Below are 69,815 nucleotides of genomic sequence, written 5' to 3'. Positions count from 1 at the left end.
GGGATCTGTTCATTAACATCCAGACCAAATCAGAATATCAGGGTAAAACCATCAGGAAACAGCCCTCTTTAAATTTCAGGGCATATCTAGTCTTTGAAGTAACCTCAGGATAACAAGAGCCACAATAGACTTCTCAGTCATTTATTTAGAGAGAAGGCAAAATAAAAATGCTCTGAATAAAAAATTAAGTACACCTCAAGAGTTAACAGCTAGTAGACCTTCCTCTAAAGCTGTGGTATGTAACCTTTTTACACATTTGTTAAAACTGTCGCCATGCTGTGACCGTTCGTTACAGACAGATAATCTGTCTCAGCTACTGCCTGAACTTATGAGCATAAAACACTGTAGTGCACAAAAGATTCTACCTGTGGTTGCAAACAAGCTCAAGTCTACAGCCTTCTACTTACTACGGTGCTTAACACTTGGTGAGACGTGTTTGTCCTGGTTCTGTTTCTAAAAACATGGTGCCTTCCACCATGCCCAAATAGATCTACTTCTGTCTTATTTCTTCAAAGCACATTGTTCCAGAATAATGTCGTTCGTTCAGATGCAACTTAGCAAACTTGCATCTTACTGCCATGTTGTTTTAAAGGAAAGAGAATTTCTCTTGGTAATCCTTGTAAATACAGCTGCACAATGAGAACTGAATTTTATTTGTTGTAACCTGAGCATGAGAAAAGTGCAAATCATGTAGGATGTGTGATTGATAGAAGTGTTTACTGTGTGCTGTGCTTGTTACAGTCTGATAAGTGTCTGCTCTGCACCTTACTTTCTTTTGTTCCTTAATAGGAAAAGCTGTCATATGACTATAATAAGTAGATAAACACAGTTTTATATTGTACACTCTGACGTGGTGTTTGTTCTCTGTGCTCATGCCACAAAGCCTGGACCCAAAGATCAAGCAAATAATTTTGGCCTGTCCAGGCAGCCTGGTTCCAGTCTGGATAGAGAGTCCTACAGCTCGTTTGAATTTATTTGGATTTTAGCAACATAATTTTTAAACTGATAAAAAAAAAGAAGACTTCTACCTTCTGATTGAAAGGCCACTTAAGGAGTGCGTCGCTGTGTCCTCTCATCACCACAAAGAACAGAGACAGATGTGTGCCACGGCCCGTCCCGTCACCATTCAGGTAGATTCGTAAGCACATCTTGTAGCCGTATTTACTTGTATAAAACGCTGGAAGACAAGATCAAACAACTGAGTGAGATCTTGGTCATTCCAGGCCCGAAGCGCTTGGTGAGAGCATCTCTGCATGGAATGCTGACCGGGGGAGAACATAGCAGGAGCGCGGCCAGCCACGGCATCCTGCCTCTTCTTGGTGAAATCGGAGATCTTCCAGATAAAGACTCCATCGTAGGTGGCTGCAGACATCTCCCTCATCTTCCCCTCCATCTCCACGATGGACAGGTCCCTCAGGCTGACCGTCCTTTCCAGCTGTCGGACCTGCAGTAAAGCACCAAAGGCATAAGGCCGTTTTAGCTGGATACTCTCAATCCACTAAATCCAAGGAACACAGCAGATGGGAGAGGGAGGGAGCTGTGGAGAAACTTAAAGCTTGGTCAGGTTCTTGAAACATATTTCAACCCATCATCTGAAAATGGAAAGAGTATGGCGCAACTCCATACCAAAACATAACTGTCACCCTAGGGCATGATGTGGTGTATGTTCTGGTGTCATGGGCTACATTGTGGTGTTACTGGGTATGTAAAGAAGCATCCAGGTCCAAGGATCATTCATACCTTGTTGCTGAGAATTTCAATTTTGTCCTGGTCTAGTCTGTGCTGACGGTTGTAGGCTTCCATGGTGGTGCAGGAACGCTCCATCTCCCGGTTCAGGACGCAGACGATGTTTTCAAACGTGTTCACTTTCAGCTCCAGCTCCTGACAGCGCCGGCTCAGCTCGGCCACCTTGGTCTTCTCGCTCTGGAGCTGCAGCTCCAGAGCAGCACCCATGGCGCTGGGCAGTGGAGTGAAGGACGTGGCCAGGGTGAGAGCACATGCACCCTGCACGGGAGCAGGGCCGCCCCCACCCAGCTGGCTCATCTTCAGCTCCAGCTCTCTGAGGGACTGGTGCAGCACCTGGAGCTTCTGGCTGGCCACCTCTAAGGTCTGCGGTTGGAGGCTCTCCAGACTCACCTTGATGCCCATGATGAAATGCAGAAGCAGGTTGAGGTGCTCGTATGAACACTGCCGCTCATGGTCGTGGATCTTCTCCTTCTCCACCTTCGAAACAGAAATAGAAACTAGAAAATTACGAAAATAAACAGTTTGTCTCTAAAGATTTGTATAAACAACACAAGACAGTAAGATTATGAGGCAAATTTAGCTTTTATTTCTTTAAGCAACTCCTGCTGTTTCTGAAACTTCACCGTCAGAAAGTCATCACAACATGGTTCCTCCATTAACCCTTTAACAACATTTTACCAGAGCAGCTCTGAGACGTAGCTCCTTTAATAAGTTTAGAAAATTCTCAGTTCCACCAGGTGTTTGCTAATAGCTGCTGGCTAGTCTAAAGGAGCAGGGGAGGCCTGATCTGTGAAGAGGAAGCTTGGAAACTGCAGCTCTGAGGAAGATCTCTAGGTGTGTATTATGATGAGGGCTCAACATTTGAATATTTTTACTCAAAAAAGTTGATTTTACCTAAACTTTTTAAAGTTTAATCGTTCTCTTAGACACTTCATAGTCACAATTGTCTTGTAGAACATTCATCCAGCTGAATAAAGACTCACTAGTGACACATAACATATAGATCTTAGATCAGGCTGGCTTTATAGTTTGGGTTCCAACCAAAATACAATGAGCTAATGTGAAAGTAAGATTCCAGGAGAGATCATTTATGAGTTTTAATAGAAAAAGACTTTTGGTCTAACTAACTGATTTATCAGAGTGGCTTTCAGAATGTCAGGGACCAACATCATTCAGAGTGGTGGTGGGGGAGCAGAGGGTTGATGAGTCATAATTATCAACAGTTACAGATGAAAGGAAAAAATAACAGCTGTAACAATTAGTGAGGAAGCCACAAATCCATGAGGTTTTTCACAAATGATCTCATTCAGTCAATAGGCTAAGATAGTAGTTTATAAGGTTTTTTCAGTCATCAGAATCAAAGTTTTGATCATTTTATGTTATAATAACTTATTTTATGGCACCTTTGACAGAAATGCTACTTCTCATTTTTTAACATCTTTCAAAAACTTTAAGTTGTCCTTAGCTAAAATGGTGGTTTAAACCACATGACTGGGTGAACAGCACACAGCAGCTTAACATAAATACATTTAGACCCACATTGGTATAAAGAATGGTGGTGGACGCATCATGCTGGGGAGTTCATGAAACAGCATTCAGCAATGGCTTCAATCAAAGACAGGAAACGCCTTTGATTCATCATGATCACTCAGTGGAATAAAACCAAAACACTATTGATCATTGATTTGTAATCAATATCAAGTTAAAACAGTGACTATGACACCAAATACTTTTTGGCTGTAGAGCTTCTAAACAAAGCAGGTAGTATGAAATGTAGCTGGTGTGATTAGTAATCTGATCAGTCCAGTTTTCTCTAACATTCTAAATAAAAGGATGGGTTTGACAAGGTAAACCAGTTCAAAAATATTATTACATAAAATAATGAATAAAAAATTTATGAGTTTCACTGTGAATAAAATATTTGCAAGACAGAAAAAGTTTTAGGCCCCTACTGTTTATCTTACCCCTGTTGATTCATGCCAGATTAACCTAAACACATGTAATCCTCCTCGTTGCTGTGAATCAGTGATCATTTGATCAGTGGTCATTCTTACATGAATATCTGAGGAAAAGTCCTGGAATCTCAATAATATCCAAGCCATTCAATTAAAATAACAGTTTTCTATTCTTTGTTTTTGGCTACTCATGATGCCCCTTATGGAAATGCCACCCTGGGCAGTGAGGCATCATGCCTATGTCACTTTGCATAAAAAGCAGCAATACAAGCCAACAATACAAGATTTAGCAGACATGTAGCAACTATGGAAGACTAAAAGGGACAACATTAATAAATACATCATTCAATCATTACAATAACCAATCAAGTTAGAAACATGTCATCAAATTGTTAAAATACAAACTTACACTAGCTTACAGAGATATTTAAATGTGTATTCAGTTATTTCAGGTCTCCTATTCCTTCAGGGTTATGATGAAATAATTCTCTGTCAAACTCACCTATCAAAGTTGAGGGGTGGGGCTTCGGGCGTATCACTATGCCATGAAGCAGAAGTTAGCTTTTGTTTGCAGCTTCTGATTCAAGAAATGACTAAAGGGCAATTCCTTCTAATTTCACACCACACTAACCATCTTTAATACACCCTTGAATGTGATAGGCAAGTTTAACAAAAAACTATTATGACACTGCAGGATCAGGAACCATGATTTAATTAAATACACATTGAATTAATTATTGGCATCAACTATTGTAAGTTTACATTTGAATAATTTAATTATATTTCGTCAACATTTAAACATTTGTTTACATCATGATACAGATAATATCTTAAGGACGAGTTTATTTTTTTCTTGATTTTGTCCCTTTCCATCCTCCATGAGCAACATCCTCTCCAAGAAATGCTTTTCAATAACTTGGCAAACTTACTTAAATCGTCAAAAATGCTACATTTTTTAGCTTACTGGAGGAGTTATGTTTACCTGGCCTTTTTGTTTGAATATGTCTGAAGTATGAAATATTTCATTTTGCCAAGTTATTAATGATTAGCAGTAGGCAGTCATGCACATATAGCAATTTATGACAAAAGTATCTACTTACAGACGTATCGCAGCCAACAACATGAAATCTGCATGGTGTTTTAAATTTACTGCAGAACTTAATATGGTCCACATACTGCAAAACAAAACAAAAATGAAAGAAGCCAATGGCGTAAAGAATGTCAGAGAGTTTGATCCCAAGCTCAGAGCAGAGAGACGTCCATCAGACTGAAGAATGGAGGAGAGTGGAAACGGCCAAGATACCTTCTCACGGGGGATCTTTTTCTTCGCACAGCCTTCACAGATCATTGGGTACTTTGGGCAGATTTCATCATGAGCCTAAAACAACAACATCTGCTCACATTTGCAGTCAGGAAGATGCACAAAATTGGAATTCAACAAAAGGAGCATTTCCTTTTAAAACGTCACATTCAAAATTCAAGTTTTACTTATTACATTATTTACATAATGATAATATCTTTACTGCATTATTAGTGTGTGCAACATAAACAACTGTAAAAGCCCAAGTGTAAAATGAATTACGACAAATGATTACTGTCTGTGATTTTTCTGTGATAAATCATTTACAATTAAGACCTGTCATATACTCATATGATGATGCGACAAATATGATAGTTATGGCATATCCATGATTCTTCTAAACCATGATTAATCACGGTATTCATTATTCATAAATCCAAACCATTTCAATGAAATGGTTTCAGCTTCCTGGCAGCCCAGTGTTTCTGAGAACTACTGTATTTGGTAACTCCTAGCACAAGTACCCACAAGCAGCGGATCATGAACAGTGTTTAGTTGTTTAATCCTCACCTTGATGTTCTTTAAGAGGAACGGCTCTTTGCAGTATTTGCAGTTCAGTGTCCTCTCTGGACACTCTCGCTCGTTGTGGCGCTCCTGTTCGTTGGCTCTCATCAGCTCTTTGCACGACGGACACATGATGATCATGAAGTCACAGTTGCCCTCATGGCTCGCCTGCAGGGGCCCAAAAGCAGCAGTTCATTATTTCCTTCAAAAGTGCAACACAGTTCATGCCTTTGATGTGGTCATGGATCCAAAATGGTGGGAGATTTTGGCTTTGTTGCATTCAACAAACAGGAAATAAAATAATTAGATTTTATTTTCTATTTGGCCACCAATCAGATCAAAAGCCTTTGTTGAGCTCTTGATGACTGATTTGTGTATGTTAATGCAAAGCCTTTGGTAAACTGCTGCTTTACATTGAATTATCAAAATTCCTTATATTTATAAACATAAACATATTATTTTGTGAGCTGGGCCTGATAAAATGAATGGATGATCAGATAGCTCTATTTCTTTTTGAAAGGACTAATCTGTCAGAATCCGGAATAAGAAATGAAGGGTATGTTTGGCCCATAGGGTAATAATGCTCTGGGATTTACCTCAAACTCTCTGACAGTTCCAGTCCATGTGCATCCTTCATTAGGACAAACTGCTGCCAAGGCCTCCACCTCTCTCCGAGCTGCGTTGTCTGGGAACGCCTGGGCAGGAGAAAACGCCTGTCACCGCTGTGTAGAGTTACAAACTCTCTGCATTGGTTTACCGCTGGACACAACGCTGGGAGCTCACTTTTCTCCCCTGGCTCTAATTTTACCACATATGAAGATAGACAACAGAACCAGAGTTGCAGCTTCCGTTTTCTTTTTATTGTGGCAACAATTAGAAAGTAATCAAAAGGTTTTGTAGAACTGGATCCAAGCTGAGCAGCACTGGATCAGAAACCCAGAAAACACTGATATGTTACTCTGTTGACTCTCAGGGTTGTTTTTATTTTTAGGGTGGTACATCCACATATATTCTGCCTCTCATCAAGTAAATATAGAAAAAATTCAACACTAGTTCAACCTTATTACTGATCCTTTTTTTTATTTATTTCACCTTTATTTAATCAGAATAAATACCCCTTGAGATTTTTGAACCTATTTTTCAACAGTCCTGGCCAAGAGGCAGCAACAAATACAAAATAGAAAAATTACACAGTTAAAAGAAAATGACAAGCTATAAAAAAAGGGGGGGGAAAGAAAAAACAGCTGCCTATCTTTGAATTGGGCTCAAGAACTTTTAGTTTGGATGTAAAAGAACTAAACGAGACGAATTCAGTCAATCTCAACATTTCTTGTAGCAAGTTCCAACAAGAGGGAGCAGAGTGAACAAAACCATTCTTACCCAAATCAGTCCGAGCAGAAAGAAGTCACAAATCATGTGAACGAGAAGTATAACACTCAACATTTCTCAGTGTGGCTGCAGTACAAATATAGGCCAGCAGGAGTCTAGGTAATCCCTTGTAAATAAAAGTTAACCAATGGGATTCCCACGCAAAACTCAGTCAAAGTAACCATAGTGACAGAGCTAGTGTAAGAGCTGAGCTTTGTGATACTAAAACTTAAACTGAGCCTGAAGTTGACCTCCTGTGGTAGTAATCTCAGGTAAGGACCAAATATCTGAAGCATTAGAGGAAACAAAAGGAAGGTTCAATGTGCTTACACCGCCAGGCTTGAGAATGGAGGTGGGCTCCTCAAACAAGTCCTCCTTGATGCATGCACTGCATTTCTGTGGTCCAGAACTAGGAGAGGAAAAATAATTAACACACATTACTTCTGTTTCACCTGCTTTTAACAATCTGTCAATACATCACACTATTTCCACAGGAGAATTACCAAAAAATATAAGAAATAAATAATATAAAGTTGTTGTACTTTGACATGCAAAAGCATTCATACCTGAAACCTTTTTAGATCGAGGGTCAGGACTTTTGATGAATTAATTTTATATATATTAACTTGTTAAAATTTTAATCAAATGATTCACTTTTTTTCATATACAAAGTTTATGATAGGAACCTTTGCATTTGCACGTCTCTGGTCCACATGTAAAGCAGCATCTGCAAACAAGCAGTGATGGATGACAAAGCTGCTTCTGTTGCAGCTCCACTGGAGGTTCAGCTGTTGATAAACTTATATGTCTATTTATTCAATAATTTAGCTGCAAAAGTATTTTTTCTTATTGAAAATCTTTCTTACTTTGTATAGTTTTCAATTAAAATGTGATTAAAGATAATTAGTTACACACCCATCACTAATTTTTTTCAGGTTTCAGATACAGACTTGTGTTTTAGAAAGTAAGTGTAGTGGGTTTTCCAGTAACTTTGGATCATAATTATCAAAATATTTTAAACTTTACATTTTGCCATCTCTCTCCAGTTCTCTTTACAAGGTGCAGATTTTTTTTATTCTGCATGTAAATGTTTTTGTCATGCAGCCATTAATTTGAACATCTTTAGCAACTCATCTTGTCAAGAAATCTTATCAGATACGTCGATGAGAGTGTACTTCAGTAGTGAGTTTTTATTATGCACTGACTGACATTGACCCAGAATTAGGTACGTTTTCATTTTTTGACCTACAAGAGAGCATTCTTGTGTTTCGTCATACTCAGATAGTTGTCATTACAAAGCTGTGACAGCATCTCAACTGTATTTAATCACACAGGCTGACAATGATTTGTTGACTTTTTTTTTTCGACTAAAGGACAGCAAAGAAAAAGGAAAAGTGCCATTCCATCCCACACATGCGCACTTTCAGACTAGAAACCCGGTGATCTCATTCTCCTCAGCGCACCGTCACTCCAGAAAGAAAACCAATATGGGATTATTTTTCATTTATTATATTCAATAACGAACATATAACGGTATCATTTGAAATCATAATGCCGATTTCTTTTCAAGATAAAAATGGACACAATATATGTTACTTCTAGTTAGAGTAAATACGTTATTCCAAATTTAAATAGACAACCCAAACTCCATTCCAAAAATGCCCAATTTTACACAGTATAGTTGTATTTAAAGCTTTGGGGGATTATAATTACTGGAATAAAAGACACGAATCTTCTGGTATATTCGGCATGCAAAGCAACTTGATAGTGATTTTATTTCCTTCACGTTGGGCCAAACTTTTCACCTTTTCCACTTCCAAACCAGCCTCATCAATAAAAACACAATCAGCTCATCACTCAGGTCCTGATTTCCTCTTGGCTGAGACAGTGGTTGTGAATTAGCCGTTCGCTAGACCCCTTCTAATCCCCTTGATGTTATTCATTTTTAATCCGATAAAACGCTTCCCGTGATAACCGGTGGAGAAGAGTTAAAACGTGAATTTTGTGAATGGAGTCTGGCGGTGGGCTCCACATACTCCAGCTAGCTCCCTCCACTAGCAGCCCCCACACTCACCACTCACCTCACCAGCTTGTTGAAACAGAACGAACAGAAGCGGTGGCCGCACTGGGCCTGCAGGGGCCTCCGCAGGATTTTCTGACACGAGTTGCACAGATGCTTGTCCTCCAGGTTGTTGGCCAGAATTTTCTTTGGGAAGCCCGGCTTGTTGCCTTCCAGGGAAGATGGTGGAGACGGCTCTTGTGCAGCCATTATTCCCCTTGAACAATATCGGGGGGCTCAGCGGGGTGTGTTCAAGACAACAAACACCGACTGGTGTAGTTTTCGAAATAACCGCCAGCAGTCACTCATTGCTTTTTGGCAAATTTATTAAAACGTGTATACCTGCTTATGTTTACGAGCCCATAACGACGTCTGCCGCTCACGTGCCCGGAGCAGGCGTTTGAGTGAGATGGCAGTGACAGCTGAGGATGCAAGCCCGAGAGAGCCGGAGCATCAGGAAGCACGCTGCGGTGGAGTGGACTGGGCTCAATGGATTGGACCTGAGGAGAGGTGATCATCTCGGAAGCAGTGTCAGTTCTGAGTCTTCAAAGTAAGGGCCTGTTGGAGTGACCTGTTCGAGTCTGCGTGGAACATAACTTGTTTCCAACGTATCAGGACATAATGAAAATGATCTGCTGTTTGTTATTCAGATTCTAACCTGTACAAAAACATAACATACTCTAGATTTTTGTTATTGAACAGAAATGAATCTAAATGCAACTTCCATGAATGGAACACCAGAACACCACATCAGTAGCTTGTGGAACCACCTTCTGCCCCAATGATGTCCCATAGCTTGTCTATCTTATACAGTTAAGTTCACAAACATCCATGTCGGGTAGTTCCTTTGGGATCCTGCTGACACACTTCTATCAGCTCATGGTCCAGACTTTGACTAGGCCATTGTAATTGCTCCAATCTTCTTTTTCAACTATTCTGTTGTGGATTTGCTGCAGTGTTTGGGATGTTTGTCCAATGGGTGACAGATTTTGTCCAAGTTTCAGCTGTCAGACATTTGTCTCTAAAATGTTTTGATGTTGCCTATGACTTGAAGATGCTGTAAAGCTGTAGAACAAGCAGACATCATTATGCTTCCAGCATGGTATTTGTGCTGCCATAATGTTTCTTTATTTTAACCAAATTTCGTGCCCTGCATGAATACATTCCTGTTCATTGCCTCTTGGTCAAGGACACCCTTTTGTGGTAGAAAGATGTACTTATTCTTTTTCTAATTCTTTTTGTTTTGTGCTTGTCATTTTGTATCTGAATCATCTGCCTCTTCTGTCATCCACTAAGCATATCAGATTACTTGTTACTCTACCTGACCTGTTTACCACTGCCTTAATATTATTTTGTTCTCAAAAGATTCTCATTGATCTTGTGCCTTTCCCTCAGTTTTATAAATTCATTTAACAAATTACCATCCTCGTTGTTAGACTGAATTTAAATCCATCTCCACCACACCACACTGTTGACAACTTTGGGCCAGTCGAGTCAGTTTGTAGATCTTGTTTTATTGTTTTGTTCATTTCTCTGTGAAATACAAGGTTTGGCCCTGGACGTCATTAGCATACACATGCTCCACACCAGCAAACTTAGAGGTGGTCATATTGATAATCATATTAGTTTAATTGAAGGCACCTGTTGTCCTTTAAAATTCCTTGGGACAGAAAAGGTGTGCTTATTTTTCCATGCAGCTTTTTCTTTGTGGTTACTATCCCATTTAGGATCCGTACAACTGTTGAAGCTATGACAACTACACTGCAAATTTCAGCAGCAAGAAGTCAAGGCATTTTTTTGCCTATAGTCCGTATACCCTCTTATGAAAATTAAGTCAACAAAATAGCCACAAAAAACACTTACAAATTTTAAAGTACAAATGTTCATAGTCTCATCAGCCAAAATAATAAAAAATGTTCACTTTCTTTAACCTCCTAACTTTCTCGAAAATGTCCACTCTCGCCATTTTAGCTAATCATGCTAGAAGCTCATTTTGAACTTCTGAACTTCTGAAATTCTGCTTTTTATCCTCCCTTCAGTCTTAGAACTGATGTATTTTTCATAGCTATACATTTGCACATATTTTATGCTGTCACAACATTTACATGCAGAGGTGGTTTCTAGTTACATTTACGCATTTACTTGAGAAACCTTTTGAAAACATTGTATTCTTAGTAGTAGTTTTAATGCTGTACTTTTTACCTTTACTTGAGTAATATTACTATATAGTGTCACTACTCTTTCTTGAGTAAACTCTCTGTTTACGATATCCACCATGAATAACTTCACTGAATGAAGAACAAACATGTTTTAGCCAAGAATATTTTAGACACAGATGTACAGGTTTTGCTAAAGAGAGATCTTGATTTTACACACAAGCTTGTGTATTATGTTTTAATGCTTTAATAGCATTAACACAGGCTCTACTGTGATACTGATGCTTCAGAGCCGTTAGTGAAACTTCATCCCATGAGAGCCCCAAATATTTTTCTATTTTAACTATTCATAGCTGCTTTTGTTTTTGTTGCAAGCAACGAGGGGAATATGGTAATGCACCCAAAACCGCAGGTACAAAACACTGGAATGAAATGGCTTAATTACCTCCTTCTTGTGTAGATCAGTTCTCCTTCTTCTTCTCCTTCTTTAGATTTTAACGGCAGCTTGCATCCATTACTATCAGTTCTCCTTGCTAGTGACCTAATTATTTTATTCAGCAGAGGCACATCTAAAAGTTGCAGGGCAGTGTGCCTCCAGGACTAGAGTTTGACACCTGTGATTTAGACAATCATCTCTTATTAAATTTAAGCAAATGTGCTGAAGGAGTGTTAGTATCTCTGTATTCACCTGGAAAACACAACAGACTGGAGACACAAAGGTGGTCTACACAAAGGACAGACCAGACTGTCTTCAATCAGAGGTTTCTTCAGATTTAGTGCAAAACAGACCACCACAGAAGATTCTCCCCATTGCTTTATCCGTAATGACTCATAAGAAGTTTAGATAAAGACACTTTAGTTTTGCTCGATTAAAATTGTACCAGTGAGCGAAATTGAACAGTAAATAAAACAAAAATAATTGCTGTACATCAATTAAATAACTGAGTTAAATGAAAACAATTCATTATAATATTGCATTCTTATAAACTTAAGTGGTGCCTAATGTTTTGTAAGCAACAGCGTTATATTTCCACAACAATCTGTTATAATGCTCAAACTTAAAATCGCTGTAAAAACGCCTGCTTTTATTTTGAAGGTCCGATCGGACATTGCAGAGTTTTGCGATACGCTTGATGCCAGCTCTGCGTGCCCGCTGTCTTTGCGAAGGAATGTGGCTGCTTTACCTGTGTCGGGATGGATGTCTGACAGATGTTGTGATGAAGAGATGCAGGCCCTTCTCCTCATTACAAAGCAGTGAGTATTAATGGCGACGCAGCGGATCTGAGGTCGGCTGCTGTGTGCTGTTATGGAGCCGCGAGCTAGAAACGCTAAGCTAATAATACATCAGCTGGAAGAGCTAGCTAAAACTGAGCTGGGGGATAACGTTACCTCCTTTATCTAGGGTAACAGCAGGTAGTAACCTTGGCTATCTCACCTCTTTTTGAAGCCAGTAATGGACGTAGTATGCATATTTGGATTTTATAACCATAAATGTATAATTGCTAGAGTACTTAATTAACGGAGCGAAGTGAATATGCAGCTAATGCTAACTGAACGACGGTGAAAATAGGAAAGTGAATAATGGCGAGAAAGTGTTTTACTGTCATAGCATTAAGCACTGGTTAAAATTGAGTTGGTGTCTCTAAAATGAATGGACATGAATACTTTATTAATTTGGTTAATTGCTATGATCGAGATGGGATGTTTTCTGGACATTGTGTTCTCTACATTACTTCTATAAAATAGAGACAAAGAATCACAACCGTAAGCTTAATGTGTCTTAAATTGTAATATTTAATCATAGGTTAATGAGCCACCTACTAGTACACCGTCACTGGAGCCGCTGTGAAGAGGGTCAGCTGACCTCATCATCTTACCCGGCTGAGCCTCTCATGTGTTGTCCTTTGTGTGACAGAAGTAGGCAACTGGCTTCTGGCTAACATACAGCAAAAATATATATCAATTTGGTTTATTTGCTTTGGTTGATCTTCTAAAATGTTTGAAAAAAAAAATCAATGCAAACAATCTGGATGAATGAACGAAAGGCCATGATGTCATTTTTGTGAAGTGGCAGCTACACATCCAGGCATTTAAGCTCTTTTCTTCCTGACCACTGACACGGACAACGTTTTTCATCATGATTTTCCTCTGGTAATAGATAGGATGTGCAGTTGAAAAGAAAGTATATTTTAAGGCTGCATGATGCAAGGACATAAATGAAAGTGTTGTATTCCTATATTGTGGAACATCCCCACTAATATTAAGTTGTATTAGCACTTTGGTCGCTAAGTTTATTTCAGGTGTGTGAATCAAGGACAACAAAAGTAATCCACACATCAGGACAAATATTTGGTTGCAGAGTTTGAGTACAGAACAACTGAAGCTTTAAAGTATTGCATACAGACAGGCCATCGTGATTATATAATTACAAACAATGATACTGTAGAGATGATTGCTATTCAGTCTCACTCAGGAACATTCATTTGATGTACAAATGAATGTCTTCACTTGACTCCCAGATTATTTAAATCTGACCTCCAGTTTTCAAAGCCACACATTCTTTACCAATACTTTTATTGGTAAATTAAAATTAAGCCAAAATGGAAAAATACATGAAACTTTAGAATGCATATATTCTGTTTCATCTTCATGATTGGTTTTACTGGAGTTGCAGGTGAAATAATTATATATTATGCATCTTCTATGATTTTTAAAAATAGAAATTGGGGTCCCAGTTTGATTTTACTGTGAATTTTCAAAATTCTACATACAGGTTGAAATATATGCACATATTCACCTACAACTTTTAGTAAGTGATACTGAGGTGCTAGAATTTTATAAACTTGACAAGACCAATGTCTATTAACTTCTTTGTGATCATGATTGACCACAGCTTATGATTTCTCTTTGGAAACAAAGCGATTTGTTTGACACCACTCCTTGGGTTGCCCAATTGCCCTTAAATCTATTCAATGTTTGACAATTAAAATTATACTTTTACGTCAGCTGGAACAGTATTTTTGAGTCATTTCTGAACAACTCATGATTACCAGTTCAAACAGCTGTATATGAAGTGATTTTGATATTTCACCACAATGACAAAGATTAAAACTATTCAATTTGGATGAATGGAAATTATTCAGGATGTTCAGGAGGAACCCAAAGGATCCAGTCCAGAAAACTGCCCCATTTTATTTACCCCTGACATTTCTGAAAGAACTGGTGCACAAATGTCCATTCAGATATAAACATACAAGTGTGTCTATATATTTGAGCCTTTTATTTTGGCCTGATGTACACTAGAGAAACTTTCATGCCTAGATCTTTATTTTTCTAAAGCACTGCAGTAATCTGTAGCTCTAAGCAACCTACCAGTTCCTGAAAGATCAAAAACTCTGAAAAGACCTCTGATAGACAAATAGTTTGGTTTGTCTTTAAAGTGATAACCAGTGATTACCAACAATTTTTTTTTCTAATTATAGATGACGATGTTCTTGATCCCCACCACTGATGACCAAGAAGGAACATCCAGTCAGATTTAACAGAAGTCAAACTTGATCCATAATAATTAGTTTGACCTCTTTCTAAACATGGAGCCCTAACTTCTCAGCTATCAGGACACGGTTCTACATTGCTCCTTCTGTTCTTACAAAAGAAACCTCATTAAGTGGCGTCTCAGTGTTTTTACTTCCCCTCCACACCTCCTGAGACCTCAAAAATGTTCTCAGCTTTGAAAAAGCTGGTGGGATCTGAGCCAGGGCAGCTCCGGGAGAAAACCATTCCAGCAGGACTGCAGTCCATGAACCAAAGTTTGCAAAGGCGTTTCGCCAAAGGGGTCCAATATAACAGTAAGATGAATGTGTCAAATATGTGAGCAAAGTTTACATATTTGCCAAATCTGTGCTACAACAACCTTGATGATTGTTTTGTTTTTTTTTTCCCCCACTTAAGTGAAAATAGTTATCAGAGGAGACAGAAATACTGGAAAGAGTACTTTATGGCACCGACTGCAGGGGAAGAAGTTTGTGGAGGAGTACATTCCCACTCAGGAGATCCAGGTCACAAGTATTCACTGGAATTATAAAAGTAAGTCACGTCGTCTCTGACTATCATAGATCGTTTTTATTTCCAGAATGCTGCCTTTGCTATCTTTCTGTTGGGATCAATTTTTGACATCTGCTGTTTGTGCCTGGTGCTTTATTCCAGTGGCTCCATATCAAGGTAAAACATGTCAACAGGTCATCTGAGCTAACAACCATTTAGAGAGTGTTAGTTTCTTCCTTACCCAGGATAGATTTTCCCTCTCCACCGCTTATTGTTTCAAGTAGAGATCCTTCACAGAATCATGGGACACTATTCATAACAAGTTTGGGTTATTTAGTTTTCAGGTGAAATTTAGAAAAAGTTCACACTGATTGTATTGTAGGATGAAAGTGGGTCATTTCAGTAGAAGCAGCAGCGATCTCCTCATCTTGATGTATTGAAACAAAAACCATCATCTGCAGTTGTTTTTCCATTGCAAATGTGTGCTAAACTTTGATTATTTTTGCTATTCAAATTCAAAACAAACACAGTTTTGCAATTGGGGAGCTTCCATTAACTAAGTAACGCAATTAAAATCCCATGTGAATAAGTTTGTTCATATGATAAGACATTAAAAAACATGCAGTTCCATCATTCCTGTTATGCAAAATAAGTGTTTCGCAAAATCCGATCATTGTGATACAGCCAACGAACCACCACATCCTGGCACAATTTATTTTTATTTTTTTAAATGTTAGGGTTTTTTTAAGTAAATTTAGTTTTTGTATTGATCATTTGATGGATTGTGGCATTAAGCTCCTCATTAGAGAAGCTGTGCAAAAAGTACTGAAACTTTGAACAGCTGGCCAAGTGCACTGAAGGTTAAGAGAACCTGGAATTTTTAGGTTTATCCTGGAGTTCATCCCTGACTTTTTGTGAGTAGTACTTGTTTCTCAGAGTTTTTAATATAAAAGAAATGTATGGTCAACCCTGACCATCCTCTTCATAAGATTGTCATAGAAAAATAGTGTCTTCAGTCAGAGGCTTGTTCAAATTTGTTGTTATACAGACTGCTACAGGAGATCTTTGCTACCCACAGGCACCACCTTCTACAATAACTCTTTGGTTAAATGATTTAGACATACACATTTAATTTCTGTTTTGGATCAATAAAGTACTGTTGAATAGAACTTGAAAAGCTGTCACCTGTCCATTCCTTCAGAGCTCTAATTAGCAGCAGCAGCTAAATCGTGTTTTCTACCATGATCACTCTTGAATTATTTATATTAGGATCAGTAGCAATGACTTAACCCTACTCACTTACTCAGGCATACACTAATAAAAAAAAAAACTAAATAAGACATATCAAATTTTAAACTGTCTCGTGCCTTTTTTTTAGCACTTAGCATGGTTAGCATCACTAACTGAACAGCAGACTGTATTCCCTAGAGGCTGTTGGTCTGTATGTGTCTGTATTGGACATGTTCCTGCTCCAGTATAGTTAATTCATATTAAAGTCACCTAAAACCCATCTTTCTGTAATCCTTTGTTTCTTTAAAACAATACTAATGAGTCCAATCTTTGTTTTGTGCTCAGCCACTGATGACGTGGTGAAGGTGGAGGTGTGGGACGTGGTGGACAAAGGTAAGTGTCGACATCAGTTCAGAGGCATTTTCTCTGAGGGAACTCAGCCATGAGATGTTGATGATTTATTGAAACATGCTCAGTGTGCTGGTTCGTTTCTGTCCTCAATCTTGTTGTTGTCTTTCTTACACTTCTCTTGCACTCAACTCAGGCCAAAAATACCCTCTTCCTGAAGGTGGTGGTGAGCGCGACTATAATGCATAGAAACCCGTGTGTGCTTTGGGTGTGCCCTAGCTCCTCCCACTTTAATCTGAAAGTCCATAGAGTTGAGGTTTTGCTGTGCTCAGGACTGCTGTGTTAGTTTTTTTTTCTGCCACGTAGAGGCTGAACATCTGCTGTGTGTGAGCCTTGACTTGATGCTGAGTCTAGTGTGACCAGGGAGCTTTTCACAGAGAAAAGTGGATGAATTGCTGCACTTGCTTTGGTCACGATGAAACACTTGCAAGCTAACAGATGGCAGAAGACTTTAAAGCCTTATGTTGACTTCCCTCTCTTATTGTCTTAACTTGTGTCTTTGTTCTTTCAGGAAAAGGCAAACGGCGTGGAGACAACTTGAAACTGGAGAATGAGCCACAAGAGGTGATTATCACACAGCTGTCATGTGGACAGACTGACTAGTAGGATGTGTGATTGTTAAATCATTTTAAATGTTTGTGTTGCAGTCAGATGAGGTAGCCCTGGATGCAGAGTTTCTGGATGTGTACAAGAACTGCAATGGTGTCATCATGATGTTTGACATAACAAAGCAGTGGTGAGTCACCATAGTCAGAGAACTCTTTGATGTGATTATCTGCAGGAACAGAAATGGCTCTATTGTGTTTGAATCATGTGAAGTTCTGAAGTGCTAACTTTGATAACACATTTACATATTTGCTGAAACTGTCACCATGTTGTGACAACTTAGTATGAGATGGATAATCTGTGAAAAATCCGACTCCTTTGCCTTCATTCAGTGCTAACTGGAAACAATAAATCAGAACCAGCAGGCAGGTCGTAATGTCTGTGCTGCTCATGCCCTCCCCTCTGTCATGCTGCAGCTAGCACAGCCTGTCATGAATGCTCAGGTTAGCAGCATAGCCACCAATGGGGGTGGATAAACAGTTTCCCTGTAACGTCAAGTTATTTCTCTGTCATTAACACATTGAGCAGCAAATGCACGAGGATGATTGTCAGCGGTAAGACCCTCTTCCTGGCTCTGATTAGTTGTTTTTGGTCAGCAGTGGTGCATCCAAGCTTGAGTAATCTATATATTACAATTTTTTCATTTGACTAATTCTAAAATGGTTCCTTTGTCCAAAACATTCAGTGTTTTCATGTTGCTATTTGCATTTATGGAGTAAAGTTTTTATGACTCTTTTCAGGGCAAAATGCTCCAGATCAAGTATAATCAATCTGAATATTTTTTTATTTTTAGCTAAAATAAGATGATCCAATGATTAGTCAGTTGTATTTTTCTCACAGTTCTTATCGATAATTCATAGATTGTCCATCACCCTGTCACCATTTATTTGAGCTACGAAGTATCAATTAAAATATTGACAATAAAGGCTTCAGTTTACTTTATTTTCTGAACAGTCCAGAATGACAAGAATATTGTTAAGCTATTGTAAGCTATTCACATAGTGAATTACTTAAACTCTTTAATAGTTTTCGGAATATTATCCATATTGTGTCAAAGAAAAAGCAAAGTCATATTTTCAGGTTTTCTCTTACTGCTGCTTTCTTTGGTTTCCATTGCTGACTAGTCAAAATAAGTTTCCAATACCTCACAAGTTTTCTAAAGAACTTGACATACAAATTTTGTAAAAATAATTCAGTTATTTAATTAAATGAACATATGTAACATATGTAAAACACAAAGGTACATATGTCAGGTTGCTGTATCTGGTCCAGAATATATAAAGTCAATCTGACATGTTGATCTTCAGTCCCAAGCTTAGTGTTGCTCAGGGTTTTTTGTTTTCTTGCTCTCACCTGTTAAATAATGTTATTCTGGGATTCTGTAAATTTCAGGACTTTCAACTACATCCTGAGAGAACTGCCTAAAGTACCCACCCATGTGCCAGTGTGTGTCTTGGGAAACCACAGGGACATGGGGGAACATCGTGTCATTCTCCCTGATGATATAAGAGATTTTATTGCAGGACTAAACAGGTAATGTTTTGAGAGCTAGGAGATCTGGAGAACATCAGATGCTTGATTGATTGTATTAAACATTTGGCATGTTTTCATACTTCCATTTGGGACTCAGCTGTTTCTCAAATCAGCTGGGTGTCTTAAAAAAACACACACAACCTCTTTTCTGGGAATATCTTAATATTTTGGGGGATTTGAAAAATGAGCCGTTTTATAAACCTTCCAATTGTTCAGTCACGGTCAGCTAGCATTGCATTGTTACCTAGCAACCCCATCCAAACACAGCTTCTAGCAACCTAGAAGATCCAGCATGTTTGATCAGCTGGTTTTGCTGCTGTTTGCACTGTACAATGGCTGCTGGATAAGACAAGTGTTTTGTGGTCGACACACTATCCAGAAACAACTTGCTACATTCTTGTTGGTTGTTCAGGAGGCTCCACATCTGCTTTTCAAAGTTGAATGATTGTATGATTGCACATCTGTTTGAAGCTTTTTTTCAAGTGTTAACATTAAGTTGGGGGAGTAGGGCGTGGCCAGCAGCTGGTTATTTGGATTTTAAAGTGGCAAGAAGCCTTAAAACTGCTCATTCTGAAATGCATCCGAGGGTCTCAAAGATTTAGCCCAGAATTTCTGCTGGCATCTTTCTGCAGCACACAGATGACACAATAACAGTCTGTATGAACTCTAAAATCTGCTGGATAAATAACTCTTGTTTTTTTTTACAGACCAATGGGATCATCATACATTCACTATGCTGAGTCCTCTATGAAGAATGGATTTGGGTTGAAGTATCTGCACAGGTTTTTCAACATTCCCTTCCTACAGCTGCAGGTTAGCTTTTAGCATTTTACCAGCTATAGTTGGATGAGTCAACTTTAGAAGGATTTGATCATTAAGATATGAACTATCTTAATAATCATTTGATAATTTACATTTAAATAAATGTGTGTGTGCAGAGAGAGACCCTCCTGAGACAACTGGAGACCAACCAGCTGGACATGGACGCCACCCTGGAGGAGCTTACTGTCCAGCAGGAGACTGAAGACCAGAACTATGAGATGTACGGTGGTTTCTTTCCCTTTTGATTGTATATTAGCAGCAGAGCCACTAGGGGGAGCTGTTTCTGCTCTGAGTGTTAGGGATAAAAATAGAGCACAAGTGTGGTCCTGACACTCTGAATGTTACTATGGTTGATAGCACAGCTGTTGTCCCACGTGGATCATCTGATGTGGATGTTTAAGTGTTGTCTAAATGGATGCAGGTCTTTATGATGGATCATGCACAGTGAAAATAATTTTTCTTTTGTCTGTTTTAGAAATTAAAATGAGAAAGCTTAAGATTTTTTTTCCGTATTGTTGTCAGATAGACAACACATACAGAAGTTGTCTTGACAAGTCTTTCTTTTTTTTTTTCTCATGAAATGTTTTGTATGAACTTTTCAGCTTCTTGGAGAACTTGGAGTCTCGCAGTAAAGGTTTCGCCTCCCCTGGTCCAGCCAACGGTCAGAGCCCCTCCTCTGGCTCCCAGTCCCCTATCATCCCCCCCAGCGGTGCTTCCACTGGCAGCTCCAGCCCCAGCACTCCACAGCCTCCTCTACCCTCCCAGATGCTTCCACAGTCTCCATCTGTATCTGCGTCCTCCCCTGTGCCCCCCACAGCAGTGGCAGGTGGGGCCACCTCCCCCACAGCTGAGGCAAAACTTCCACTCCAGTCACCTGAACACCAGCAACCATTAGCTGCGCCTGGGGCCTCTGGCCCCCAGAAACGTGGTTTCATCTCCCGCTGGTTTGGTTCATCTCCTGCTGCTGAGGCCCCTGCTGCTGCACCAGGTGAGCAAAGTTACCCAGGTCTGCTTATTCAGCATTACTGCTCTTCTCAGCCACTCCTCACTATAGCAGTGGATTATTCCTGGACTGGCCCTGCTTAAACTGACAAGGCTGACTGTTCCACCTGTGAAAACTGATACAAACAAACAAGTAATGAACAGAGAGTCAGTTCTTATTTTTTCATGTTCATCGCCCGGTTAACTAAAATAGTTCTAGCAGCCCTGCCCTTTATCTCCACCATTCATCTCCTTCAGACTAGCAGCAGCAGCAATTTGCAAACATCTGGTGGAACTGCTCATCCGCTGAGCTTATTTTAGAAACTGCTACTCGGTACAAAGCTTATAGTATTTTAGCATACATTTTGTGAGTTGAACACATAGCTTGGAACCGGCATGCAGCTCTTGGTCTGCTAAGCCTGGAGCTACACTATGAAGACGAGGAGGTGATTTGACACAGCGCTGATTAACTGCATCTTTTAACTCTTAATACCTAGAAAAAAAAGATTTACATTGGGCTTTATTAATGCTGAAATAAAACATTCTCAGATATTTATTTATTGCTGACTTGCACATTTCTGCGTGAATGTCAGGCCTGACAAGAAAACCCTCGTACTCATATTTATGCATGGTTTAATTCCACAAGATTATATGTTTCTAAATAGATAATCCCAGTCATAACTGTCATATGTAGCTAGCTAGGCAGTCTCAGGAGAATAAATGTTCAGGTCAGACATAATGACATTGGCCAACATGCTGAAGGAAAAATACAGGTCGATATTCTAATTCCAAGTGTTTCTAACATTGTACATCCTTAATAATAATAATCAATGTCGGGCAGTTCAACATTAACACATCTATTTTCCTTTCCTGTAGAATAATCAATTATTATACACCCATGAATTGAATCTGTTTCAGTAAAATTAGAACATATTATCCACAGAGAAAAATTGCATTGACCTATTATTGATTGATAAAGTAGACATTTATTAATCAAATTTTGCCCTCAGTACTGATTAAAAATAATATAAATAAGCCGAATTAATCAAATATAAGGATGCACAGCAAAGAATAATCTACTTCTATTAGAGTGAAGGAACATACCAGGATTACTGATAAATGGTCATCTTTATCAAATTTACATGAAACCTTATTTTTAATTTGATTTCCATCTTATCTAACAGGAAGTGCTAAAGGAAAGGCTTTGAAAATCTCTCATGCACATCCGTTCCTATCTAGTTCTGACATGAGTGGCAGAAAATATGGAAGGTTTTTATAATTTTCTAATTTGCTGAGATATACCTGCATATTAAGTTGCGTTTGAAGTGTAATATTTTATATTCAAATAAGATGTTTGTCGTAGTAAAGGAGAGGCGCATCTCTGATGAGATAAAAGGACGTAGGAGTAGTATCCATTTTATGACTGGATATTTTTTCCGTTAAGTTTAAAAATGACATGTCAGATTCATAATTATGGAAGAACAGAATATTCGCATCACTGCTGATTGAGAATATATTTATTTTCAGATATTTCCTGACAAGACCTGACCTAATATAATGATCTATTTTGAATAAAAAATTTTAAATAACTGTGGGACTTTTTTTTTGGTTTTTATACAAAACATTTGTAAGCATAAGATTTATTTTGTCTCACTTTATCATACCTTATTCACATCTTTATATCCTAACCTATATTCTAACAGATTATTTCTGTATTCTGGACCCGCTTGGATGCAAACAAAACTTTTCTTGGCTTTCAACGATTCTTTCTTCTTCCTCATCATCCTTTGTCATCTACCACCTGACCAGCAGATCTTTGCAGTTGTGGCTTTCTGCTGTTGTCCACTTCATTGTTTTGGTCTAAAACATAACATATATGTCAGCATTTATCAAAGTTTAAGTGATCTGAATAATTTTGCAAGGCACCACACATGCTTGTGTTTTGTTGTTCAGTTTTAGATTAATTCCCGTAAAGGAAACCTTACGTGTTTTCTGTACAGATTGTGCCTCACCAATTACCCTGAAACATAATATAAATGCCAGATTAGATTTTGACAACATATATCTGTATAAACCTACCTTATTTCTGTATACATAAGTATTTTTAAATCCTAATATGAATGGATTTAGCCATAAATGAGAGAACCATAGTAATTAGTCATGAGATTTCCGAGTTGGCAGTTAGAAAATGCAGAGCATTCCTAAGAATCAAAGGCCTTACTGAGGTTGGAATGTCATGTGATTTTTTTTTTTCTCCAGCTTTGTTGAGGCTTTGTTCTAGATGAGGAAATGTTGTGATGGGAAGTTTTGAACACTGGGACAAACTGCAGTACAGCTCATGTTCTTGATTGTCCCAATGTCTTCCTCAGAAGACCCTCCTGCCCCTGTGTGTCCCGCTAAGGTGCAGAGTGTGGATGATTTTGTGCCAGATGAAAGGTTGGACAAGAGTTTCCTGGAAGAGAGCGTCTCCTCCAAGAGCAAGGTGCCCCAACCCGCCCCGGCTGCAGCTGTGGACAGCGACAGGTGAGAAGCTCACTGGCTTTAAATGAGCTTGGATTAAACGTTATTGCCTCTAACTAACTCGTATAAAATAAAATTCCCTTTTTTAAAAAAACAAAGAAACATTAACCCAATGAACTCCAAAGTAGCAGCTTATAGTGTAGAATTTACAGTAATCAGATTTTATTTAAATGTTGTGCATGGCCTGTTATCTTTGAAGGGCAGACAGTCTATACTGTAAACCGGTCATTTAGTTGTTTGTTTATGAAGAAATTATCTTTACTTTTATTAAAAGCCACAATGCATCTGCATTATGTAAAACCTCTGTTGAAATGTCTGGATTAAAATGTTACAAGTTTTAATGGTGATAAAAATGAATGTGATCTGAACTGCTGTTTTTAAATGTGCTGTACATATTCATTTGACATTGACATCACTGATGATGTCAGAACTTTAAATGATCTGACTGGTGAATGGAGATGGGAGTGGTAAGTCTGTCATAATAAACAATCAATTAACTGCATGATCCGTTAAAAGGAGCTTGATGATTTCCATTTTAATGATTAATCATTTTGAAGGGAATTTCATTTACAGACTTCATAATCCATTTTCTGTGGCTTTATTTTCACTTTGTGCATCGGTTTTGGTTGTCATGTTTTATTTTGGATATTTAAAATGTCTTCTATTTCCACTGAAAATTATTCTTTAGAAAATTAGGTTTCATTCGGCTTTGAGGGAATTAACCTGCATTATTATATTACTTGAAAATTGACTCAAAACAACAATATTATTGATTATCACAATAATTACTGGGACAATTTATCGTCCAGGTCAGGCCTACGTACATCAGCTGTAAAAACAACACAATTTATCCCTGAGTTAAAACCTACTTAACTCACTTAACTTATTACTATCAGTTTTGATTTACCAAAGTCTGAGTTTCGGCCGTATGTTAAAGCAAAGATCAAAGCTTCACATTTCAGTGAGATCTATTAACACTATGGCTTCTCTCCATAGCGTTTGTTCATATGATGAACAAACACTTGTCTGGATCAACATCTCTGCTCTGTCCCCATAATGACTGTGTTTGTCTGGGTTGCAGCTTGTAATGGTGGCGTTGAGTGAAATCATTGCGTTCAATGCTTGAACATCGTGTGAAGAAGGTTTGTCCTGTCGTTGTAACACAGTGATGGAGAAAACCGAGGAAACCCGATGGTCTCCGGATACCAGGATGAGCTGGATCCTGACGACAGCGAGCCCAACCTCCCCCAGGTGAAGGCCCGGCCTCACAGTAAGGACATCTCTCTGACCAGCGATGAGGAGGAGGCTGAGCAGGGGCCTCCCACAGTCACACAGGACCATGACTGGGACAGCGAACCTGATCTGAAAGCGTAAGTTGTTTTTCAGTAACTCAGCTAGAATTCAACCACAGAATTTATTCAAATACAGAAGTGTTTATTGAAGATGAATTTCACCACATATAACAATAATTAATACCATTTAATAATGACTAGAAACAGATCTTCACTAAATAATATCTGGTTGAGTTGTAGCCAGAATCTGGAAATGTTCAACACAGGAAATGATTAGAAGACTTATTTTCAAGCTGCTACTTTAATGAAGAGCTCTTTATTTAACATGGATATCTGGTCTTATTATTGGCATAATTATGTTGTTGTATAAGCAGTGTATTTATATTCCATAAAACTCTGAAAAGACCTCTCCAGCAGTTTCTTTGACATCCACTTTGTTTTCAAGATGGGAACAGTAACACTTGCAGTGTTGCAAAGGGGTTTGTCATCAAGGTACACGTTACACACAAAAAAGAAAAACACTGAACTGTTTGAGTGGCCAGTAAAAAAAATTACATTTGCATCTCTGGTTGTGACAGTTCACCTCTTTGAACTACTATTGCAGTCTGAGAAATCCACAAATCTGGTCAAAAACAACCAATCAGAGCTAGAAGGAGGGGCTTAGTGCTGTCAGTCACTTCATGTAACCCCTGCTAAAAGTGCTCTTGATCAAGAAATGACTTAACAGGAAAAACATTCATGTACCATCATTGGTGATCATGCTAACTAGCATTAGCATTAATGACACCCAGCACCGGCTGCAACATAGCAGATCACCTAGTGATGAGTGGGTGAAGCTAGAGGAGCTCTTTTTTTCATTTTTTTTTTCTCAACCAGATGTCTCATACCATATCTAACAAATATCCCCCCCAAAATTTATTTTCATCAAAGTTACCTACTGTAGCTTTAAGAGTTAATTTGAAAACATGCGACAGGATCTGTACATCTTTGGCAGCGACTTTTTATCTGCATGTAACTTTGACGGTTCCTGAGAATGCAGATAAAATATAGGAATAATAACCACTTCTGCAGAAAAAAACAAGCAGTCATGCAGATATGACTAGGACTTTTAGTTTAGATGTTAACCAGCTCAGAACAGATAAGAAGTAAATTTAGATAAGCATTTAAGTTTTCATTTGAACAAACAGAAGTTCAGTCATCTGCTTGTATTCTTCTTTCAGGCCAGTTATTCAGCTCACAAAAGCAAAGGTGACTTCTCAAGTTCCTGAGCTCAAAGTCCAGACCACAGCACCAATCTCCCTGACCCTTACTCCAGCAGCGGAGCCGCCAGCTCGACAGCAGGCCCGGAAAAAGGGAAGCACACCCAGAGCAGAAGACTCTGATACAGACCCCGAGGCTCCTGTGGCCCAGCAGATGCTCTCTTTTGTCATGGATGACCCGGACTTTGAGTCGGAAGCATCAGACACCCCGAAAATCGCAAAGGTCACCAAAAGCAAATTCACAAAAACAGAGTGTAATTTATCTAAATCAAGGGTCTGCAGCCCTCAGTTCAGCTAAATGAGAATTGCTTAGAGCCATAAATTCTACATTAAGAAAACTTACTTTTAAGAAATACCCACCATAGAATTACAATTTTAACTTCTATTCTTAAAATTATAAAAATGAATATATATTCTTCTGAGATGTCTATATTTGTGTAAAAATAATCATAATAAAAACATTTTTTAAACATAGCGCGAAGAAATATTTATCTGCAATAAATTGTACTTATAATTTAAGTTTTATTCTGCTATGGAAATTTAATTTATGTCTTGAGAGGTAGAAAAACTATTCATATTTTTGATTTATCTTACCTGTATATTCCTATTAATCATACTTGAAACCCCCTAAAAACTGACTTGAATTTAAATTTCCCTGTGACAATAGTTATTTGACTGTTTTGATTTTACACAGGATATCTTTCCGGTCAGAGATGAGCTTCTGTCTGACCTCTCTGACGAGGACACGCAATTATCCAAGGTTCTGGTTCCGCTGAAGCCCACTGGGATTTCCTTCAAACCCAAGGATGACGCTGACCTGTTTGGCCTGGGGATCCAAGAAGAACCTCGAGCAGCAAAGGACAGCAGTGAGGACCAGGAAGGTAAGTCAGGACACAGCTGTGTAGTTTGTTTCCCTGTCATTTCACTGATCTTTTTTCCATAGTTTACTATCTGTTGGTGTCATAATGCTCAGACCTGAGCTGACAAAATGCTGTCGTTACTTTCTTCTTGTTTTTTACTAAGAGTGTACTCTTCAACATTTCTTTATCACCAATACCAACACCAGTTGTTTAGTATTACCTACTTAATGACAGTGCCAGTCTAATTATTGCCATTATAACCAGTAAGATCAGGTTTACATCGTCTGCATTAGCATTGTGGTTGTATAGCACGAGTCAACCACAATGCTAATGCAGAGTGTCATGGACATTCATGACACTCTGCTCCGTCCTGGCTGTCCTGACAGTTGCTGCGTTTTTATCACAAATGTGTCCAAAACATTTTAGATATTCCACATATCTTGAAAAAACACAAATTCAAAATTGCTGTTTTTTGATGAGTTTGTTCATGCAAAAATTAATTTGAAATCATGGCAGCGATGGATGTAAACAGTTAAATGTAAACATTCATACATCAGCCAGGGGACTAGCGTTCATCATCTGTCAGCCAATCAGAGGAGATGATTCCACCTTATTAGAGCAACAAGCCCCGCCTACTTGGAGTGGCTATGTATGCAGCGTTTGGGGGAAATTGTAGTTGGTGATTTTACAGAATCGTTATGGATTCATTATGTTCTAACAACATACAACTTCTTATGAACTGCGTGATTAGGCCTGTCACCGTAAGAGCATTTTTGCAGGATGATAGTCTCAAAAATGATTGTGATAAACAATAATATTTTCATTTTGAGAACTTTTTCAACTGATATAATCCTAATGGAATATTAATGAAAATAGATGAAGAAATGAGTACATGGAAACAGATCAGAACTGGCTGTTATAGAAACCAGTGATTCTCACAGATCTGTTCACCACCATCTTGATGGAGTGTCAGCGACAGGAAGTGCTAGACGGCGATTGAAATATAGATGAGCAGTGTAGGTGTTTCAGGCAGTTGCTCCAAATAACTCTGGACACCCATTTAGTACCTGGACTTAATTTTTGCATCGGAGGCATTTTTTATAAAATATGATTTTGACCTCTGATGTGCTTCATCTGTCATCGAATAACCTCTTCTGATGTGTGTGTTGTCCTCTTCTAGAAAAAGAAGGCAAGCAATCCAAAGAGAAAAAGAAGAAGAAGAAGAAAAGCAAGGAGGTACTGATGTTATAATAGAGTATAGATTATCTGATGTACATCTGAGTTCAACTTTACACATCTAGCTGTACTTTAGATTGTCAATACTAGTCGCTGTCATTATTGTGACTAAAATTATTGTTGCTCTGGTGGAGATATGGAATCACAATAAGCAACAAATATTTCCTCCAAGTTTCACACCAATCCATCCAGTCTTTGTTTCAATCAAATTTAATTCAGTGAAAAATACTTGAGTGGTGATGCTGCAGGCTTTAACACAGCAGATCTGATTATGACAGGTTTCTCTGATATGGAGGACGATACTCCAGCTTTGTGGTCATTTCTTGTAATATAGAATATTTTTATAAAGTTTCCACCTGTGTCTTCTGCTGTATTTGATATAATAAAACAGGCTGAAATATGTCAACGTTATCAGAGGAATCCAGCAAGGTAATCCTCAGTGTGCTGCTTGTGTTGACTGGTCAACAGAGCTCAGGTTCCCCGGTACGATCCACAGAGAAGACGGTTCCACCTTCCTTCACCTCGCTTTCTACACACCTGGGATCTGTGGCTGTAGTTCAGACAGAATTTGAGCTTTTCAGATGCCATTAAGATGCTCCCTCTTATAAAAAGAAGCCCACCCTGCTATGGTTACATAACAGCTACACAGTATCCAAACCTAGAAAAATAATCTTAAAAAAAATCTTTATTAATAAATCGAGCTGAATGAGCTAGTTTCTGAAACTACCAGCTTTTTAATGTTGGGATAAGGATTAGAAACAATTGTCATCTTTATATTGTTAAAGACTTTTCATTACTTTTTTTCCCAAATGTCATGCCTTGTATACAGGAGGAAGAGAAGAGCAAGAAGAAACACAAACACAAGAAAAAGGAAAAAGATGACGTGCCAGTGGTGGACGACAAGGAGAAAAAGAAGAAGAAATCTCGCTCCAAGAAAACGGAGGTGGACGAGTTGGAGGACTTTCTGGGTGGAGGCACCGGCACCGTCAAAAGAGACGATGGGGATTATGAAGAGCTATAAAGGCTACTGCTTGTTTGAATCCCAGGAGAACAGCAAGGACAATGGTCTGTTTTTTATATATATATATATATATATATATATATATATATATATATATATATATATATATATATATATATATATATATATAAAGAAGAATCAAAACTAAAAGGTTACCTTGTGTATGCATAAAACAGCGTTACAAGCCATACCCTCCACTGAAACCCACCAACAACAGCAGGATCTGGAAACCTGGGATTCTGACTCCCAGCCCTCATTTCCACTCCAACCAATAAGAAGCCCCAGGAGGAGTCATGTGTACTGTAATGAATCTTACTATCACTGGTATGAGGACAGGCAAGCTCTTTGTACTTCTTTGATTTGAGCTTTTCTTTGCTTTGATACTCTGTGATGCACTCCCAATGAGCTGCTGTAAATAGGATCATGATTTCCTCAGAATGTTTGTGCGGCTGATGTAGTGCTTGTGAGCATGCTCAAAGTGACGACTGACTCCTTAAAGACTCCATCGTGTCCTTTTCTTCCTTTTTCTTCCAACTTAGTTAGTTTCAGTGGGAAATATCAGATTAAACATTGATTATCTTTATTGGGGAGATTTGTACACTTTATCATCTTTTGTCTCCACTAAGCTGTTCTTTCATCACTGCTTTGCAGAAATTTATTTGTCAAATCTTTTTGTTTGAATTTCATAAAGGCCACATCAGTTATCTGTAGGTTTTTGTTTTGTGATGATTGTGGTCATACTAATTAACCAATCTTACACACACCAGAAGACTAAGAGCTGTACTCTAATCACTAGGGGTGCACCAAGGAATTGGTCCCAATTTCTTTCATGTTTGGAGGTCAGTGATTGGTTGATGCTTTCTAATCAGCCAATGTCCTCTTATATTCTTCTTTGAGAGAGGTTTGACAGACAGACCCTCCCACCAGGTCACATTTACACACTCAGTTAATAGTGACCCTCCTGACACAACTGAATGATTTTCTTACTACGTTTCAACATTACAGTGTTACGTTTAGTGAAAAAGAAAACGATATCGGCCTACATCAGAATCTGCAGGTCAGGCTTTTAAAGACAAGTAATCATCCAGTATACTGCAATCAGTGCACCCCTACTAATCTCACGATTATGGTCAAAAAACAAATATTGTGCTACTAAGTGAAGATAAAAGCACATTGCGCTGAGTTGAGTCTAAACCCAGGATGAGGTTCTGTGTGGGTTTTATTCCTCCACTGTTCTCTGTTTGCCTTAAGCAGGGTCACCGCTGAGGGAAAGACAAGCAGCCGTCCCCATCAAGTGTTCTTACTGTAAACCATGTAGCTCAGTCTGCTTTAAATGTCCCAGGATGTCCTGCATCCTGGAAGCCTGTCATCAGATTGGGGTGAATCTTTACAGTTGTGTCTTTGGTTGTAGAAGGTTTGATATGAATATTATTCTACAATTGTCCCACATCCGGGTTGTCTTTTTGTTGTTGTTCTCTTGTGTCCTTTATTTATTGTTTATGTTTTGTTGCAAAAATGTCTTGGTTTCTCCTGGTGTGCTTTGTGTGTCCAGACTGTCCAGTCAGACCCATCATGCAGCTCTGTGTGACTCACAGCTTGTCTACTTCTATGACCTTTCACCTGTAACACAGTCAGCTGTTTACTTCATCTGCTATGTAACTTTTAGAAAAAGTTACATACTAATTTGTTGAAACTGCCACAATGTCGTGACAGTATAGTATTAGACAATCTGTGAAAAGATGGATCTCCTCTGTCTTCTTCCTGTGCTAACCAGAAAGAACCAATCAGAACCAGGAGGAGGGTCTTGCACTGTCAGTCACTCTGTGTTGTATAGTATATCTTGTTGTGAATGCTTGGACTAGTTAGCATAGCCACCGATGACAGCAGATAAAACAGTTTTCCTGTAACCGTGAGTTCTTTCTCCACCATCAGCACTTTTAACAGTGAGCAGATGTGGTTGATTGACGGCGCTAAGCCCCTCCTCCTGACTGATTGGTTGTTTTAGGTTAGGAGTGGTGGATTTCTTCAGACGGCAACAGTAGCTTGGAGAGGAGGTAGATGAGATCCATCCTTTACAGATTATCTCATAACAAACAAACTGGTGATAGTTTTATATAATAAAATATACAACTATATATACAAATAAAAACATTCTAAAAGTTATGTACTGCAGCTTTAAGGAGAGAAACCAGAGCTGCTTTAGTCCCCACATGGTGTCATTCTGTCTGAAAGCCTCAGCTCACCTGCTTCTAATAGACGGAGAAAACGCCTCGAATTTGGGACGTGTTTTTACATCTGATGGATATCGGCTCTTTCTCTCTCACACACACACACACACACACACACACACACACACAGAACGGTTCCAATTTGCTGGTTTACAAAAAAAATCTGTTTTATTCCAAAGGTGACACTATGCAGCATTATCCTGAATACTGTGTGCTATTTTTCATCTCTTGTTTGAGGATAAATGCTGATAAAAGTTTCAAGCAAAGCATGAGACTTAAATGTACAGCAAGAAAAGAATGTATAAAGTAAATATATATATATATATATATGAGGAGCTTCATTCCAAAATCAGGTACACAATGATGGAAACAGTCCTGCTGAAATCCAGAGACTTTTTTTATGTTATGTACTGTTTACTAAAGTAATAACATTCCTCAGAATGATATGCACTTTAGAAAAGCTGGTTTCAGGAGGCTGTTTATCCAAAACGTTTTGGGATGAAATTCTTCATTTATTTTTCACTCCATGACATGTTCCATCTTTACACTATGTGTGAGTTTGCCTATGTTTGGTTTGTCCAATAAATGCAAACTTAATTCTTCATAAAAAAAAAAGAAAGAAATTGTGGGGTTGTTTCTCTTTTTTTGTGCTGGTGGTAGAAATATGTGGAGTGATGGCATTAAATCCCTGATGAATTCCTCTGATTATGAGAGTCTGGATTCTCATAGTGCGGGACACTGAGCGCTCTGCCCGCCGCTTCCTCCTCATATGGCTCATCCTGCTTCTGAGGAAGGAACAGAGAAAACAAAAACCAGTTCAAGATTTTTGGACTCTAGGAAGAGCTTTGAATGTTACGTGAGAAATGAGCAGTCGCTTACCTTGCATTGGTTTGCTTTTACTGTGAAGAGAAATAACTTTATTTGATCAAATTCATTTATTTCATTATAAAACAAATTGCATACAACTAAATGACATTAACTGGAATTCTCCAGTCAAAACTTGGAAAAACCAAAGAAGGAAAAGAAATGAAAGTTTACAAATAAAATATAAGATAATTCCAGAGTTTTAAAGTCCATAATCCTGATGATAGTTTTTAATAAAAGCTGACATCAAGCTTCTGATTGTACAAATGTCTGACTGCTGTGAAACCAGAGTGGGAAAGAGTACAAAAATAATGTAGCCAAGTAAAAGTTTGATCAAATGTAAAGTTACCAGTGTAAAATGTTACTCCAAAATAAAAAGTACATCATTAAAATGATACTTTTAAGTAAAAGTAGCTTTTTCACAAGCAGAAAAAAAGTTTTGCCTGAGGATTTCAGAAAGGAAATAAGAACACGCAGGTCTCAAGCTGTTTAAATAAAGAAGCACCTTCATAAATAAAAATGCAACACGTCTCATTTAGTGCTCTTAAATTTAAACAAAAAGTTTTATAGGTTGATTCTGTGACAGCTGCTTTTTATAGTGTGACGTTTTCTTCTAACTGTATTTATCTGTGTTGCATTTGTTGCTGGGTCTTAGCCAGGACTCCCTTGAAAAAGAGATTTTTAATCTTAATTACTTTTATCCTGGTAAAATAGAGGTTAAATAAAAATTTGACAAAATGCAACACTTGATAGCTTATCACATCATGAATATTTGAGAGTTCTGTGTGATTTTAAATACATAAACATCCACTGTCTTCTGTCAGCCTGGCCATCTGGCCTTTCTGATCTTCATCACTGTCCAAGATGTCCACTGTTCCCGTCTAATACTTTCAAATAACTGACTCCAAACTCCTAGTCGCCAATACAGATCAGAATCACAAGCACCAGATATAACCGATGCAAGTTGTTAAAATATTATTCATAATGTTTACATGGTCATAACATTGAGCATAAACCAAAGTAAGATGACATTGTATAATAAATCTGATGTTCTTCTAATAGGTCTAAACGGGTCCTTTAATCACAGTGAGGATTTTGAACTACATTCAGTGTGTTTTTCAAGTTCCTTTGTTTTCCAAATGATGCAACATGGAAGCAGAAAAATAAATGCTGTTTTTTTCTGTTGTCTTTATCATTATTCTATTCATTTGCAGAAATTATTTTAAATGTAACTGAGGAATGTATTTCATTCAAAACAAACTCAAGTAAAGGTCAAAGTTTAAGCTCTGTAAACAACTTTTATAAGCACAAAGTACAGACAAATTGTTCTTGGTTACAGTAGCACAGGTGAATGTAACTGGTTAATTTCCACCCCTGAGTGAACCACATTGTCAGTAAAATGAAAGAATAAAAACAGGAACAGCTTACTTGTGTTGCAGACATGAGTACATATGGTCACTACGGGCAGCAGAGGCAGCAGCATCCAGCGAGTAAAACTCCAGATGAAAGCAGCTGTGGCTGCAGTGAAGGCAAATGAATGGAGATCAGCTTACAGTGGTCATGTCTGCTGTAACACCGCTCTCACTGGACACTTCATCAACTTTATGCATCTTCTATCAAAGAAAAGTGGGTATGAATCTGCCACAGTCACTTTCTGTTGGTGTCTTAGTACTTTCGTGTTTATTTAAGAAATTCTTTCACCTCCATGGCGAGGTGGACCTAGCTCTGCCTTCAAGGTACAAATCCTGCTCAGTTTCCAAGTTTCAGAGCTTCCACCTTTCAAAGCAGCACTGCCCCATCCAGCTCCTTTAGACTAGCCAGAAGCAATTAGCAAACAACTGGTGGAACTATATGTGACTGATTCATAAGGGCAGAACCACTTGAAGACATTTTAATCGTGTCAGTCAGACTGATCCAACAGGGCAGCATAGAATAGTCCAATATGCTTTGTGTGAAATCATGCTTTATTATTTATTTTACATTCTATTTAGAAATCCTGCACTTTCTGAACCATTTGACAGAAGATTTGTTGCAGTTTATTCATCCATTTTTGACCAAGGTAGTCAACCTAATGTTTTCATCAGTTTCATTTTCTTTATCATTTTTACATTTACTGTTGTATTGCACTGACCGAACAGACTGCAATTGTTTTTGCATGTGTGATCCACCTTTAGAAACTGTATGTGTGTTTCAGTGTGCAGTAGTGATAAAAAGTTACCAAACTAATATGTAAATCAGGACATTTATGTCTGTGTTTTAAAAAAAGAAACACTTAAAGTCTTTTTCAGCTGTTTTTCTGTATCGGCTCAGTATCTGCAGTATCGCTGTATCGCTACTGGAAGTGAAAAAAATCGATTGGTTCATCCCAAATTAGCAGGCCTTTAAAAATGATTATTACAGGAACTAACACCGACAGCAGTTAAATCAGACGCAGCAATCATAGCTGGGCTTCATTGGCTGTCAAGTCACTGTTTTTACTTACAGCTGTGAAAATATCCTTCAGCCAGCTTGATGATGGTGTCGTTTCTGCTCAGTAGGCCACACCAGTAAACCCCACCTGTGGGGCTCGGCTCCAGCACCTCCACGGTGAAGGAGTGCAGGTTCTGGGTCACCCTCAGTTTGCCTCCATCAGCCAACTTGGAGCTGTTGCTGAATTTGAGGCCTGTACAGCACTCTGCAGAGCTCTGCCGGCACCAGACCCGCAGCAGGTTCTGCTGCTGGGCTTCATAGGGGCATATGAGCCTCTGCCAGAACACTGCTTCATTCCCACCTGCATGAAGATTTGGAAATATACCAAGCCAAAACAACTTGACCATTCTGTAAAAAGCTTTAAAATTCACTAAACTAAACTTTTATTTACCTAAAAGTGAAGAAAGTGGTCTGAACAACAAAACAATTTCTATAAATGCTCTGCAAGAAGTTTTATACACTCTTCAAGCTGTTTCAGTCAGAAACGTAGCACAGTAAAGATATAAAGCTCTGCGACTGAACTAGCATTAATTCATCTGATTAAGATTTAAATCAGCATCACTTGTTTTTGGAAACTCACCTACTGCCAAAAGGGATATCAGGAGTAAAGAATGCATATTCCAAACACCGAGCAAAGCTGCCCTCACATCGAATAAAATAAAAAGGCAATGTTTACCGGAAAAGAAGGCTTGAAAAAGGTGGCCAAGCTTCAGGAAATGACTAACCACACAGAGGTTCCTATCTGTACATGCTGATTAGACGATAACTGGAACTCAGCTTAAAGTCTCAGTAGATTTTGTATTTGGTCCTTTTTTAAAAACTCCTTTCTTTTTGCACAATTTTTGAATGAGACATCCTCATTTTCTATGTGCATTATTTTATTTTCTTCTTTTCTTTTCTCTTGCTTGTTGCGATTCTTATTCTGGTGTCAGATCCAAACTAGATTTTAGTTCAGATCCCATTTGGACTCGGGTGCTATGAAATATGTAAGATCAGGATTATCAAACTGTACTTCACCTCCTAACAGAAGGTTTTTTTTTTTACCTTCTGTTTTTTTTTTCCTCCTAACAGAAGGATTTTTTTTTTTTTTTTTACCTAATCCTCACATTATCTCACACTATGTTAAAGTGAATGGACAATGAATTCAAAACATCTTTCTAAGCCAAGGCAAAGGTTCGTTTTGTCATTTTCAATCCAGAGAGACATTTTATTGCATTTGTCCTTAAAACAAATTCTTTATTATTTTTAAACAGTTTTTTTTTAATACAGCCACTCTGAAGATCTGAAGTAGATTCATTACCTCAGATCTACAGGTTAAAGATTAGAAAACGAATGAAGTACTTATTATGTATGCGAAAAGGACAACAGCGTTTCTAGCGGATACTCATTTCAGACTCTTATTTTGAAAAGCTAGCCAAAGTCAGTATCGATGGCTCTCATTGGCTGTTCTTCAGCGAATGACGGGAGTTGTTGTTTGGAAGCGCTTCCTTCCCCCACGTGAGTTTGTGTAGCCTGGAAGCTAGCAGCCGGGATCATGGTGAGTTAAAAATATTAGTTTTTATTAGGAAGGTTTCGCAGTTTGACTTGATAATGGCGGCCACCGCTTTGGCTCCGCTTTGACCTGGTCGAGTCTGTGACCTCCCTGGTGTTTAAAGCTGAAGGCAGGATAAGGAGCCAGCAGGAGGATACAGCTCTCCATAAACACGACCAGAAGTTTAAAGGGGCTGAGGCTCAACATTTAAAACGTCCCTATGATGGCCTGTGGAGTTATAAAGTTTGGGTTAAAACAGGAGAGGAACTGAGCAGGAATGCTGCTTGTTTCATCCTGAATCTGTTTCTGACTTGTCCTGCGTTTCCCCTCATCTTCTATGATCTGTTCTCACCATTCTGAATGTTTTCTGCTTTTTTGCTTCTTGCTCTTTTCACCACAGCCTCTATCTCTTTTTCCGTGTTGCTGCTTACCTTCTGTTTTTTTACCTCCTAACAGAAGTTTTTTTTTTTTTTTACCTAAACCTCACATTATCTCACACTATGTTAAAGTGAATGGACAATGAATACAGACTGGTAGATCTGCTTTGAAGCAGAGTCTCCCCAGCTGACCCACCACTTCCTGCCCTGTCCACAAGGCCCAGTCTAATAATGCTGCTTTTCTGTCCCAGGCTGGGCTCTAACATTTTTACATTTACTGTTGTACTGCACTGACCGTAAAATACACAGAGTGTAAATAATGAAAGTGGTTTAGTTGGTTGATGTTCAGGGTGCCTGTGCAGTTTGGAAAAGTCTAGTTGTTGATTAATGTATTATTCACATCACAAGAAAAAAGAGAAATTTATTATGGAATAAATGCTGAATTCATTTGTCACTGTCTGAAGTGAAATCACAACAGACTTTCTTGTTTAAGATCTGTTAGAATGATGAAAGTTATTTCTATTTGCTAAATGTCAGAAAACTTAGTGGGAATATTTTTAGATATTTTTACCTTAACACCATTTTTTTCAATATAATAAATGTTGATTGTTCATAATGTCTTAATGACTTATTGGTCTGTGTAATTGAAATAATTTCAAGGTTGACTTACATTTTATGTATTCAACAAAGTTATTAGATTGGGGTATTTTTTCTTAATTTGTGTTTTTTTGTCAGACTGGTCAGTTGTATACAGTGTATGTAATAGACATTTAAAAACATAAAAATGTATCATATTTTAGTTGATTTTGTCCTTGCTGTAGAATGAGGAATATTTTTTACAAGACATTAAAGACAGTACTAAATGATATAATATAGTGACATTCTTTTCGTTCATTAGTATTGTTTTTGTCTCTAAAATGTGGTGCTGGAAAATTTTGAAAACTAACCTTGAAAGTGTTTAAATTTTACTGTGGGAAAAGTGGGAAAACCTTGTACTTAGTAGGAGCTTGTGGCTTGAGTCTGAGAAGCTCTGACTGCTTTTCTGTGTTTTTCTGCTGTGTGATGGTGAGGCAGCTCCGTCGAGAGGTGAGGCTGAGGCGGGAGTACCTGTACAGGAAGGCCCAGGAAGACCGGCTGCGAACGATAGAGGAGAAGAAACTGAAGCTGAAGGACGCGCTCGACAGTGAGACAGCACGACAACACAGATCGCTCTTTTCCTCGTGCATTTTGCATGAGTGGTTAGCACGAGGAGCTGTCCAACCACAAATCTCCCTGTAACGCAGGTATTTGTTCTTGACCACAGAAAACTCTCCCCTTCCGCCTGACGTCCGCAGAGAAGCCCTGGGGCTGCAAAAGCTGGTGGAGTACGATGACGAAGGCGCAGAAGGCAAGTTGGCTGTTAGCTGTGTTCTTCAACATGTCCCGCTAAGCTCCTGTAACCGTCTGCTTTTTTTGCGTTCAGGTGTCAGCTCTCACATGGACGACGAGTATAAATGGGCTGGAGTGGAGGACCCCAAACTGATGGTGACCACGTCCAGAGACCCGAGCTCCAGACTCAAAATGTTTGCCAAGGTGCTGATGTGGATCCTGGTTTCAGATGAGATAATGTTGAGCACATTTAAACAAACTGTGATCATTACTGTATGCGTCTCCCTACAGGCAGCTCTGCATGCTGATTCCCATCATGCAGTGCTGAGGTGAAAGCCTTGTGCGCTGTAGTTGATTTATAGTTAGGGCAGCCAGCATTAACGCATACGATTAATCTAAAAACTTTAACACATTAATATTACATAATGCAGATTAATCACATTACTTATTTTGACCTTAAAGCCTCTTTCCCACAGAGGGTTACTGTCCTAGAATGCTTACCTCCACCCTTGTTTCACTCTTGTGTGCTTCAGATGTGCGCTCCCGCTGAAGGGTTCGAGTGCGTAGTGTGTCCTGAGTCTAGGGACCGGTCTTTAGCCCCGCCCCCTTTGCACCCTTGATCCACACTTTGGTTAAGTCTGCACCCAGGCCACAGAAATTCTTAGTGTCAAAAGAATTGTTGAAATTTAAAAAAGCAGCGACAGACATTTGGATAAAAACAAGGTAATATGAGGGAATGATGAATTATCCGTCTTCTAAAGCACAACCAGTTTGTAGTTAACGTTTCTAAATTGTGTTTAAGCAAAATGACTTAAATGAAACCTTCCTGAATATGAAAACTGAAATATTTGGCTTGAGACAACATTTCCGTCAACATTTTCTGAAAAGCTGCATTTTTATATTTTAAGCTGACAAAGTCAAGCATATTCTTTGTTCATGATTAATCACTGTAGTAGTGTTATTGTGATAAATGACTATGTTGTTGTTTTGAGACCATTTTCATGTAATATAGTGATAATTCCATAATAATGCAAGTTCACCCTCTCATAAACTAATTAACTTTAATTTGTTTTAAATATGCTAAAATATTAAGAGTTTCAAAATCCAAAATAAAACATGACAACCAAACCATAACACATAAAAAGGCGATATAAACCACACACAACCAAAACCATAATTGAAATGGAATATGATCTATAAACAGAATTGTTTATAGATATATTTATCAACTTATTATTCGATTAACTGATGAGTTGTTTATTGCGTGTTATTTATAGAGAGATGTAAAAGGTGGATTTATGGATCTGTATGATTTATCCATAAAATATGGAATATTTTGTCATGTGACAAAATATGGACAAAGCTGTGTATTTGACTGGTGTGATTTGTCAACAGTAATAGTGTTGTGCCTTCAGCAGCCAGCTCTTTGTCCATCAGACAAATCCGAAGTGAGAGGAAACCCTGAGCTCGCTCAGGCTCCGATTGTTTCTGTGAACATCATCCCACCAATAATTCTGTTTTTTTAGGTAGAAACTTTCTAAACTACTTTGAACAACAAACTGAGTTTACTGTACCGTTTGATAACTGAGATCAGGTGGCATGCGTGTGATTGGAGTGAAATGATTAAGAGCCTCGAAATGACATTTGCTGTGAATTGGCACTAACAAACTGAATTGAATTTGTTTATCACAAATGTCCTTATAATTTGGCAAAATGTTGAAATACATTTTAATTTCCTGGCATATGCATGGAAATACTTTCTTTCAAACTGAGCAGGTGAATACTTTTGCAAGGTGCTGTGTGTTGCATTGGGAGGTTTGATGGGACAGATACTGACAGAAGACTGACTGACAGACCACTTTCTCACTGACTGAAAGTTGCTTTCTGTGAAGTGTGAAATGTTGCAGAGATCAGTGAGTGACGTGCCTCTATGTTGTCTGTAGGAGGTAAAGCTGATGTTTCCTGGAGCCCAGCGGATGAACAGAGGAAACCATGAGGTGGCGGCGCTGGTGCGAGCCTGTAAAGCCAACAACGTATCAGACCTGGTCATTATACATGAAACCAGAGGACAGCCAGGTAGGCAGGCTGACATTAGCCTTTGTTCCTATCTGCTTGTTGTTTTAACCCGGTGAACCTGAAACTAATGATTGTGTACTTTTATAGAGACTATAAAAATAGTCATATGTTTGTTTTATGAATAAAGTCCTTCAGATATTTCTGTCACTGTTTTAAAATAAAACAAAAAACAGTCAGCGATGGAAAGCATCCTGTTAACACAACCCCTGAAATTTTTTGGGTGCTTCCCAATTATCTGTTATGGAGGGACAGAAATTCATGTTTTTTGAATAGCTAATCTTTCGAATAATGCACAGATCCAGCTGAAGAGTTATGGAGACTTTAGAGATCATCTGGTGCAGCTGGACCAGCATTCAGACAATCTCATGAGCTTATGATCGCTTCTGTTGGAGAAATGTTCCCTGATATTGAAACTTTGGCTGAAGTGCTGTTTGTAATTCTGACCTTCAGAACAACATAAAAACTCTGAGACATTTGATTACAAGCAGGTGGGCTTTTGAGGTCCATGCTTCCCAAGATTAAGGAGTAAGACTGGAGTTCATATTCAGTGCAGTCATTTCATTTGTGGTTACTGGGCCGCAACCAGTGGTTTTTGTCACTGTAGAAAACATTACATTTAATCATATGCTTGATGTGTGATGACACTATATGGCTGATCTGTTCAGCTTTTTGAATATTAATTAAACCAAGTGAAAATGAAATGAAATGAAATATGCTATTAATATAACAGCACATTTTATTTTAATATATAAATTGACAGGATATTTTTGACGCCATTAGTCAAAATAATGGACAATGAAAACATCTAGTGAAACTCTGAATTCTGTCCTTATATTAGTTGATATACTTATTATAAAGACCTACAGATAACAAAGTTGTGTACTTTACATTTACATCAATATGTAAATGTATTCTGTGTCTGATGTGCATCCTGACCAGCGTTTAACTGATTGGTTGTTATGCGACGCTGAAATGATGTTGGTAGAGAAAACCAGACTGTGACATCAGAGCTTCAGGGATATGATTAAAACGTGTTTAGATAAAAGGTGCAAAAACTGTCCTATTTTGAGTCAATTTGCCAGAAAACATCAAAACTTTTCAGGGCTTTCGTGGCTAAAAATAAGTTATTACATATATTTATAAAGCTGCCCTGTGGGTCATATTTGAATCTCTTCCTATTAATATGTGGTTGTTTTGAGCGACACACATTTCTGCGGCAGGGCTTCCAGACACACTCTTCTTAGCATAACACCTGTTGGGAACCTGATGTGTGTCTGCACTGCTGTGACTGACAGCTTCGGAACAGGAAAGGAGGGGTCCGGGATGGATCTGTCTTTTCCACATCGAAACTGCAGTCTGTGGGAGTTTCAGCCAGGCAGGAACTTCTCCAGTGGTCTGCAGGAATTGTTGAGAGCGACCTTAACTCAGCTGTCCTGAGCGGGTCAGGCCACCGGGAAATATCCCAGACCGCCCAATGGCCGACCCACACTGTGTTTACGTGTTTAGCAGATGAACTATTTTCAGGATGCTGTAATACACCATGTTTCTTGTTTAACTGAGCATGTCTGCATCTATTAGAGAGACTTGTGTTATGTGACTGACATCTGATGGATCTGCTGGATGTTCCTGTATGGTTACAGATGGCCTGGTTATTTGCCACCTACCGTTTGGACCCACAGCTTATTTCACGCTCTACAATGTGGTGATGAGGCACGATGTTCCCAACATTGGCACCATGTCTGAGGCCTACCCCCACCTCATTTTTCACAACTTCAGCTCACGCCTCGGCAAAAGGGTGAGCGCCGAGCGTGTGCCGCGCAGACTCTAGGGATATTGTCTTGCATCTCTTGTTTGTCCATAAAACTAATTAATTGTTCTTGTGCAGGTGTCGAATATCTTGAAGTATCTGTTCCCAGTCCCCAAAGACGACAGCAGGCGTGTCATCACGTTCGCCAACCAGGAGGACTTTATCTCTTTCAGGTCAGTGCCGTGGAAAACATTATGTAAAATAAAATAAAGCAAATAAATAAATAGACAAATCACTTTTTTTTTTCTTTCAGGCATCACACCTATAAGAAAACCGACCACAAGAACGTGGAGCTGACAGAAGTAGGACCCAGGTTTGAAATGAAATGTAAGTATTGATGGCTGAGTCTGGTGCTGAAACGGCAAACTGTACCGGTAAGCTGGTTCTTAGCACATACATCAGCATTCTTTAAAACTTCACACTATGTCTTGAGGTCTCAATAAAATATCTGACTAGTTCAGCAAAATGTTAAACTAGAGCTAAATTTTCTCTTGCATTTTAGTACCTTGCAAAAGTATTCATGTTCCCTGAAATTTTCACATTTTGTTACCTTACAACTGCATGATTCTATATAGTTTAATTTGTCAGAATAACACAGTGTAGATTTTAATTGTGAAGTAGAATGAAAAATGATTTTCAAAGTTCGTTGTGCTGAAAAAAAAATCTGAAAAGTGCCTTCATAGAAAGCTTATTTGAGTCCATCTCTGTCTAATTGAACCTCTGTCTAAACTCAACTGTGCTGTAAAGGCTGCAGCTGGTTGTGAAGCCTTTACAGAACAACCAGCATCATAAAGTCCAGAGAATCCAGCAGACGGGTGAGGGAAAAAATAGTGGAAACGTTTAAAGCAGAATTAGATTGGAATTCTAACCTAATTCTTAGGTTAGAATTAGGTAAAACCTTTTTCCAAGTGTTGAACATCTCACAGAGCTCCATCAAGAATAAATAAGAACAAAACTACAACTTTTAAATAAAAAAATCTGCTTACAAAAATGTTTGATGCAACACAAAGTCATCATCCTTTCTAAGTTTTTCTGGTTTCCTTGTGTTATCATGGTAACTTGGACCACGTCTTCTTATTGGCTTAAATTCTAAAGCTGGGCTGTCTAAAGTCAGAGCTCAACAGCTGGTATCCGGCATGTTGTAGTTTCTCCCTGATTCAACATCACAGTTGGAACTGCCTTTTCTTCTTCTCAGGTTTTATAGCAAGTATCAGCCAACATTTTGATGTACTATTGCCGTCTGCTGTGCTGGATGTGGGCCATAGTATTTTCCTAACTTACTAAAGAAGAAACTAAATTCTTAGATATAACCCCATTCCTTTTGAAATTTAATAAATGCTTTATCTTGTCATGTTTAAATATTAATTTATCCACTCTTAATGCCTTCTTATTTTAATTTTTCTCAGTATTTTTCACATTGAATTATTATGCTCTCCTGTCTCCATGTTTATACCATACTGAGCTGTAACCTTATCATCACTACTTACGTAAAACAAATGATGACTTTGAGTAGTAGTAAGTTCCTCCTCAGCATGTCAGGGTGACAAAATGTGATGCCCCTCATTTAAATCACTGGAAGGAAATCCTAAAAAAGGTCATTATTTCTGTCTTACGGGACAGGATACGGTACTGTGAAAACATATTTCCTCCTTATGACTTTCTTCTGTTCTGGCTTTTTTCACATTTGAATGTTTCAGATCATCAAACTGTTAATGTTGGATAAAAATGAATTTAAATATTTGTAAAAAGCAAGTTACAAATGATTATTTTATTCATTACAAGATAAAATGTATCTAAACCTAACTGACTGTAGATGAAAAAAGTAAGGTTTTTTGACTAACGATTAAACTATATATTTTAGAAACAAAAGCTCAATTTCACAAACTTTTAATTGCTCCCAACCTGTAGAAGCATTATTGTTACAAGTTCGTCTCTTTATCTGTTTAGTGTACATGATCAAGCTAGGTACCCTGGAGAACGAGAGCACAGCAGAGGTCGAGTGGCGTCATCACCCCTACACACACACGGCTAAGAAAAGGAAGTTCCTCAGCCTGCAGTGAGACCAGAGACATGAATGGAACTACCTGCAAAATCTTCACAGATCTTCAGTTCCATTTGGGGGTTTAGAACATTATGATTCATGCTTTATTAGAGCAATGTAATATGAGTAAAGACCTCACCATCAGTTATCGATTTTTCTCATATGTATTGAGCGCTCCGTTAAATTAAGCATTTCTTTCAGGGATCCCGTTTGGTTAGATCCTTTTGTGGTTTTTACTTTGCATTTATTCTTTTTCTAAATAAAATATGTATAATTTGTGTCGTCTTGTTTTATTTGACCTGTGATGGGAAAATAACTGCGTTAGTTTTAACGTGATTATAATTTGTAATTATTGAATCTTTTTATTATTGTTAAAGTGTAATGGCATTTGCCTACCTTGATGTCTTGTGCGCTAAAATCAGTAGTGTCAGTAATCCACTGACAGCACCCACCTACCACATGCCAAACCTGCGTTTGTCCAATGAAAAAATCCGACCAAATGAACCAGCCAATGAGGACGGAGCATTATGGTGGTTTTTCCGCTTTCCCCGAACTTCTTGACAGATTCGACTTCAGATTGAGAGCATTCAAGATGGCTGCTACAGGTAAGAGTTGAACTTTTCTACGCGAATTGTTTGGAAACACCGCGGAGTGAAGCGCGCTCGGTGTTACAGTCGGGGTTATATCCCGGCAGCTGTTCTGTGTCGTTTTGAGGTCGTCTGTTAGAAAAGCGTTAGTTAGGAGGAGAGCAGAGCAGAAGTGAGTAGCAGCCTGACGCCGTGGTAAACCCCCCACAGGTCGGCTAACATTAGCTGACTAGAACTAGCATCAAAGTGAGCTAGTCACTGAGGGAGAGGATAATCTCACTCAGCACAGCATTTAGCTAGTTAGCTTGTTGCTCGAACTTAGAGGAGTCGGCCAGTCCTATAACTTTGTTTCGCAAACCTACTGGTGCCGATATTAATGTTTCCCTCTTTATTATAAAACCACTTTAAAAGTTATTGGATGGTTAGCTAAACTAGGCTGACTGACGCCCCCGAGAGAAACATGGCCTCCCTAGTCCCTAAACTGGAAATGTCAGAGCTGAATAGCAGGAGGATTCCATGCTAACGTCAGCTAGCATTAGCATCTTTTCACAACTAGAGTTGCTTTTAAACAGTGATTTTAAGGTTCATTCTGGAGGATTTCCTCCCATGTTGTTTAGGTGCGCTTCTGGGAGTTAGTCCAACTCTCAGCTGTTCTCATGTTCTCTTGTCACACAGATCTAAGCTGTCGTTGACACCGGTGTTTTCCACTTAGACACACTTCAAAGTCTGAAAACAAATTTAATCCTAAAAGCCGAGACTGGCTACGACTCTCACAAGTTGCTGTCTAAGAACCGGCGTGATGCAAATGAGTCAAAATCTTAAACCTCCTGTTGAACATGAGCTCTCGGGAGATAAATTGTCATCGTTATGCAAATTGTTCGGTTTGGCTTATGTTTAGCTTACAGGGATTTTTTTTACTGATGATAAACTATTACCTTCCCTACTTACTGATGGGGAGATTTAGTTGGAGATGCTGTAGAATGATAATAGTCAGTAATAATCCCTCAGGGGTTAATCGTGCTTGTCAGTCAAGAGCACCTGTATGTGTTTTAAGTAGATGCAGCACACGCAGTTCAAAATGTTCACGGAAATGTTCTAAGTATAGTGAACAAAATGTGAAATATGTGAACAGCGTATGGCTGTGATGTATTTCTCATGTGGACTTGTAAGGTTTCATATACTACATAAAAACTATCAAAAGTTAAAAAGTAAAAATCAAAATGTACTAAAGAAGACAAAATATTAAGCAAATACATGATGGGAAGAGTATAGTACTTATTGCTGTGATATAATTATAGATTTATGCTATAACCTTTATATCATCCAATAATATTCCATTGCAATCAGTCCTTTGAGATATAATTTGTGTACGGATGTTGTCATGACAATATATTCAGGATTGTTTAACCCTAAAAAGCGAAGCCACACGGTGTGAGAGGCAAATCCATCACACACTGTAACCAGCAGAGTTCGTAAACGTCCACTCTGATGATTAGCTGTCAGGATTTCATGGAGAACAGAGCTTCTTTCATTGGTTGTACTTCTTCACTGCCTTTTTAAACACCTCAGTGATGCTCAACATGCCTTCCCACCATCACAACTTCATCACCAGACAGTGTTGCTTCCAGTGCAACCTGCAGTTTTGGCTTCTCTCCTCCTCTCTCAAGTGTAAAATTATCCAATACTGGTTGGCAGCAGATTTCTTAATAATAATAATAATAATAATTAATAATCAGTTTTGTTTATAATTCCCTTTATATGTCCAGCTACAATCACAGAGAGCTAATTCACATGCTAATGATTATAGCTACTATCAGGTGTGAAAAAGAATCTCTTAATTTCTTTTCATAAACATTGAGAGCTACCTGTTGGGAAAGTGATTTGTATTTATTTTTTAACCCATGTCTTGTGGGATCTTAATTAAAATTCATCAGACTTCAGAATAGCATAAGGCTGCATATATGATAAAACATCAGATGTGCTGGTTATGACTCTTGGTCTGTATGACTCTTCACTCACTCTTCTGATATTTTACTCCTTGGAAATGATCAGTGGTAAATAAAAAGTCGGGACATTTCTGTGCATTTCTCTTCTTTTCATCAGGCCTTTCATGACAGATATTTTTGTGTAGAGCTGTCATAGCTCAGATGGAACAACTGGAAATATTGTTTACTGAAATAATATCCATCCACCGCTGTGTTACAAAAACAGGGCTTGTGCTGGCGTATTGATCATGCACTTAACTGAATGGTACACATTTCCTGACACACAGGCATATATATAGATGTGTCTTTTTGTAATTGTTGCATAAAGTTTGGATGTGTTTTTTTTCTGAGTTCTATTTTATCACCAATGTTGCAGTTAGATGGTTATCACCACCAAGTTTCCGTTTGAAAACCCAATTTTTTTACATAATGAGAACCATATCGAAGCAGTCCTGTCCCTCTCCCACCTGTTGCTGTTCACTAATGGTCAGCTTGCTGAAAGAAAACTACAGTGTTGTTGAAATGCAAAACAGAGCTTTTGCATTTCATCTCAATTTTATGCTGTAAAATTGTTCCTAATTTTGCATTAGATTTTCTTAAATATTTGGTTATCGTCTAACTTTTTACAGCTATTGTTTTTGCCAGTATGATTCAATAACTTTTTAAAAATATATTTGATTCATTTCTTTATTTGGTAAACAACCTAACAGAAATAAGTGCATTGTAGGTTTATCTGAGATAAGTTGGACAATCATAAATGTTTATGATTGTCAAAATATTAAAATTATCCATAGTTAATCTGTGATTACTTAAAAAAATTTAAAAACCTTTTGTAGGGTTTTAAAAACATTAATGTGAACATCATATGGTGATTATGTATTTCTGCATATGGGCAGCCTTGGCTAATTACGATACATTTGAAGTAACACAGGATTAACATGTCAACTTATTAACATTAGAATTATTTAAGTTGACTTCCTAACAGTGTTAAAATGTCTTCAATCTAACGGAGAGAATCATGCAGAATCCATCCAGCAGCTCACCGCAGCCTTTTAACTAGCTCAGATCTCCTGAATATTCCAGAATATTCCTGATAATCAGGGTTTAAGATTAAATATCAAAATACACATTCTGCTTGTAATGACTTGTTGGGTATGTTTCAGCAGCAGCAGGAAATTTAAAGCAGCTACATTATGCTAAACTTTGGGTTTTACATTTTTGTGAAGCTAAAATATGTTTGTTGCAGGTCCAAAGTAACAGCCTTGCCCACAGTCCCCTGTGCATGCAGCTCTCTTAAGGTTGCAGCATCCTCAGTTGTGTGCCCCCATCCCGCCCCCGCTCCTCCTGCTTCTCACCATGTCCTCCACCTCCTCTTACTCGTCGTCGGGGGAGACCAGCCCGGAGGATGTACCCCGTGGTGGCGGCACCATCCGAGTCTACCTCCCCAATAAGCAGAGGACAGTGGTGAGTTAACTGCCTCTGTTCTGACTTTAATCTACTTTATTCAAATCAGTGCATTATTCAAGTTTTTTTTTAAAGCTGGCTGTATTTAGTAAATGAGGAGTGAAAATATGCTCAATGGTGTTGGGGTGGCTGCTGCCAGTCACATTTCTGTGGAACAAATGATGTGTTTGTTGAAAGTGTGATTAGTCACACAGAAGTCGACATCTTTCACAACATTACAGTGAGTAAGCTAGTGGGCAGCTGGTGTCAAATGCCACAGATGGTGCCTGGAGCTGTCCTCCATTTATTTCTCTTGCATGCAGATAGCAATTTATTCTTTTCATCCTTTAGTTGCAGTGTCCTGACACAGCATCTATATTAGTTCCCTCATTAGGACCTGTCGTTCTTGTTTTCTCCATCCGTCTTCAAGTTAGCCAGGCAGGGCCTCACAGTTTCAATATGTTTTCTGTTTTAGCTTCCAGAGGTTGAATCACAGCTGGTGGTGCATCAATAAATCGGCCCCGATTTCCTTAATTTTGGGAGATCAGTGATTGGTCGATTCTTACATGTGAAGCTGACCTTTTCCACTGATCTGATCTATCTCAGCAAAGATCTGTCCTCTTCTGCTTGCTGTGAGAGCGTTCACAGGCCGGTTCACAGACATGCATGTTCACAGTTAACCATAGTCACCCCTCTGTTGCCAACTCAGCAACTTTCTTGCTTTATTTAGCAATATTTCACACAAAAAACAGTATTCACCTAAATTTTATTCAACAGATCAGGCTTCTTAAAGATCGACCAGAAAACTGCAATCGGTGCACCGCTATACAACTTAATAATTCAAATGACAACTACGGTGTGAAACTTAATGTCATCAGGGAATGTTTAAACTGATTTTTTTTACATTTTAATGTTGCATTAGCTGTTTTTATAGCAGTAGCCAGTGCTGTCACTGGGTTTGTTCTCATGGTAGTTCAGTGGCTCATAAAAGCTAGACCTAGTTCCGCTACCAGAGAGTGAACGTCACTCTTTACCTCTTAGTACCAGTGTGAATCCTGAAGTGAGCCAAATTACTATGATTTATGCAACTTCTATTTGAGCTTTTTATGACAGTTTGAACAACACAGATCAGATTTTTACACATAGCATTTATTTATTGAGAATGACAATGTGTCAAATCTTATTAATTTTTTTCATAATGATACATCATTCACTGTACACTCAATGTGCACTTCTAAAAGCATGGACGAATGCTGTTCATATTGAGATAGCACAAGCAGAGCAAGCACTGGTTTTAAGCCTAATGGATCCTCATAAGGAATTAATATAAATGCCAAAACAGATGAATCTGCAATGCTAGAAGATATTCCAAATTGCTCATTTTGAGTGAGAGGCAACGTGCGTGATCAGTACCAAGGTAAACTTCAGAGACACAACCAGGACACAGCATGAGACGTCCAACACGCAGAGGCACCAACAGTTTGATTGGTGCACCCCTGGCTTCACCTCCTGTGCAATGCATCAACTATAAACCCATCTTTCTGGAACATCTGCAGTCCACCAGTGAACTGCTTAATGGAATGCTGTGAAAACAAATGCAGTCCAGAGTTACTGGTGCATAAAAAAGCAACAAGTAACGCTCAGTCTGGAAGAGGGCAATAAAGCCTGGCAGCCCACCAGCTTTACAATACAGTGGGAAAACCTACTGTATTATGTGATCTGTGTCTGTATGGCCAGGTTCATCTTTAAAATGCAGATTGAAACTATGGAGCTACCATATCTGATTACTCTCTATAGACCAGCCAGAGTAATAAAATGATGTCTTCCTGTGCAACTCCAGAAGTCTGAGCTTTTTCCCCTTTACTTGGATTCTTCTTGTAAATTTTCTACTGGGCCAATCAGCGAACAGAAAGAGAAGTCCTAAGGGAAAACATTGATACTAACTGTAAAGTTTTAGAAAAGTCAAACACAAAAGAAATACAATTAAAATAAATATGACTATTGTCACTTTGTTTGCTGAAGTTACTAGTGTGTAGACTGGTAAAGACAAGCGGTGGTTAAAGGAGTTCTGATGAATAAAGATACCCGACCTCATACTGACCATACTATGTTGTCATTGTGCATCTCTCCAAAGAAACTCTTTAACATGTCTTTGCTATCACAGTGACTGGTGCATAATAAATGAACAAACGACGATGAGCCTATTGGGGGTGTAACTAAAGCTTGGTGGCCCACCAGGCTTGTAGCACACTGAAGGAAACCCAGTATGAGTATGATATGATATTAAAGGACCAGCACTGTTTATGAACTGGATTCAGCAGAACATATGGATTTTTAAACACCGCTCTATGCAGCTCATTGAGCAGCTCAGAAGAGAACAGTGAACTCCATTCCAAATCAAACTTGCTGTTAGTATTGATGCTCAGAGATTTTGAATGTTTTTTTTTCTGACTTAAGTTTGTCAGATCAACATGAAAATGGACTGGTGTATTGAACTCTTATTTTCATTGTTTCCCGGTCTCCAGGAGCTCTCCTCCTGCTCCTGATGAAAGTGATGCTTTCATCAAGAAATGATAGTTCTGATAGAGCACCCAGCACCAAAACTCATTGTAACTAACATGTTGGTGGTCAAGAATATCTTCTAACACCACTTTTTCTGTTTTCACATTTATTTTATATTACCAATTCCTACTGTAACTTCTCTGTTACCTGTTTTAATCTCTGAGTCCAGACTGAAATACAAACCTTCCCACAAACACAGGCTGTGTTGTTGTTTTGACCTCTGGATGGAAATCATCTTGGTTTCTGGAAGCATGTTTTATGCCTGTTCTTCCTGATTTTCTGGATTGTTGTCAGTGACAACATTATGTGGAAAGTAGAAACGAGTTATTGGCTTCTCATGTGGGCTTCAGAATAGAGCTAACGGATTCACAGTACACCCTGGGATTGGTGTTTATTTTCTGGGTCTTTGTCATGCAAGAAGACACTGACCTCAAGCCCACATCTACCGTCAAGGCTAAAGGCTTTACTAGTGGTACCTGGTTGTTTGGGACAGCAGTGGTTGTTATTAGCTTATTGTGTAGAGACCTTTATTATTTTTCAACTTATACCAAAACAATTTTCAGCAAACTGTGCACAAACTCTGCATTGAGTGCAGAGTTTGTGCAGCAGAAAGCGTAAGTTAGATGTAAGGCCAGGATCACAGCAAAGAAACTCCTATCTAAAACAATCATCAAGGAAAGACCAGAAATTTGCAAATCATGCATGAACAGGCAGGATGAGGCTGCTCTGAGATCATTTTTATCAGATAAATCTTCTTCGTGGTTCTTTTGGATACATGGGAAGACGTTTGTCTAAAGAAGAAACATTGATTCCCCCATGAATCCTGTGTTGTATCAACAAAATGGCATCCGGATGCAATTTAGTCTAGAAGAGAGACTGGACTAAGGGCAGACTTTAAGGTTTTATTACACTATTTTGTGGTACTATTGTCATAACAATAAAAGTGATGAGAAAAACTATGAATTACTTTTTTAGGTAACTGTATAGCTGGGGTTGTATGATATGACAATCAGAGTCCCACAAGCACAAATACTGCTCTTGAAGGTCGTTTCTATTTTAATACTGTCCTTTAGGAAATCAGTGGCATAAAAACATTTGACTTGTATCACTAAATGTCACACAGTTACTCCATTTAATCATATTTTAAAATTTATTGATATTTGATAAACTTTTATTGAACAAACAGTGGGGAAAAAAATTGTAAAAACAGTCCTGACAATATAAACAGTTTTCAGAGTTTTAAACATTAACTAATATATTGATAGAACAATAAATCAAAATGATAAATAATGCATTATCACCCTACATGCAAACCCCTATGGGACATGTTGCCAGGAAAGTCCTCACGATCAAACCTCATCAAAAATATCTGGTCATATTACAAAATGGGTGGATAAACTCGATCCTAAAACTGAGATCAACTTGAAGTAAAAAGTTGACCACAAGTTTATTTGTAAAGTTTGCATGGCTGAGATGCAAAAATATTGGCTATTTTTAGATATCTCAATCTCAGTCCAAGTACAAAAGTCTAATCCTCCTTGTGATAAGATGTTGGTTCAGTTTTATTTTTCCCACCTTTGCTGTCAAAATAAACATCCATGCACAAACTCCCTGGTGCATCATTTAAAAATGCACACATAGTTGGGAAACATCTTGTGTGGTAATGTTGCCATGGAAGTGGAGCTTGTGGCTGTCTGACATCCCACGCTGTCATCTATAAGAGCTTTGTTGTGGTCAGAGCAGGAATGTAGCATTGTTTTGGCTTTAAAAAGAATCTGCACACTGAAGCTCCAGCGTGGAGCTTCACTCTCAACAACAGCAGCAGCAGCAGCTAACGCCAACTCAGTGATCATAGTGCTGCTTCCCATTTTGAGTCATGTTGCCAGTCGACTGAATGTCAGTTTAAGCTTCTGCTGTTGACCTGAGGATTTCTGTTGGCAGGTGAACGTCCGGCAAGGACAAACCGTGTACGAGAGTCTTAATAAAGCGCTCAAAGTGAGAGGCCTCAGCCAAGACTGCTGTGCTGTGTTTCGCCTTCTAGAAGGGTAAGATGTTCTTCCTCCTACATCAGTGACAAACATTACACTGCATTCCTCACTGTCTCCACAGAAAACCACAGCTAATCTTGTCCCAGCTACATCCACTCAGACGCATTATCACCCTAAATCATTATTTACATGTAGGGAAAATATTTAAAATATATGCAAGCTTTTTTATTCTTCAAGCTGCTCTATGTAACTTTTATAAACAATGTTTTTTTTTGTTTGTTTTTTTAAACATATTTTTTAAAACTGTCATAATGTCCTGTCAGTATAAAATTAGACATATAGTCAAGCTCCTCTGCCATCTCCCAGTGGACCTACAGCCACCTGCTGAAATGCACTAACCAATCAGAGCCAGGAGATGCACCTTAGCACAGTTATTCATTTTCATGTACACACTACACACACACAAACTCCTCCCTTGCTCTCTGCTGCGCTACAGCTAGTTCCCGGCACTGGAGCTTGCCACGAAAGCTAAGGCTAGTTAGCATAGACATCAATGATGGTGGCTAAACAGTTTTTATGTAACAATAAGTTGTTTTTCTACCATTAGCACACTTAGCAGCAAGTCCATGAGGATGATTGACAGCGCTAACACCCCTGCCTGATCTGATTGATTGTTTCTGTAGTTCAGCAGATGGCAGTAGGGCCACAGGGAGGAGACAGAGGAGCTTAGTTTGTTTCAGATTATCTGTCTTATCTTATACTGTCACGAGACGGTGAAAATTTTAACACATCTGCTGTTTTCAGCAAAAAGGTTTATTTAAATAGTTTTCAGTCATTCAGCTAACAGGCTGAAGTCCATTTACCCTTAGCTTACCAAACACCTCAGCAGATCAATGTGAAGTTGAACGGTTGCGCAAGTCTTAAAAAACATAGCAGGAACTGACAGTAAACTAACAGCAGTCTAAAGTAATCTTTGCATTAGTTTTGCATTTGTATTCTGAACTTTTGGAGAACATGTTACACGTTACAATCTTTACATTAACTAAAAATTGTTGCTGCACTACTGGTGAGTCAATCGAAGGCAGTGATTGCTGCCCAGCTTCAGTCTTTCCAGTGAAAGACACGGAGAATCCACATCTTTCTCTGTCATCTCAAACACTAAATTCACTTGAGATCATGAACTGATTCATCAAACTAACAGCTGAACGATTCAAACTTGCAACACAACTGATTCAAGGACAAGAGTTTGAAGAGTAAACAGAGAAACCAGTCGGTGCCAGGTTGATGTTGGCAAGCCACCAAGCTGGGGAATGATCAGCTAGCAGATGTGTCCCTCTCCTATGTTTGGCTCTTGGCAACACATGTCCACAGTTCACACTACAGTCTTGTTCAAATTGGGCTAAAATGTGTCCCTCCATCCTGACCCTCACAGCCCACTGCCCTCCATATTTTAGATCCGCCTCTACTTCAGCACATCTCTACTTCAGCACATCTGATTGAAATGACAGCAGTGGCTGAATGTTGTCAGGTGCTACACAGTCCTGTTATGCACCTTTTATCAAGTTGCTCGCGCATCCTTAAAATGCCTTAAATTTATTAAACAAAATGTAAGTTGACCTTAAATACGTTAATCACAAGTCTTCCATTTTGTCGTGACAGGGTTATTTAATCTTATATATTATTGAATATATAAGATTATATAAGATTGAATATATAAGATCTTTTTTTTTCTCTCTTGACATTTCTGTCAGGCAAAGTTTGAATTATGCCCAAACATCTTCATTGCTGTATGATGTTCGTTTTCACTACTGCCTCAGTTATGTTGCCAACCTTGTAAGACTATATGCATTATGTACAAAAAAACCCTGAATTTTGGATTAAGGCTGTAGAGATAAATATGCAGTATGAGAAGTGCAAAGCCGCTGCCAAGGACCACAAACAGACGGTGGAAATTTTTGTTATGCTTGATTATAATACAGCAGGATGCCCTAACCGTTTGTAGTTTCTTTTTTTGTCAAAACTGTCTGCTGTTCAACATGTTTCTGTTCCTGTTCATAGTCGTAAGAGACTGACGGACTGGGACACAGACATCACCCCTCTGGTCGGAGAGGAGCTGCTAGTCGAAGTCCTGGATGACATTCCTCTTACCATGCATAACTTTGTAAGTACCTGGTCAGAATTGCAACATTTCTTCTGTCTGCTGTTCTTATAAATCGAATATCTTGGATGTGTTTTTTTTCACAGGTACGGAAAACTTTTTTCAAACTGGCTTACTGTGATTTTTGCCACAAGTTTCTTTTTAATGGCTTCAGATGTCAGACATGTGGCTACAAGTTTCACCAGCACTGCAGCAGCAAAGTCCCCACTGTGTGTGTTGACATGGATACAGTGAGCAAACGGTGAGTTTTACTTACTAGTAGGTCATCATCAGGTCTTCCAACTTGTCTAAAGTTAAAATTTACCAGATATTTACCTCTTTCTTGCTGGATTTTGAGGGTTTTTTGGAGACTTTTGACTGCACTTTTCTTTCTTTTTATGAGGTCACTGTCCAGATCTTTGTATGTATATAGTTTTCCTGCAAATGCTCAATAATCCTAAATAGAAGGTACTTTTATTTTATGAAAGAGCCTGACACATGAGCAAATTCCACACAACAAATAGAAAGAAATGTACTATCCTCAGCTGTCTCACTCTCCATATATAATTATTACTAATTATCTGTTGCTGTTGACCTGTCTATTGGCACAAACTTGTTGCAAATTGTGTTTTTGTTCTCTGATTATTTCGTGCAGGTGTGACAGCAATTCCTGCACAGATTATCCTCAGATAATGTTGCCTGAGACTTTGCCATCGCAGAGCAACCTCGCCTTAACCCCAGAGCCTGCTGGGTAAGCTCAGGACCAAACCAGATGGATTGAAATCAAAAGCTTGTGATCTGTTAAACTGACTCTCAAACAAAAACTGTTTGTGTTTTCCGGAATGGTTGCAGATCAGGCCTTCTGTCCCCGACCTTTAACTTTCCAACAACAGGTGGAGACGGTCAGTCTCTACAGAGACATCGCTCCACCTCCACCCCCAACGTCCACATGGTCAGCACAGTGGATATTGCTAGTGTCGTCATCATAGAGGTCAGCTTTATTTGGACGGTCCTACTGAACATTAAAACAATGTGTATCCTCAACTGACCAACATTTAATGTTCTTTTATCCAATATTTTTAGGAAACACTGAAATACAACACAATAGGTAAGCCCCCTCAAAACATCTGCTCTGGTTTCATTTCCAATCTGGGTTCATCTCATCCTTATCAGTGTTATGTGTCCCTTCAGGCCCAGAGCCCTCGCCCAAACCCCCAACCAGCCCGCCCTCCACTCTGGGCTCCCCTGGACGGAGGCTGCAGAAGTCCCCCTTAGAGCACAAGGAACGCAAATCCTCCTCATCCGATGACAAAAAGAAAGTGGTATGTTGTCTCCAGCCTGATCCATGGTTGTCCTCTGAGGGAGAGTAGATAGTAAAGGGTCACTTTGTGTTCCTTTAGCACCGCGGAGGCTACAGAGACTCTAGTTACTACTGGGAGGTCCCCTATCGAGAAGTCACCCTGCAGAAGAGAATAGGCACGGGCTCCTTCGGGACGGTCTTCAAGGGCAAGTGGCACGGAGACGTGGCCATCAAGATCCTGAAGGTTAAAGAGCCAACGCCTGAGCAGCTGCAGGCCTTCAAGAATGAAATGCAGGTCTTACGGTGAGCAGCCATGTGGTTCATACTCAACATTCAGTACTACTAATGCATCCTGTTGATTTCTGCTCTTTTGGCGTAGGCAAAAAAATCCTTTTATCGATTAATCATGTTTTTGAAGATTTCCTTTTTGAAAATTTGGATTTTTTTTGTAAGACTTTATTTGAAGGGATGTGCATAAAACTGACAAGACACTATTATAAATATGACAAAACATCTGTCATGAATACGAAGGACGCTTCATGAATGTTTACTACTGTTTTCACAAAGTGTTATTTGGTAAATATTGACGACCTTAATGCAAAATTGACGTTTTTAATGGACTTTAAATGCAACTTTTAATGGAATTTCGCATTTAAAGTGTCATTATTTACTGAATAATGCAAAGTTGACACTTTTGTCAAATGTCCTCATATTGCCCTCATATTACAACTCAAACAAAGGACATTTGAAATAGAAGTCATTTTTGGAAATATTTTTGTGATTTGTTAGAAAATTTAATGCAAAGAAATTGAGAAAAAATTTATTAAAATAAAATCGGGTATGGGAGAAATTAAAGCTGCATCTCCCAGCCCTGCTACTATTATAAAGGTCTTTGGTTGATCATAGACGGTGACGCGGTAAGTGTGACTCTGATGTCCTCAGTATGAACTAACTCTTAGAGATCCACTGACATCCAGCTGACTTTCTAACATGCTTTCTATTTGTGCTTTGCAGCAAAACCCGCCATGTAAACATCCTGCTCTTCATGGGCTTCATGACTAAGCCCAACTTTGCCATCATCACCCAGTGGTGTGAGGGCAGCAGCCTTTACCGCCATCTGCACGTCACAGAAACCAAGTTTGACACGATGCGTCGCATTGATGTGGCCAGACAGACGGCGCAGGGCATGGAGTAAGACATTCACATGACTTTCCACTAACACATTTTAACTGGGGGAAGACTGACTATGAGAGGCATCCGGTGTGTCTTTCTCAGCAGATGATCAGCTTTATTTTGACAGTAGATTCTTAAGTTTAATAAAATAACTGGAACTTATTATACAGCTTTTTGAACAGATAAAGAGCAACTAGGAAACAGAAAGTTGAATTTCCATGAAGGGATGTTTGACTCCGGTCAGTGGAGTAGATCCTTATGAAGATTTGTGGATTTTATTTCATTCTGCTCTTCGTCTCTTCCATAGTTACCTTCATGCAAAGAACATCATTCATCGAGACCTGAAATCTAACAGTATCCTTGCTTTGCCAGTGTTACTCTTTAATAAATGCATGTTTGTGTTTCTCAGTTTAGCTCAGAGTTCAGCAACTTCTAAAGGTCCAAACAGGATTAAAATCATCTGTTTGTAAGCGATACAAAAAAAGAATAGTCATTGTTCAACCATACTTTGTTCATTTGACCTCCACATATTTCATTTGACATTAAACTGATATGTGGAACTGAAGGTAAAATGTTCTTCATTCTTGTTAGGTGCTGACTAATTTGACATTTAAAGTTTTGAGCTTCAACAAACTTTCCCTTGGTGGTTAGTTTCCCCTGCTCCACTGACCCCCAGCCTCCTTTTACTGCTTTAAATATCTGCCTGGTTATTGTGGTATGTGATACAAAGATCTCTGCACCACATGTCTGCTGGACCGTTTCTCAGCTCTGCTACCAGATATTTTCCTCCACGAGGGCTGGACCGTAAAGATCGGAGACTTTGGCTTGGCCACGGTGAAGTATCGATGGAGCGGCTCCCAGCAAGTAGAGCAGCCCAGTGGCTCCATCCTCTGGATGGTAAGCTCTTCATTAACATGTTGCTGTTCGTCGTCTCACCATAACTTATGCATCTGCTTCACACTGGCTCCCTTTTGGCCAGTTTTCTGGATGAATTGAAAGTTTTATTTTCTTCACTTTTTTATTATTTTAAAATACAGCAATAATTTTCAGCACTGTCTCTTTGTTCATAAGAGAAAATCTCCTAAAGCAGTAAAATCCTCCTGGTAGTTATCAGACACCATGGAAACAAACTGCACTGAAAGAGAGTAATTCTCTCTTCTGCTCTCTTTAGGTGGCAGCTGCTGAATCTGATGCTGACATGTTGCTGCTGCGTTTTCTCTCTTTGCTCTCTAGGCTCCCGAGGTGATCCGGATGCAGGACAGCAACCCGTACACCTTCCAGTCTGACGTGTATGGTTATGGAGTGGTGCTGTTTGAGCTGATGTCAGGAACGCTTCCTTACTCCAATATCAACAACAGAGACCAGGTTTGGTGCCGACACTTCACTAACCCAGAGCTGACCAGCTGCATGTTCTAGCTGTCCCTGCTTCTGCAGAGTTCTGTTCATGAGTTGTGATTTGACTTGGGTGTTCTGAACCAGGAAGTATCTAAAACATGGAGGATTCTGGGCAGTGTGCCTAACTCAACACCTCACTGCTCAGGTCAGCCTGATGTTCTGATTAGTTGTGTCCATCTGTGGTTTTTTGCTCCTTTGCTTGATGAGAGCAATGATAAACACTGCAGAGGTCAGATGCTTTTTGCCCCTCACTGTACAATACCACATCAGAGTAGTCAACTGCTAAAAAACACTTTTAAAGATTCATTTCTATATTTGGAATATATTGGAGGAGTGAGCAATATAATCTTAAAGTAACAAATGGTATTAATTTGCTTTATTATTTTAAAGCAAAGTGGTGCTCAGAATTGTTGTCTGAGTGTCGAGCTCTTTCACTATGACGCTCTATTTGATATTTCTAAACTTTTTTTAGAAACTGCTGTGGGTGTTACTCAAATGTAATAGAGTACGGTACAAGAAGGATAGCGAGAATACAGGGTTACACCCTCGAAGTCTGCTTCTACAGAAAAAAGAAAAAAGACCGAACCGAGAAACCATTGTGACAAAATATGCATACATAATTAGGTCATCACTGAAAAGTGCATGCTTTGAATTCCTACAAGGTGTGTTTAGTTTTATTTTCTATTCTAAGAGTCTAATTGTTGCTTTACACGGCATTTCATTATCTTCCCAGTCATACTAGTTCAGGTCAGTCCTCTGCTGCTCTTCAGGATGACACAGTGAACCTCAAACTCTGCAGCCGCTTGTTCAGTCTTTCAGCACACGTGGCACAGGCTGATGTCTGTTCTTCTTTTTCCTTTTGCTTCAGATACTGTTCATGGTGGGACGTGGTTACTTGTCCCCAGACCTCGGTAAACTGTGCAGCACCTCACCCAAGTCCATGAGGAGGCTCATCGTCGACTGCCTGAAGTTCAAACGGGAGGAGAGGCCCCTTTTTCCACAGGTGGGTCAGAGAGATGGATGCTTGCTGCTAAAATGAGAACCAGCATATCATCCCACAAAAAGTTCTTAAAATTAAGTCCTTAAAAAATCTTAAATTCATTATGAATTGGCTTTTAATATGCTAATGACAGAGCAGTAAGTTTGTTGTGATGGAATTATTTAACCTCATATATTATATTTAGTATTTTTTCTTTCTTTTTGTTCTGGCCGGATGTTTCATCGGCCAACAGTTTGAGTCGCATACAGACGTCTTTGTTGCTACTGCTAGTAGCTAGAGTAGATTTGCTAGCTGGCTAGCTAGCTTTTTGCATCTATCTGCAGTTGACTGGACAACGTCAGTCTTCACCAGTGGCTCACTTCTGTTTCCAGCTCATATGATGCTACATCCATTCTGTGTAAAAAAAAAACTTAGCTCTGATTTGAGGCTGCTGCCAAATTTGATATGAGAAACACAAAGCTACTGGCCTGGGGAAGCATTTTAATTCAACAAGCATGTTACTGTGGAGGGAAATACAGCTGAGAAAGATAAGAGATTTTTTTAAAAAGTCTTAGATTCTCTGGCTCATTTCAACACAGTCCAGGTCCAGGGTGAAGGACTTTGACTTGAGTCCTTCACAATCTGTAGAAACTTGTTTTCTTAGCATCACTGAGCCATTTCTCTACGTGTGGTCGTGTCCTTCCAGATCCTGGTAGCCATTGAGCAGGTGCAGGAACTGATGCCAAAAATCGAGCGAAGTCGCTCGGAGCCATCGCTTCACCGGGCCGTCCAGGCCGAGGACCTGAACCCGCTCCTGTTCCACACCACCAGGCTGATGCCCCTCTAGACCTTCTTCAGTCCCGGCTGAGACGCAACAGCGTTCCTTTACCTGAGCGGACACAGCTGGCTCTAAAGACAGAACACACCCACCCCATCCCCACCCGGCACCCCGCTCAGCCTCGGAGCCGCACAGCTCATACCAAACTCTACAAGCAACCGCAACACTCTGCTTAGTGTGATGGTGAACCTTACCATACCAGACAAAGACCTGATGCTAAAGACTAGGATAACCCAGAGACACACTGCCTGCGACGCAGAGGGAGGGGTTTCTGATGCAGGGATGCTGCTCCTTGTTTCCCTGTTAGTCAGACCAGAGGAAGCTAGAAGTCAGGTTAACAACCCAGAGCTGCTGATGTTCTGACACTTCCTCACTTTACGACCAACTACCCAACTCAGTGGGGGGTGGAGGTCTGAGCAGAAACTCTTTTCTTAGAGGATGACAAATGTAGTCTTAATAGGAACTTTCTCTATGTACTATTTTGATCAATTTTTGAACACAATCACCAAACCAGCCAGTCTCAGGGTGGGGGAGGAAGCACTGAGGAGGTTCAGGTGACCTGGAGCTGCCACCAGGTTTACAGGACAGTGTCCTGCAGAGGTCAGCAGCTCACTGACCAGGGCTCAGCCAAACAGGCTGAGCCTCCTCCCGCCCTACACCAGGTCAGGTTTTAAATAGCAGGCCCCATGAGCTTGAGATGCGTGGTCAGGGTTCTGACTGGGAGTGGAGCCGTGGTCAGACCGCTGCATGGAGGTCTGCTCATACCTGACCTCTCTCTGGTAGCTGGCTGGGTGAAGAGACGGTTGTTGTGCTTGTTCGTTGGGTTGCAGCTTCCTGCACTTTTTCTTGGTGTTTCCTAAAGTTAGGGTGAAAGTTTTGGAACCTCCATGAGTGATGACACGGTATTTCCTCATTATCCAGGCAACATGTTGGTCATCTCAGGCTGCTCGGGTCACTCTGTTGACCCTGATGGTTAACCTGGGCTCAGAATGTCAGGGCAGCTGATGAGATCTGTGCAATTGTTTCTGTTTTGGATGGTTAAGAAAATTGAATCTTCGGCTAATATTTCTGTCTGCTGATGCCAGAACCAAACATAAGCCATAGTTGTTGCTTGCTTCATTGGCGCAGGCAGCCAGCAGGGGGCATCATTATCAGGCTGCTTTCAGGCTCAGTCAGTAGCTGCTCTGCTGGCTCAGCACACACCTCTAACTGCTGACTACAGCTCTGTGATCCATGATGCTGCTGCTGCTGCTGCTGCTGCTGATGAATTCAGTTCTGCTTGACTTGATCTGCCAGGCAGCAGCAGGTCAGTGTGCGCCATCTGCTGGATCACACAGTAAACTGCAAGCCTGCTGCAGTGGTGGTCCTGGTTTTCACTGAGCTCTCAGCCCTGACCTTTGACCTGTGCTGGAAGCTCAGGAGTCTGTAGGCCTGTGAAGGAAGCAGCGTGTCCTGGTGTCGTCTCAATTTTCTTCCCCCAGATTGTTTTTCTTCCTGGCACAGTTCCCGTCACTCTGAGCTTCACAGCTGATCAGAAATGACCCCCCGAGGTCAGCGCTTTGTGATGGTAACCTGTCTCCTAGTGTCGAGTTGAACAAACAGCCAGCGTTTGATCCTCCATGTTTTGATGGGGCTGGGACCCCCAACTCTGGATGCTTCCTCCTGACTGGGCTAGAGCCTCTTTCTCCTCATTATTTTGTAATGAAAATGTACAAGAATGTACAAGAATGTACAAAGCAAATAGCACATCAAAAGACATTCAATACACAAATTAATCTAGGAAAACAAACTAAACTAGATACATTTAAAAACATTAGAGGCTTCAGGAAAATATTTTTGTAATTAGAGAGAAACATGCTGCCTGTGTGTGTGTTCGTGTCCTGTGGATGATCTGGTCTGTGACCACGGCTAGCCTCCCGGCTAACACGGTACCGTCTGCTCCTCCGTCACAATGCTTCTCCTCATGAACTCAAACTCGTCAGCAACATTTAGCTCATAGGAGCTTCACTACAGAACAGTTGCTGGTAGCAACGTTTAGAAACTGTACAAGTAATTTATGTGGTGTGTGGAAACTTGATCCTGATCAGGGATGTTTGAGTAGAACTTGAACGTCGGACTGGCGCGAGGCTGCTGAATGAAACGAGCTGCTCTGTAACTTCCTGTTAAAACAGTATGTTTTTTTTTTTTTTTTTTGGGTGATTCTTTTTTAGAGACAAACTGCTCTGTGGCACAGGTCCTTCTCTACTCATAGGGTCTCACTTCTGTATTTGCTTGCAATAATTCTGGCTCAGTGTTGCAATATGGCGGCGTCTTGCTCAAGCCGCCGCTCGTCTTATTTATCTGAAGCAGGAAGTAACCGGGACGGCCCGGTTCCAGTGGACCTGCAGAGTCCCGCGCCTCGTCTGAGACACTGTGCTGCATGTGGAGACTCAGAGGGTGGGGTGGACCAAACTTTTCACAGCTGTTAGTTTCATAGAGTTAAAGGAAGAGAGAGCTGTATCAGTAGTTTCTTTATTTTGTCTTTTCATATCTTTTAGGTGAATTGCAATACTGTTGTTTCTGCGGCGTCAGGTGTTTTCAGTTTGCAATAAACGGTGTATTCTGCTGTGTACAGTTACATTTTTTTTAAATTGCAGAAATTGTATTTGTATTTTTTTGTCTGATGGTTTTAAACAGAACAAAAACAATTTTAAAGTATAAATGAAATTCTAGTATTTTTTCTAGTTTCTTTTTCTTTTTTTTTTTTTTTGGGTCTTAAACTATTGATGCAGGATTTATTCTGGAGAGAAATAAATTAATCTGTGTTACTTTGTTCTGGGTGATGTTTTTCATTCCTGCTCCTGCAGTTTGTTTCTAGCTGGTTGAAAATGGCCAGGAGAGGAAGTTTGGGTTTTAAAGCCTTCGCCACAGGCCGCATACACAGGAAGTCATGTGACAACAAGCAGACGACTGCTGAAATGGGTGTCGGCTCTGAGCGAACCAAACTTTATTGGCTGATTTAAGAAACAAATTTACTGCATCAGAAACCGTCTAATATAAAGACATGCAGGGAAAAACAGCAACAAGTAAAATACAGCAATGCTCACATCACAGTCTGAACCAAGGTGACGACCTTGTGAAGTTCATAATAAAATCTATACAATGAAGCTTTTCTTTTTTTAATGTCCAAGAAAATTGAATTGAATTCAAGGCTTTTAAGGAGGACTTGTAACTGTACAACGATGTCAGGCCACAGGGTCTTTATAACTTGTATCCCAGTCCAGACCTGCTGATGTGGCAGAAGAGCGTCATGGCAAAGCACATTCCCAGGACCTGCAGAGGCAGACATGGTGAGTTCCAGAGATGAACAGAAAGGAAATGATCAATAACCCAAATTAAAGAGGTCCAGGCTGTGGAGCCACAGAACCACAACCAGAGCTCACTGGTTCTCTGAAGGAGGAGAGGAGAGAACTGATCTGATCAGGCTTTAAGCAAAACTGACTACATTTGAACAGCTTTTAATATTCTTTATTTATGAATATGCATGTCATAGTATAACATGCAAAACCAGTTAATCAGAAAGAGGAAATGAACCCAACATATATGCATATGTTTTCTAATATAGATTGGTTTTGGCCTGTTATTCAAGCATCATCAGATTTATTTTATAGTGCCACATTTCAGAGTTGAGTCAAACACCAGCAGAGTTCAACCAACCAAGGCACATTTCTCTGTCTCTGACACTCGGATACTTTTCACTCTGATTCCAGCATCTTCATTCATCCATATGGACTTTCCATTTCAATTGGAAAACATGTGGAACTGGATTTGAATGGTTTCCAGTTATGGAAAGGCATGGAAAAACACAAGTTTGGAGAAAATATGTCAATGGGTATATAAACACAGGGATGTTCTCTATCTCATTGTCTAAAAACTTTCCTAAAAACAAAGGATCAAGAACTGTAGGAAGTTGAGTCTGAAAAGTAGAAATTAACTGAAAGTTTTGTCTCAGGATATAATCCAGAGCTCTTTAAATAATAGCATAACCACATGCAATATACAATACAGTTGTTCTGATGTTCAGTCAACTGAACTCACACAAAGTGTCTACCTTAATTGATGGAATAATAGTGATTACAATATGGAACAAGTAGCTGCCAGGGTTTTATGGCTGATATCAGTGTGCCACCAATAAATCCTTGGAATTACTGTACATAGAAAACTGAAGTTTGCAAACTGAAGTGTTCAGCACAGCTAAAGAGAGCCGTCTCGCTGTAACTCCAGTAACATTTGAATAAAGCTGCTTGTTCATCCTTACCTCAATGATGCATAGAATAATGACTGCGATCCCTGTAGTCAGGAAGTTCTCTTCAAACCAGTCTTTCAGTTTCATCAAACAGCCCTGCAAACAGTGAGTCACGCAACATATTATTTCAAGAATAGATTATTAATCATGTCAACAATACAGGCGAAAAAGATGATGTGTGTTAGTTCCTCTACCTCTTTGTACTTTATCTCAGGTTTAAGTGTATTATTTCTTGAGTCAACTGGTGCTTCCGTACGGCAGGACATAGGGATTTTATTTCCCCAGTCACTGACATTAGAGACTCCGCAGCACTTAAACTGTTTCAGAAAGGCAGAGAAAATGAAAACAGAATCTTGGCAAACATCTGAATCTCTGCAGAATCTCGGTTCCACTCACCGTCTCCTGAACTAAATCCCAGTCGCTTATTTTAGTGTCATTCTGTCTTGCTTTTTCCAAACCGTTCTTGAGATCCTTTGTCACTATATCGCCAATCTGAAAGGAGATGTTAGAGACGCGATTAGTCTTCAGTGTGATCTGGTCATGAACAAAGCGTGTGTGTGGTGCTGGAGTCCCACCTCTTTCTCATAAATGAGCATCAGGCATGCTGCTGTGAGCTCCACCAGCATCAGAATGAAGAGCACCAGGAAAAACTGTCAACACAAAGCATTGCACTTTTACTCACTTAAACGTTGAACAATGTCAGAGTCCTTCTGTATCACTGCACATAGCAGGAACTGTGTGGCATGACGCCAACAACTCAGAACTTCTACTGAACACAGACCAGATTCACTTTCACACAGACTAGGATTAGCTGGTCTAGGCTTAAGCAAAGCTCTCATCTCAAATATAACGAGAGCTGCAGTAGAAGCTCGCTGGCCTGGCATCTAGTGGTCAATGCTGCCCGTGTCTTCAGGTTTTCAAATGGATAAACGACTGAAAACATACGAAGAAATGTTTTATTTAGAAATAAGTCCAAACATCTGCGAGGTGTGAAGCCTTGAAATGAGACAGAAACATCTGATGGAAGTTCTGCACATATTTAAAGCAGGTTTTGGATGAAAGGTCAAATATTTTATCTGCGTGAAACTTTGAACATCTTATGGGAAGGTCAATATTTTATCTGCATTCTTTTAACCATCTTCACTTTGATAGATATTAGTCAACTGGTCGAAGTGGGGCCCGAATGACCGGGTCCGGTCCCAGAAGCAGACACATCTGCTCAGGTTGATGCTCCATCCTCCTCCCCCTGGTGCTGACTCTGTCCCTGCTGTGTGAAGCTGCTGTGTGAAGCTGCCACCACTGTGTTTTGTCATGGACACAGTGTGCTCAGGGTGATGTGTAATGTTGGTTTCACCTTTTGATGTTTCCTGTGACATACTTTTTGACTTTTACCTGAATAATTTTATTATGAGGTATTGCTACTGTTATTTGAGTGAAATGTCTGGATCCTGGCTGAATGCAGAACAAGTTTGTTTTAACTTGAGGTTCTCCAACACACACCTGCAGTTTTTTGTAACGTTTCATAGATTTGATTTTGACAGAAACTGATCATGAAAAATGTTTCTTTCAGTTGATTTTGTTATTTTGTAGTTCTAATATTGATTTGAATTATTTTCCTTCTGGTCTTTGAACAACCAAATTTACATTTTGGTCCACTTGATGATTCATTTTGAAATATTAAATGGTTGATTTTCTGTTCAGTTACTTTTCTACTCTGACTTGAGTCATTTCTTTGACAGATACTTTTTCTGTTTAGCGGATGCTGACGTTACGCTGCTCTTACGTCAATACATTTTTTGGATACTCTCCCCATCTCTGCTTATTTATATACTAATTTAAATAATATGTATCATTTTCCTTCATAATGATGCACCACTTTGTGTTTGTCTGCCTCCTGAAATCCCAATAAAACACAGTGAAGTTGTGATCCTGTCAGGAGAAAATGTGACCCTGCGGTCAGTTGGAGTGGTCTGTCTTCAGATGGACACGCTCCGTTTCACGCAGGAAGACTCGTGTTTTGGACCGTCTCCGCCTGCTGACTGAACAACCACACTGTTCTATGTAAATCAGCGGCTCTGCTGCAACGGTTTCTTCAACAGATCTTGGTGTGAACCACATGTGCTGACTGCAGGAACTTCTTCCAGGAACCAGGCTTCTCTCACGCTTTCCTCTCCTTTTTCCTGCTTTTGCTGCAGTAAAAACTGGAGCAGATATTTCACCAGGTAAAGATCTAGGAGGGACGTAGAAGAGGAACTATGGGACGTAGTTCTGTGGACTCAGACATGTCCGTTTAAGCTAAGTTATTTTTCTCATGTTGACTGATATACATTCATCTAGAAAGAGGGAGTCATTCTGTTTCTTGGTTCTTGTGGATGTTCTGGTGTCATACAGCAGCAGATGTTGTTTCACACTCTGAACAGTTCCTAAATGACAGTGAGGACTGGGTTGTTCTCTGTAATGTGGTGTATTTTTTTTATTATTACTGTTTTTGCAACTTTTTTCTTTTTCTCATTGCTAATTTTTGTTTCATTAGGACCGACGGCTCCTAATGGAACCCTAACCCCTGACCCATAGAGGAAGTGCTGCTTTTGGGTTAGGAGTTAGGTTTAGGACATTGTGTCCACAGTGTCCCCCAGGGGCCATTTGTGGCCCTTGGACTGTTTGTAGAGTCCCCTGACTACAATCCAAGAATAATACAAATTCAATCCCCAGCACAGGTGGTTGATGCAAATGTAATTTTTTTATTTTTATTTGAGGCAGAAAGATTAGAGACAAATTGAAATCTTATTCAAATACAAAGTATTCATCTTTACATAAGCACTTTTTAACTTTCTTATGCAAGAATAAAATCTATCCAATTCCAACCACAGAGTGGCATAAATTCTACATTTTTTTGATTTGATTTGTTTTTGCAATACGTAACAAATGTTTATTTTAATAGGAGAAATCTGAGGAGAGTTTTGGTTCATACATCTCTTTCCAATAAAAACATAAATCTGATTACTTAATTGGTTTAACTAACTTGTTGCACTATCAGGTTGGTAAAAAAATAAAAAATAGCATCATCATATACGTTTATTAAGAATATGCCATTTTTCTGCCCCCAAGTCATTTTGACTTAAAATTTTGCCTCACAATATGGTTTGGACACCCCGGGTTTAGGATCGAGATGTGAACTGAGTTCTGTGTAAGCTTCAGTTAAGTTAGCTTAAGCATGATACTGGATATGGTTAGATTTAGGGTAAAGGTCAGGTTTAGGCAACAGAAGTGAATGAAAAATGAATAGAAATCAGTGAACGTCCTTGTACTGATAAAAACAACACACTATGTGTGTGTGTGTGTGTGTGCGTGTGTGTGGGTGTGTGTGGGTGTGTGTGTGGGTGTGTGTGGGTGTGTGTGTGTGTGGGTGTGTGTGGGTGTGTGTGTGTGTGGGTGGGGGTGTGGGTGTGAGGGGGGTGCGTGTGTGTGTTACCGTCATGAGGAGGCAGCGGTTCTCCTTGAGGGCCCCCAGGAACCCCAAGAAGGACACACAGGTGATGATGATGCCGCTGATCAGCAGCATGCTGGGAATGTTGAGCCTGTCCAGAGTCGGGGTGAGAGCAGCGAAGTTCAATTTCACCATCAGGTAAACACCGAAGCTCAGAACCGCCACTCCACACATCTAACAGCAGGGAGAACACACACACTGATTATCACGACATGCAGTGGATCATGTTTCCAAGTAGAAAACTCTGCTGATTAGTTTCTGTGATTTCAGCTGAAGTGAATCAAAACATTCAAACTTGATTGTTTGCTGAGATGAGAACATGAGATCAGCTTGACAACATGATCCTGCTGTGATTGGGACATACGTACAAAACAGAGGAAGTTGGCGACACACATGGTGTATTTTAAACACTTGAGGCAGCCTTGAGCCATGGTGACACTCTGCTAATGGAACCTGTAATAGGAAACACACGCACACACACACACACACACCACACACACACACACACACACACACATATATGAACATTTCCTCCTGATGTCGAAAGAAAAGTCCAGAATTCATCTGATCTCATTATTTATTTATTCATTTCTCTCTCATTTCCGACACATTCTGTTCAGTTTGTGCCGAACAGCAGGGAGGCGAGAGTGACGCATCTCACTTCCTGTGTTCTGCCTCCGTTTACAGGAACAGGTTCATCAGCTTCTGCCCAAACTCCTTCGACCCAAAAGAGTTTCATGTGTTTTTAACTTCATGGGAATAAATAAGATTTTCAAACAAAATGCCTCCACAAAATTCAAAAACTTCTAAACACTGATCTTCAGAGTAAAATCTATGTAATCTCTAACGAGCGGACAAAGTCAGAGGTATTATTAAACCCATTCTCTTTTAAATCATAATTGTTTTTTTTTTTACATTGAAAGCTAAAGAATTTCCATTGCCCTCTTTAATAACTCAATTTAACTTGTCTTTTTCACATTTTTACATTTTCATTGTTGTTTTTATGTTCACAACTCTTCCATGTTTCTATATAAAGACAAAACGATCAGCAGAGAATCTGGACTTTGGTCAGGAATCTTAAAACAATCACAAACCAGCTGAAGGAGCAGCAGAAGTCCTACCTGTAGAGTTGGGATCCGCTGGGGTCTGTTTGTTTTCAGACTGAAGTTAAGTGAACTGTGCTGCTGCAAACACTTCCTCTTCTCATTGTGCTGAGGAGGGACTGAGCTGCGCGTCTGCTGGGGCTTTCAGCAGCAGGTCTCACTTCCTCTTTCTGCTGCATGGAAATACCACCCCACAAAGGATGCATGTCTGTTTTTATATATTTAGACTTTGACCTCAACTGATAAGCACATCTTGAGGAAAAAGTATTCTCCTTTACATGTGTCACATCTTGTCCCAAGCATGAATGTATTTGGACAGCATTGAGTGTGACAGACTAATAAAAAGCAGCAGATAACGAACTGTAAAGTGGAAGAATGATGAGTTCAATATTAGGGCAGATTAGGATCTAAACCCTTTCAACATCCATTCATCTGTCCTTCCAAAATAGAAAGTGTAAATCTCCCAGAATGTCTTGGGTAACACTGGAGGAGCTTCAGAGAGCCACAGCTCAGGTGGGAGAACCTACTGACCTTGAGTCTGACCTCCATGGAGAAATATAAGCTATCCAGTTTGCCACAGTTTGAACCACAATATGTGATGTTATTATATATATATATATATATATATATATATATATATATAATAATATATATATATATATATATATATATATATATATATATATATATATATATATATATATATATATATATATACAGAGAGAGAGAGAGAGAAAGAGAGAGCGATAAATCATTTATTGATCTTGTTAAGCTATTCATGTATATTATCTGTAATTAAACTGTAGGCCAGAGGAAATGATGCTACAGAGTC

The 69,815-nt window shown here is 39.3% G+C and overlaps 6 protein-coding genes across 9 annotated transcripts in view; 3 read left to right on the top strand and 3 right to left on the bottom strand.

The window, feature by feature from the left end:
• Positions 1-9,202, bottom strand: part of LOC129351631 (TNF receptor-associated factor 2-like) — a 13,550-nt gene extending 4,348 nt beyond the window's left edge. The window contains exons 1-9 of the mRNA XM_055020585.1: positions 9,015-9,202; positions 7,264-7,342; positions 6,162-6,260; positions 5,572-5,733; positions 5,005-5,079; positions 4,802-4,876; positions 1,741-2,223; positions 1,267-1,444; positions 1,029-1,177 (exon numbers count right to left, since the gene is read on the bottom strand). Coding sequence (XP_054876560.1) covers positions 1,029-1,177; positions 1,267-1,444; positions 1,741-2,223; positions 4,802-4,876; positions 5,005-5,079; positions 5,572-5,733; positions 6,162-6,260; positions 7,264-7,342; positions 9,015-9,202 — 1,488 coding nt within the window. The remainder of the gene's footprint in view (positions 1-1,028; positions 1,178-1,266; positions 1,445-1,740; positions 2,224-4,801; positions 4,877-5,004; positions 5,080-5,571; positions 5,734-6,161; positions 6,261-7,263; positions 7,343-9,014) is intronic.
• A 3,078-nt stretch (positions 9,203-12,280) lies between these two features.
• Positions 12,281-29,001, top strand: rabl6b (RAB, member RAS oncogene family-like 6b). Of its 4 annotated transcripts, none has more exons than XM_055020575.1 (17): positions 12,281-12,402; positions 14,631-14,996; positions 15,100-15,234; positions 16,768-16,815; positions 16,967-16,996; positions 17,342-17,394; positions 17,478-17,566; positions 18,829-18,969; positions 19,677-19,782; positions 19,908-20,011; positions 20,394-20,779; positions 23,145-23,295; positions 24,459-24,662; positions 25,805-26,066; positions 26,538-26,724; positions 27,884-27,939; positions 28,769-29,001. In XM_055020575.1, the coding sequence occupies exons 2-17, from the start codon at positions 14,867-14,869 to the stop codon at positions 28,958-28,960; spliced, it is 2,274 nt and encodes a 757-aa protein (XP_054876550.1). In that variant the 5' UTR covers positions 12,281-12,402; positions 14,631-14,866; the 3' UTR covers positions 28,961-29,001. The 4 variants fall into 4 exon arrangements, with proteins under 4 accessions (XP_054876550.1, XP_054876549.1, XP_054876551.1 ...); XM_055020574.1 differs by having other exon boundaries at positions 23,142-23,295; XM_055020576.1 differs by lacking the exon at positions 16,967-16,996 and having other exon boundaries at positions 23,142-23,295.
• A 2,356-nt stretch (positions 29,002-31,357) lies between these two features.
• On the bottom strand, positions 31,358-35,164 carry si:ch211-102c2.4 (uncharacterized protein LOC568178 homolog). The gene is made up of 5 exons (XM_055020584.1): positions 35,102-35,164; positions 34,535-34,822; positions 33,481-33,570; positions 32,068-32,087; positions 31,358-31,973 (listed from the first exon to the last, which is right to left on the bottom strand). The coding sequence occupies exons 1-5, from the start codon at positions 35,136-35,138 to the stop codon at positions 31,869-31,871; spliced, it is 540 nt and encodes a 179-aa protein (XP_054876559.1). The 5' UTR covers positions 35,139-35,164; the 3' UTR covers positions 31,358-31,868.
• A 793-nt stretch (positions 35,165-35,957) lies between these two features.
• Positions 35,958-43,999, top strand: imp4 (IMP U3 small nucleolar ribonucleoprotein 4). The gene is made up of 9 exons (XM_055020504.1): positions 35,958-36,058; positions 37,504-37,612; positions 37,733-37,816; positions 37,892-38,001; positions 39,741-39,873; positions 41,514-41,668; positions 41,759-41,853; positions 41,934-42,007; positions 43,628-43,999. The coding sequence occupies exons 1-9, from the start codon at positions 36,056-36,058 to the stop codon at positions 43,738-43,740; spliced, it is 876 nt and encodes a 291-aa protein (XP_054876479.1). The 5' UTR covers positions 35,958-36,055; the 3' UTR covers positions 43,741-43,999.
• A 275-nt stretch (positions 44,000-44,274) lies between these two features.
• araf (A-Raf proto-oncogene, serine/threonine kinase) lies at positions 44,275-62,920 on the top strand. The gene is made up of 16 exons (XM_055020502.1): positions 44,275-44,326; positions 47,540-47,757; positions 52,240-52,343; positions 54,345-54,447; positions 54,531-54,685; positions 55,079-55,174; positions 55,276-55,414; positions 55,507-55,531; positions 55,615-55,745; positions 55,824-56,026; positions 56,738-56,914; positions 57,204-57,250; positions 57,675-57,793; positions 58,130-58,261; positions 59,160-59,294; positions 59,977-62,920. The coding sequence occupies exons 2-16, from the start codon at positions 47,650-47,652 to the stop codon at positions 60,115-60,117; spliced, it is 1,815 nt and encodes a 604-aa protein (XP_054876477.1). The 5' UTR covers positions 44,275-44,326; positions 47,540-47,649; the 3' UTR covers positions 60,118-62,920.
• A 136-nt stretch (positions 62,921-63,056) lies between these two features.
• LOC129351584 (leukocyte surface antigen CD53-like) lies at positions 63,057-69,111 on the bottom strand. The gene is made up of 8 exons (XM_055020503.1): positions 69,002-69,111; positions 68,249-68,333; positions 67,866-68,054; positions 64,969-65,043; positions 64,790-64,885; positions 64,588-64,710; positions 64,406-64,489; positions 63,057-63,420 (listed from the first exon to the last, which is right to left on the bottom strand). The coding sequence occupies exons 2-8, from the start codon at positions 68,309-68,311 to the stop codon at positions 63,349-63,351; spliced, it is 702 nt and encodes a 233-aa protein (XP_054876478.1). The 5' UTR covers positions 68,312-68,333; positions 69,002-69,111; the 3' UTR covers positions 63,057-63,348.
• Positions 69,112-69,815: the final 704 nt, after the last annotated feature.

This window comes from Poeciliopsis prolifica, unplaced genomic scaffold, assembly GCF_027474105.1.
Source record: "Poeciliopsis prolifica strain line A6 unplaced genomic scaffold, Auburn_PproV2 SCAFFOLD068, whole genome shotgun sequence".
Taxonomy (NCBI): domain Eukaryota; kingdom Metazoa; phylum Chordata; class Actinopteri; order Cyprinodontiformes; family Poeciliidae; genus Poeciliopsis; species Poeciliopsis prolifica.
Note: the sequence above shows the minus strand (reverse complement) of the source record. Positions and strands in the feature narration are given on the sequence as shown.

Coding starts and splice junctions, on each gene's coding strand:
- rabl6b (XM_055020574.1), top strand. CDS start 14,867: ATGTTCTCAGCTTTGAAAAAGCTGGTGGGATCTGAGCCAGGGCAGCTC. Junction 14,997..15,099: donor CAAAGGGGTCCAATATAACA/GTAAGATGAATG, acceptor CCCCCACTTAAG/TGAAAATAGTTATCAGAGGA. Junction 20,780..23,141: donor GGCCCCTGCTGCTGCACCAG/GTGAGCAAAGTT, acceptor TGTCTTCCTCAG/AAGACCCTCCTGCCCCTGTG.
- LOC129351584 (XM_055020503.1), bottom strand. CDS start 68,311: ATGGCTCAAGGCTGCCTCAAGTGTTTAAAATACACCATGTGTGTCGCC. Junction 68,055..68,248: donor TCGCCAACTTCCTCTGTTTT/GTACGTATGTCC, acceptor CCCTGCTGTTAG/ATGTGTGGAGTGGCGGTTCT. Junction 64,490..64,587: donor CTGAGATAAAGTACAAAGAG/GTAGAGGAACTA, acceptor CACTGTTTGCAG/GGCTGTTTGATGAAACTGAA.
- imp4 (XM_055020504.1), top strand. Junction 39,874..41,513: donor TGAAACCAGAGGACAGCCAG/GTAGGCAGGCTG, acceptor GTATGGTTACAG/ATGGCCTGGTTATTTGCCAC. Junction 41,669..41,758: donor GCTCACGCCTCGGCAAAAGG/GTGAGCGCCGAG, acceptor GTTCTTGTGCAG/GTGTCGAATATCTTGAAGTA.
- araf (XM_055020502.1), top strand. CDS start 47,650: ATGTCCTCCACCTCCTCTTACTCGTCGTCGGGGGAGACCAGCCCGGAG. Junction 55,415..55,506: donor CTAGTGTCGTCATCATAGAG/GTCAGCTTTATT, acceptor CAATATTTTTAG/GAAACACTGAAATACAACAC. Junction 58,262..59,159: donor ATATCAACAACAGAGACCAG/GTTTGGTGCCGA, acceptor CTTTTGCTTCAG/ATACTGTTCATGGTGGGACG.
- si:ch211-102c2.4 (XM_055020584.1), bottom strand. CDS start 35,138: ATGCATTCTTTACTCCTGATATCCCTTTTGGCAGTAG. Junction 34,823..35,101: donor GATATCCCTTTTGGCAGTAG/GTGAGTTTCCAA, acceptor ATCTTCATGCAG/GTGGGAATGAAGCAGTGTTC. Junction 31,974..32,067: donor TAAAAGCAAACCAATGCAAG/GTAAGCGACTGC, acceptor TTCCTTCCTCAG/AAGCAGGATGAGCCATATGA.